This window comes from Vanellus vanellus (genome assembly GCF_965231255.1).
Source record: "Vanellus vanellus genome assembly, chromosome: 26".
Classification (NCBI taxonomy): Eukaryota; Metazoa; Chordata; class Aves; order Charadriiformes; family Charadriidae; genus Vanellus; species Vanellus vanellus.
Window position 1 is genome coordinate 634403 of NC_138931.1, and position 69359 is coordinate 703761.

The following is a 69359-nucleotide window of genomic DNA, read 5'->3' on the forward strand; positions in this document are numbered from 1 at the left end:
TCCCGCCTTTTAGGATGGGGTTTTTTTGTGATTCTGCCTTCGAGGAACCAAGTTTTAGCCGGGAAATGCGGCGCTGGCGATGAGGAGCTGCGGCTCTTCGGCTCAGGTGCCCCCTGGGCTCCGTCAGAGGTGGAGACGGGGCGGCTCTGCGGTCCCCGCGGGGCACCCGCGCCTGCGCTTTGTGCAAGCGGCAGAGGGAGGGCGAGGGGCAGGGCGCTCCTCCGGGTGCTCCTGGGAGGAGAAAGCCACCGTCCCCCCAAAAGGGCTGTTGTTCCGCAGGGATGGGAGCAGGGTCTGGCAGGAGCACAGCGAGCCTGCGGGCGGGCAGCGGGGCCGGGGCGGCAGCAAGCAGGAGAGCAGCTACAGCGACTTCCCCCGCTTAGCTCTGCCGGGAGCTGCGGGACACTTACTTTCTCCGGCCAGGGACGTGATGATGGCCAGGGCCAGGAGGGTCTTCAGGGCGGACATTTTCAGCAGTGCGCAGCCCGGGGTGCGTAGCCTCTGTTTTGTCTTAAGGTCTTACAGCTAATCTGCTTGGGTGATTGGATCCCCGGGCTGGGGATAACGCACTTACTGCAGCCCCCGGCTAATGCCATCTTAGCAGGGGAGGACGGGACGCGGCTCCCCAAGGGCACGGGCCGGTCTGGGGCGTGGGAGCGGGGCAGAGAACTGGCCCGGTGCCGGTGGAGGTGGCCAGACCTGCCCCACTTGTTGTGCTGGGCTCTGCCCCGTGTCCTGCGGCGCCTCTTCGGCAGTGCTCTCCGTCTCCGGCCACGTTACCTTGAGCGGCTTTGAAGGGTCTTGTCCAAGCCCACCCGCTCCATCCAGAGAATAACCCCTTCTCCTGCTGTTTGCAGCCACCCAGTTGGAGAAAAACCCGCCAAAGTTCCCAACCCACCAGAAGAGCAGTGTAAGAAAACACCCGAGAACCCCTAAGGGCGCTGGGCGCCCAGCGCAGCCGTCCCCGCGCTCACCTACTCCCCGGCCCTCAGCTGGGCAGGGCGGCTCCGTCCCTGCAGAGGGATTTACCCAACGCCACGGAAGGTATCGGGGTCAGTGCGGGGATTACGCCACGTCCCACCGCTGCCCGCGGCTCTCCCTCCCGGCCGCGCTCCCCGGCGGCTGCACCGCGGGTCAGCAGAATCTGCCGGGAGCGTGGCTGCAGCGCGGGAGCAGTCCAGGGGGCACCGAAGCCGTCTCAGGTCTGAATTTCAGCGTTTATTTCAGGAACAGACGATAACCACGCTTACTTGAAACCAACTGCATTGTGAACCACTGTAGTAGAAACGAGGCAGAATATGGCTCATCCTGGAAGACAAAGGCAACTTCTCCAAAAACCCCGCACCGACCGTACAAACACCAAGGAAGGTTTCAAGAGTGATAAACACAATTTTTATTCAGGCAATGAAACATGGAAAAAAATATATTAGTAATCATTATTATAATCTCATTTGTGTGAGTATAACTCTTACAAATATTTACCTGACATATAAAAGAGAAATTATTGTACATATAAAATTGATGGCGATGGCAGTTACATACATGGTACGACGCGATGGGGGTAGTAGTCAACGCAGAGAAAGTTCCTGCCGGGGGGGGGCACGCGGGAGGGACGGGGGAGCGATTTGCAGTCAGGGCGGCGACTCGTTGGCACTTCATTGTGGACAGAGACCTGCTGGCAAATGCGCACCCGCAAACAGCATCACTAGCGGCGTGCGGGCAGGCACCCGCCACCCTCAGAAAGGGATATTTAAATTCTACTGCAAGAAAAACAATGACCAACACACCCGGGCGGAGACCCCCACGCGCCACTCCCCGGCGCTGGTTACGCACTTGGCTGGAAGAGGGGCGGCGTTCGAACGCCCTTGTCCTCGCAAGACGTGTGAGGGAGGAGCTGCGCGCCCCCCCCGCCGCTCCCGCTCTGCCCAGCGCCGTCGGTTGGCAAATGCCGGCGCCGTGCCACTGCGGCCGCGCCGAGCCGGAGCTCCGGGGCCGAGCCAGCCCGGGCACAGCGCTGCCATCGCTCCGCACGCCGGCGAGCGGCACGCGAGATGCGACAGTCCCGCCCTGTACAGTTGGAAACACACGCCTTCTATTATATATCACTATAACCACTATATTTCTATTTATATATATGTAACTATAACCATATTATAGTTAATAAATCATTCCTTAGGAATCTTCTTTGCCCGGACTGGAAGTGCATGCGGACTGGCGTGGGAGCGCAACGGCACTGGGGTGGGAGAGGCAGCGAACGCGGGGGACGCTGGGGAGCGGAGACGGGGAGGAGAGGACGCTGCCGGAGCGGATTACTGCCGCGGGAGCCGCGCTCCGCAGCCAGCCGGGCCTGGCACCGGCTCCCCCGTGCCGGGGAGGGACGTGCTGTACGCAGGTTGGGCTTCTGCGTCGGTGCTGAGAGCGGGGAAACCAGAACTTCTGCAATCATCAGCCACCTCTGGGGCCAGGACAACCCCCCCCCCCCCCCCCCCCCCCGAGACCAACCAACCCCAACGGCGCTCAGGTCAGCTCCCCGCGAGCCCCACGCCCCGAGGCGGTCGCTGCGCTCCTCCGAGCCGACCCCTTGAGCGAGCAAACCTGGTCCAGGCAGGGGCCGTCGTCCCCGCTGGGCACCGCGAACGCCGAAACGGAGTGCCAACCCCCGGGGCAAAGCGGGCAGCGAGCACTCACACGGCTGGAGGGGGGCAGGGCCCCCGTGTACGGGCAGCGCGCCGGGCAGCGTGGCCCTGCGGGGGGGACGAGGCTGTCCCTGCCCAGACCTGCCTCCCACGCTGTGGCTCCAGCGGCCGCGCGCCGGGACCTCGGGCGTCGCGACATGCACGACAGCGAGCGAACCCGTGTGCCACACCAGAAACGAGCCCCAAACCGACTTTGCACGAGCTGCAGGAGCTTGCGCCACGCTGCCACGCTGCCTTCGACTTCTGAAGAGTTGCGAAGAGAGAAACCAACTCCCAAAGGAAGCCCTGGGTCCGAGGGATGGGATGTGACCGCACGGACCCTCAGGGGGGGCAGCACCTCCCGGGGGTCCCCGCGGTCAGCACCACCCTGCCAAGCCCAGCCCGCGGCAGCCTGGGCCGGGTCGCTCGCGGCCGGGCTGGAAAGCTTTTCTGGAGCGGGACACAAAGGAGAAGAGGAGGAGAGCGGCACTGGTCTGCACAACCCGAACGCCGATCAAATGGAGGGAGGGAGTCACGCCCCGGTGGGCTGGGGCTGGCGCTTGGGCTCCCCAAAAAGAAATAGTCCGTGTAAGTCACCTATCGGAGGCTTTTCTACCAGGGGAAAAAGGGAGGATAAAGGAGAGGGGGAAAAACAAAAAGAAAAAAAAAGGAACAAAAGGGTTCTCCTTTCCATCAGCTGTGCAAAGGAGGGACTACTCAGCACACAGCCGCGGGGGCACAGCTCCGAGCGGTATCGGCCATCGGCCTCCCCACTGCACAGCGACCGGCCCGTTCACTGGGATAACTGGGAGCACGGTGAACTGGCCCGGACTCTGCGTGCTAGGGCAGGCTGCCCGCATCTTTGTCTGCTTAAATGTATAATAAATTCTCTCTATATATAATATAACTAATAAAATATGTATCAGGTGTATGGCTCTGATTTAAACAGATGTTTGCACTGCATGCTCAACACAGGGAATTAGAAAACAGAAGGAAAACAACTCGATTCTTTTACAAAAAGGTAGCAGCAAAAAGGTTTTCGAAAGTCTGAGATCGGCTGGGCAGGAAACAGTCCAAACAGCGAATATTCCCCTTAGGTGACGCTTTACAACCACCCGCCCAAGGCGATGGCAGAGAATCCTCCACCACTGCAACCAGTGCCCGACCCCATCCATCCGCCTTCCGCAGGACGGGAGGGTTCTGCACCGACCCCGAGGGGCAGCACCCCCGGCCCCACGGCACCCCCGGCCCCCGGCACGGGCACACCACCGGTTACCACTCGCGGATGCCGAGCGCCGCGCCGGGAGCGCTGCAGCCAGGAAAGGGCAGCGCTGCACAGCGGCAAGAACGGAGCGGGCACGGCTGGCTCGCGCAGCGGCGCTGGCAGGAGGGCACGCGCGGGGTGCACACGCGGATTTTAACACGCCGTATCACCCCGGCACAAAGGCAACGGCAGCAACTCTGCCTGGTGTGCCCCGAAGAGTAAACAGCTCTGAAAGAGCGCAGGCAGCCCGCCTGCGTGACAGCCAGAATTTGGGCTGCCTCCAGACAGATTTCAGTGTATTTTACTGCTGTCTGGATCTGCCCTCGCCTGGAAAGGCTGGCTTTCGTCTGGTTCTCTCAAGATTCAGTGCTGTAAGGGCATTTTTGACAGCAGCACAAGAGCCGGGGCAGTACCGCACTCCTCCTCACCCTTCTGCACCGACTGGGGAGAAGAGCCGCAAGTCAGCAGGATGGTGAAGCAGCTCAGGGTTCGCTTCCTTCCTCCTGCAACACCCAGAGCGGGGAACCAACCTCACCGCGGCAGCAAGAGGGTTGGCTTTGCGTGCTTGACAGCGGACTGGAAACCCCACGTTAAGGAGCCTCAGGAGGTGCCAGGGCTGTGGGCAGGGCGGCCACGGGGAGGACAGACGGACAAGTCCCGGCTCTCCAGGACCAACATCTCCCGCGGGTCCCCAAACGCCGCCCCGTGCAAAGCCTCCTGCCCTCCCCTCGGCCGGGCTCTCCTCTGAGGACACCAGTTACCGCGCGTTCCGTGGCCGTGGCCGCGCGCCGGGGGAAGGAGATGTGGAACAGGACTGTGCCCGAGTGGAAGAGGTGAGCAGAGAGCCGGAGTGCTCATAAATGCTAATAAAGTGCAGGAATGCAGAGCCATCGGGTTCCTGGCGCCGAGGCCGGCACGGCCAGCGACGAGGATGCGCTGCGCTGTGTTTCACCCACGTACCAGAGACTGGGACCAGCCCCGTGAATACCGCCGCCTCTCCCAAAACCCATCGATCTACCGGGAGGCTGATTGAGCCAGGGACCCACGCCGGCGGCCCCAAACCGCCTGTGGCGGGTGCCTGGGGTCCCCTCCCCCAGCGCAAGAGCGGCTCCGACCCCGGCACCCCCACGGCCCGCGGCAGCGCCTACCACGCGGCTGAGCCCGCACAGCCGAGCACGTGAGGAGGGTGAGTGACAGAGTGTGTAGGGGCACGACTAGACCCAGCCCGGCCGAGGGGGACAGAGCCCGGGGTGTCACCGCCCGGCTAAGAGGTGGCACCCGTGCGGAGAGGCAGCGCGGCGGCCGCTCGCTGCGGAGCCCAGCGGGGACACGCGCGCCCAGCCTGGCCGCAGGGAGCGCAGCCCCAGAGCCCTCGGGGAAACAGAGACAGGGCTGGCGCGGGGGCCGGCGCGGCGGGGGGACAGCGTGGGGGCCGGCAGCCAAGCGGAGCAAGCAGCTGGACGCGTGTGCTTCTCCGCTGGGGGGTTGCGGGGCGGTAAGGCAAGGTGCTCGACGCGAGGAGAAAAGCGGCCAAGTGCAGAGTGCCGGACGAGGGGCGGCGAGACTCAGTCCGTCTTTCCCAGCTTGGCTATCAGCTCGTCGCAGATCTTGGTCAGCTCCTCAATCTCCTGGTTCTGGAAGGAAAGCGGACCTTGAGGACCCCTGCGGTGGCACAGATGGGGATAACACCCGGCTCCATCTGCCACCGAGACGGCGCGGGAAGGGGCGGCCGGCTCCCACGCCTGTCCCTGCGAAAGCCCCTCTGGGGGGGACTTTCCTCTGCGAGGACCCCGGGCCAAAAAACCCAAGGACCCCTCCAGCACCACGGGGATGCTCAGGGCAGCAAAACGGAAACGCAGAGCAAAGGCGGCGCAGCGAGGAGGGCGGGCGGGCGCCTTACCTTCTGCTGGAGGGCTCTCTCCAGGGACTCCACCTTCATCTGCTCCTTGCGCAGCCCCGCGTGCAGCGCCGCGCTCTCCGCTTTGGCCTTCGTGCGCACCTGGGCGATCTCCTCGTTGGCTCTGCGGTGGGGTTTGGGGAGAAGGGGATGGCGGTCACGTCGTCGGCGCAGGCAGGAACGCCGCGGCACAACGTTAGACCGCGCGGCACCGGCAGAGCCCAGCTCCTGCTTGCCCGTGAACCGTGCCCGCGAACCGTGAACCTCAGTTTCTCCATTAAAAATAAACTCAGCAGAGATCAGAGAATCCATTGCGGGACCGGTGCTGGCTGACTTACAGCCATTTCAAGTCCCTTGAGCCCGAGGCTGGAAAAGGCAGCTTTTCACATCAATAACCCTTCCGACCTCAGGAAAGCCAAAGGGAGAGGCGGCCCCCAAGGTCTGTAAGCACCCAGAAAGCCGCTCAGCACACCCAGCAATCTCGTGCATGACCTTACTTGTCTAATTTTTCCTCTGCGTGGACTTTCAGGGCCTGATACCGCTGCTCCTCCTGCTTGACCCGGGTCAAATAATCTTGAGCGCACTTCTTCAGCGCTTCTTCATTCTGCAAAAAAAAAAGTACATCCATCTGCACTGGGACTGAGCACAGAGACGTTCCTGCGATGGGACGGTATATCCCGTTCCGAGTGTGAAAGGAAAAGGCTTTAAACAGAAACAGCTTCTCCCTTATGCCGGAGCCCCTTTCAGAGCGTGGCAAAGCGGCGCGCAGCCGAGGCGGCGTTTCTCGGGGCACGGCCGCAGCTCTGCCCAGGGCACGATGCTCCGCTGCCGGCAGCTCAGCAGGAGCGCGCCGGGGAGGCGTGCGGGGAAGAGCCGGCTCCCCGGAGAGCCCGGCTGCCCGCACTGGCCTCCCCTGGCATTTGACTGACTCTGTGCTCCTTCATCAGAGAGCGGGCAGAGGAAAGCGGGCAGAGGAAAGCCGGTGCCAGCAGTCCCCCGAGCAAGGGCCGGGGCATCTGAAGCTGCACCGCGTGGGACCGGAGAGCCACGGGGCTGCAGCAGGGGACGAGGTGGGGGCAGCGCTGCACGGGAACGCCGCGTCCAGCGACCAGGGCGGCAGGGAGAGAGAGGGGACCAAGGTAAGGACCTTCTTAAAGCCTTCTAGGACGCCCTTCAGGTTCTCGTATCTCCTGAAGAGATCCGACAGGGACCTCTCCACCGAGTTTAGGTCTGCCAGAGCCTGGTCCTTTTCCATCGTGAGCTGCTGCAGGTTCTTCTGAGACGTCATGTTTGTCCTCTGCTCATCCTCTGTGACGGAGAATAAGCAGTGGGGACACAGCGGCTGAGCGGGGGCGGCGGGGGCAGCTACCTCCCTGCCCCGCACGCCCGGCCAGGCCACGGCACCTTACCTATCATCTGGGCAATGGTCTTCTCATACTCAGCCACGATTTTCCTAGGAGGAAAGGAGGAAAAAAGCAGGTAAGAGGCAGCCGTGTTTTGCAGCCACGTGTTTTGCAGCCCGGCTGCGGAGCCCCGGCTGTCGGCACTGCAATGCCCATCGCCGCTGCTCTACCCTAACGCCGCCCTCCAGCCGCGGCCGCCCGCACCAGCGCAGCTAATGGGGTTTATCCCTGCAACAAAGGAGCCGCAGGCTCAACACAGCACAAGCACAAAGAGAACACGTCTCCTAACACGTCCCACCCCAGCGATGCTGAGCCGTATCATCCCATTACGGCCCCGCTAACCCACCCCCATGGGGCAGCGCAGCACCGCGCCGCGCAGGCGAACGCGCGAGGAGAAGGCTCTTACCTCATCTCCAACACTTCCTGGCGGCTCTCTTCGTATTTCTTCTTCCACGCGTTCGCTTCGATCTCCTTTGTGATTATCTAGGTTGAGGCAAGCGCAGGACCCTTGGGACGCGCTCCGGGCCGTCTCCCCGGCTGCCCCACGCCTGCCACGCGCAGGGGATCGGACCCCCCCGGCACAGCAGAGCTGTCCCCACTCCCCCCGCAGCAGCCGCCGGGATGGGGCCCGGCGAGGGGTGGCCCCGGGGTGGGGGGACGGGGTCCCCGGCCGTTACCTCCTCTCTGATGAGCGTGAGCACAGCCGTCTTCTCGGATTCACTGAGGCAGATGCCGTCCAGGGGACTCTCGCTCCTGCTCACGCCGGTGACAGCCGCGGGGGGTTTGTCCATGGAGCACAGCCCGGGATTGCCCTGGGGGGAGTCGCCCGGCCGGGATGCCGCGTGGGTTTGCTTTTCACCCTGCTTCTCCTGCTTGGGGTGTTCTCCCTCTGTTCGGGCACCGAACCCCCCACCCGCACAGCCCGAGGGCTCAGCGCCCCGTATCAGACCCCCGGCAGAGCCCATATGGGGCTTTTGTGCACTTTGCGCCCAGTCCCCGGCCGGGAGCTGGGGCTGCGCCGGGGCAGCGGCATCCCAACGGGGAGACAGAGTAGGGGCCCATTTCAGCAGGAGGAGACCCAGCTCTGAGCAGAGATGTGCTCACACACGTCATCCCTTCGCTTTCCCCGTGGTTGGTTTTAACCTATCTCCAGCCCGGAGGATCTGTGAGCCACCCTCGGGGGGCTGCGAGGGTCCGGCTCGCCTGTCCCCATCCCCTCCGGGTCAGGTGGAGATGTCGCTGTAGCCAACGCCTCCCAATTGCTGCCCGCAGCCACAGGGACATTTTCTGGGCTTTGCTGATCGCCCCCAACGCACAAGGGCGACCGGGGGAGAGCAGGCTGCACCTCCCCGCCGAGCAGGGTCCGGCCGACCCCGCGCAGAGGCTGCCCCGGCTCCCTCCCCACGGGACACCCCCCTCACCCCACCGTGCCCGGCTCTCCCGGAGAGCTCCGAAATGGGACACGCTCACGCAGGGCTCCCGGCACCCTCCTGTCTCGGTTACGAGGGCCGAGGCGGTGGGACCCCCATCGCTCGCTGCGTTCTCCCCCCAGAGCCCCGCTCCTTCCCACCGGTGCTGCAGCCACCGGCACCAAACTGGGGGGAGAGCTCAGCCCTGCTCCCCAGCCCTGCCCGGATGCCGCCCCATCCCCTCCCTCGGGGGGTCCCGCAGCCTGAGAGGCCTCCAGCAAAGCATTCCTTCAAACTGAGGCTTATGCCGCCGCCTGTTCCTCCTTTTATCATCCCAGCCGGAGCGACAGCCCCGAGCAGCCATCTCCTTGGGAACCGGCTGCCAGGCCATAAATAGAGAAGTGCTTCGGAGGAGGCCGCCTGCTTTTGCTGTGTTTTGGAAACCAGAGCACTACAGCACTTCTCTCCCCCTCCTCCTCCTCCCCTGCGCTTTGACCGCTGCCCGGGTTCAAGCACAACCGAGCCCTTCACGGGCTCTCACTGCTCGGCTGCCCATAGCCGCGGGCAAGCGATGGCTGGGGGCAGAAGCCACCCCCGGGTGCAGGTTTGGGTCCGGGCAGCCTAACGCCGCGGGGCTCAGCCCTGTGGTTTTGGCAGCAGCTCCCCACAGCATCTCCCCAAAGCCGGTGCGCGCCTGAACACCTGCAGGTACCTGTGCCCACTGCCTGCCCCGGGGCAAACCCCCCCACGCTGTGGTTTCGGGATGACCCCGGCTCGTCCGCAGGCGCAGGGTCTGCCCACGCTCGCCCCAGCACCAAACAAAAGGTTCACTTTGCCTAATGTCCTTGTGGGGCTTAGCGCAGTTAAATCTGTCTCCGAGAAGCTAATTTTGCTGATGCTGCTAATCTCATTGTCATCTGCTTGCCACCTCGAGCAGCTTTGGTCAGGGGCGGCTAAGCTGGCACGGGGTCCCCCCCCGCAGCGGAGGGGTCTCGGGGGTGCTGCGATGGCTCCTCGGGGCACACCGGGGGTGTCCCCGTGCGGATGCGGCACTGCCGGGGTGCCAGGGCGCTGGCGGCTGCAGGGCCGGGGCTGCTTCCATGGATCCCCCGTCTCTGCTCTCGGCCGCCTTCCCGACGGCAGCGTCTGAGCATCCCTCGCAGAAGGCGCAGGCACCAACCGGCCGTCGGAGCCAGCCCTGGACTCCTCCACGGGAGACGCAGCCCCTGTCCCTTCCCCGGGACCTCCTCCGCCCTTTCACTGTCATTCGACCACTCCCAAACGCAGCGTTTGCTCCCGTTGCCCTCCCACGGCCGCAGCTCTGGCTCCTCACCGGCCCCGCTCCGGGCCCAGCACCTCTCCCTCCCACCCGCGCGCGGCAGCGCCCACCCGGGGAGAGCCGTTCCTCTGCCGGGAAATCACCACGACTTTTACCAAGTCCCTGCGTGGGCTTTTCAAGAATTTCAGCTGCCAAAGAAACCCATTTCTGAGAGGTTTTGGCAGCGCTTCGGGGATTAGCAGCAAGGTTTGCTGCAGCGTCCCCCCAGCCCTCTGCACGGCGGGGTGGGAGGATCAGCCTCCCGCAGCCCCGCACCACGCTGGCACCGCCGCTCAGCACCACACCGCCACCCTGAGCGTCCCTGCGGGCGAGGGAGGAGGAAGCAAGAGGCACTCACAGGGAAGATGCCCGGCCCATCCTTTTCCATCTGCTTGGAGATCTCCTTTTCAAAGCCTAAAGACAAGGAAATACAACCTCTTACCTATGGGGAACAAGACCCTGGCGGCACGTGCAGATTTGCTGGGATGCAGAGGGGAACCCCTGAGGCTCTGCATCCCTCGAGCTTCCCCTCCCAAAAGGCTTCTTTGCCCCCAGCTCCTGCCCCTGCAGGGAGGACGCATCCTGCATCCCTGTCCCCTGGCTTCCACCCTTGCAGGGAGATGACGTCCTGCACCCCCGTCCCAGCTCCTGCCCTTGCGGGGAGGACGCATCCTGCATCCCTGCCAGCCTCCCCTCCTGCACTCCCTGACTGGAAACCAACACTCCCCTCTGGTGGCAGTTCAGCCCCGTGCCCGTGTCCCCGCAGCTGCCACCCACACCAGCCACCGCCGGGGACCGCGGGGGCGGCGAGGAGGAGGAATGACGATGCGCGGGACATTTTGCTCTTTGCTGGCCCTGGGGGGAAGCCCGCCTCCTCGGGCCACTGGCAATACTGGGACCTCAGCCCGCGCCAGTGCCCTCCAAAGGAGCCGCCACACGGCCCCTGCTGTTCTTAACGGCAGCGGAGAGAAAAGCCGTCTCCTCCGGTCTGCAGCGCGCGGGACACCCTGCCACCTCCCATCGCGTGGGAGATAATTTATGAACCTCCCTCGAACAGCTGCGGACGTGACCGGCTATTCATATGTCTACTGGGCAAAGAGCAAAAGTATTGCTAGAGCCCAGCTGGGAAAGGAAGGAGGCAACGTAACGCTCGCGAGTGCAGGTTTCCTCGTGTTTCCCCCCATTTCCCCCTGCGCCCTGGTCAGCGGCTGCTTGCCACAGCTCCCGGCACCGTCCCCGCAGCCGGCGCTGAGCCGCGCGCCCTGCCTGGCCCTCCGAGACCAGCAGCGATACATAAAACCTCCCAGCCTCTCTGCTGACGATCAGATTTTTCCTCCCTCGAGAGACAAAGGGCTGTTTTCCTCTGCCGAGAGCCTGCAGCTCTGCACGGCTTTCCCGAGAAATGACTAATGGGCGCCCGCACGGGGGAGAGCTGCAGCCTCCCGTGCGGCGATCTCTCCTGCTCCCACCTATGACTCTCCTATTGATTAAATGTCACGTTGCCTGGCTTTTAATTATTTTTTAATGGGTTGGTCAGAGAGGCTAATTACATAGGAGACGGACAGCAGAATGCCACCAGGAGGTCTTCTGTAGTGACACGGAGACCTCCATCAACCACAGCCCTTGCGCTGGGACACGGCGCCCCGGCAGCTCTGCGGCACAGGCTTCGTGCCGGGCTCCCCACGGCCCGGCAGGCAGGGCGCGCACCGGGAGCATCCCGGCTGCAGGGCAGGCGACTGCTCGCCTCGCTTCGCCGGTAGACACTGGTTTTGGGAGGGCACTGGCAGCACGGCCACAGGGGAGTGTGCACCGCGGGCTGGAGCATCGCCGGCCCGAGCCACGTCCTCCCGCAGCGCCACGGGGAGAGGGCTCTGTACTGAGAGAGTCTAAAGACAGCCTGTACCGTGAGTTTTCCATAATGGAAATAGTGCAGATAAGCAACAGGAGGTTTCATTATAACTTGCGGCAGCCTTTAGCCCTCTCAGTGTAAATAAACGGCGATGAAGCTGCGTTGCCTCAACAGCAGCACTTCATTGCCAGAGGCTGTGGAGACTGCCTGGGTGCACGCACGGTGCGTTTCCAGAGCCAGGGCACGGGGACGCTCCCTACCTGCCTCTGTGCCATGCTTCGCCGCCGGCACGGGAACGTTTGAGCACTCGAAGTACTCCAGGTCATCTTCTGGCTCGCCCTTCCTCTCCAGCCCGGCCGGTTTCTGCGCGGAGGTGGTGGAGGCCAACTTCTCCTCATCAGTGGCGTGTCCATCCCGATTTGCAATATCTGGGATTTCTGAGATCAACGCTCCTTCATCCTGCGGGATCAAGGCATGCGGTTAAGCAGGACTGAGCTAATCCGCGGGGATCAGGCAACCAGGCTGCCCGGGCAGCCCGTGGAAGGCACGGGAGGCTCAGCATGGCACCCACCCGCTAGCTGCGCCCCACCAGCTCCGCGGCGGGTTTTGGCAGGAGGCAGCACACGGTGGCGGGGACAGAAGTGATTAACAAGCAAAATCCATTAACGTGACCGCAGGGCTCGGTCTTTGCCCTGGCCCACGCTGGGGACAGGGCTGAGGTAGCGCACACACATGGTCCCTAACGAACGCCGTGGAAAACAGAGAGGGTTCTACTGGCCAGGAACCCCCCAAGGGACAGGCTCCCCCCGGGGTGAGCACCGAGCACAGCTCTCCTCCATCCCTTCCCACGGGGCAGGCGTTCTCCCCGCGGCGGGAGCTGCTGCTTGCAGGGAACCCGCCCTTCGGTGGCATCCTGCGCCCCGCCGGCCCCGCTCGCCCCACACCGCCCCCCGAGCATCCCGCGCCCCGCTCGCCCCACACCGCCCCCTGAGCATCCCGCGCCCCGCTCGCCCCACACCGCCCCCTGAGCATCCCGCGCCCCGCCAGCACCTCCCGGGCTCGGAGCCCACGTACCTGAGCGCAAACGTCCAGGACGAGGGACTGCGTCTCGTACTGCTTCACCTTGCAGCCGCTCCTGCGGGGGAGAGAGAAGCGGGGGGCTGAGGCGGGGGCTGCGGGGGCGGCGCGGGGAGCAGGCGGGGGCGCGTGCGAGACAGCCCAAGCAGGGGGAGGCAGCCCCAGCGCTAGCATTGCACCCGGCCGCGGGCCAGCCACCCCACTCACCAGTGAAATATCGAGGCAGAGCAAGTTCTGGAACGGACAGGAGGCACAAGCAAACAAAACGCACGACCGCAAAGCCGTTGGGTTTGTCTTTGAGGTGTTTATTCCTGTCGGAGGTAAGGATGGGAGAAAGGACCCCGAGGCGCTGACGGCGAGAGAGAGAATGGAGCCGGCAAAGAAAGATCTCCCCCGCTGCACCCTCGCCCTGCGCGTCCGGCGCGACGGCATGCCGAGGTCTGAGCGCCCGTTGATTTTCTGCAGGAGGAACCATTTCCAGGCCGCCTCGTGCCCTGTCCCTGCCGCTGGAGGTTTGTCTGGGACATCACTGGCACTGACGGGATGTTTGTGGACAAGAGTTCTGATGGGGGCCGCCTAGGGTCCCATCCGCGTGCCAAACTGTTATGGATTTACACACGCCGGCTACCATAACAGGTACCGACACTAGGATGCCGCAGGAAATGCAAAGTCTGAGCGAAGGCCTCCAATTCCTCTTCTACTGGTTCGCAGGTAACAGCTCGAGCTGGGTGCCTCCAGAGAGGCATCCACGCGTCTCCCACGTGAGTCAGCCCCGGTAGTGCCTCGAAGGCTCCCTCCGCCAGACGCAACCGCTGTCCCAAGGAGAAGGGCCTTGCGGATGGGAGAAGGTTTCGCCGCGTTGCTCTTGCAGGTGGTCCCGCGGCTGGACGCCCCCCAGCGAGGCCGCTCTCCCCGGGGATTTGTCCTGTGCTCCTCGAAAGGCCCCGCTGCGGCACGTGGCTGCGCAGGACTGCGGGCACAGCCGCATCCCGACACACCGCGCACCGGCGCCTTCCGTCGGCGCGAGGCAGCGGGCGGACGGTTGTGGACCAGCCCCAGCAGCGCTGCCTCCACGGCACCAAAGCCCGCGGGGGGCTGAGGGGGGTCAGCGACGCGACGACGCTCATCCCGGCGCTCGTCCCTGGCACACAAAGGAGAGCACGAGCTCTCCTCCCGCACCTCACCGCCCTCTCCCTGCGCGTTTACCCGTCTCCCCCGGCTCGCTGCCGTGCCCCAACCCCCCCAGAAGACAGATATTGGCTACGCCAACGGGTGACAGCCACTGCGGCTACGTGGGGAGGGATCTCCACCTCCGGACTCGGTGCTCCGCGCTGCGGGGACACGGGCAGAGCTCGAGCAGGTTTGCAGTGAGCCGCACCGAGGTCTGGAGACCCCCCCCCCCCGCTCGCCCCCGCCACCCCGGACCCCGCACGCGTGCCCCAGCGCAGCACGACGAGCGCCGTGGCACGGCACGCGGAAATGCTCTTTGCACGCTGACGTGCACACCTGGGTCAGACTGGAAAATCGCTCTGGACTGTTTTTCTCCATCACGCCCTGACGTGAGCAGCTGAACTGCAGCTCACCGCGTCCTGACCCAGCCCTCTGCTCCGCACCGTCCCCCGGGGATGGTGTTACCGCACCATCCGGTACCTGGTTTGACCTCCCCCCCGACACCCCGGTGGCAGCTCTGTAACTCCCGGGGATGGGGAAACGGGCAGAGGACAGCCGAGGCGGCGGCGCCGGCTCTGCCCCACGGCCGGGACGCACACAGCCGCCCGCGCACGGGCTGCCAGCGTCTGCAGCTGGATAAACCCAAATGCGGGCAGCGCTGCCGGCGTGCCGGCCTGACCTGTGGGGGCACCCACCGGGCTGTGGGTCCCGCCGTAGAGGCGGATGCCCGCTGTTCAACACCGCGCTGTAAGAAGGCGGATCAGTTCTCGGCCGGGACGCAGATGCCGGCGCTTGAGCCCAACTCTAATTCTCTGCCTGCATATGGCGGGCGGCACTAAGCGGACAAGACGGGCATGGGGACGGATGACTTCAGATCAGGAACTAAGCCCAGCACGCTCCTTCCTCCGACCCCCCTCGCACGAGAGCAGAGCCCAGCGGCTCCGGGGGGGCTGACAAGCTGCGAGACACGCTGAGCATCGCCAGGACACTAAATGGGGTACCCCCGGTCCCTCCTGCGTGCCCCCCCGCAGGACGGAAGCGCAGGGCAGCAGCAGCCCCCAGGGTGGGGGACAGCACGGGGCACTCGATATTTCACTGGTGTCCCACCGCGGGGCTGCTCACGCCGTGGGCACAGCACGGCCCCGCTGCAGCGGCGCAGGTCGGCGAAGGAAGGCTGCTGTGCTCCGGCCGTGCTGTCTAACCCGCCCGGGATGTGGCAGACCAGCTCCGCCGCCCCCGCTCTGCGCACGGCAGGGATGCTGCGGGGGGGCCGCAGGCAAATCAGCTCTGGCAGCCACCAAAGCTCTAAGGAGAGCCCCGTTTGGAGCCGGCAGTGAGGGCAAAGCTCCCCTGAGACTGCCACATCCCGGAGCCAGCGGAGACACCCCCCCAAACCCCTCACCTCCCAGCTGATGCTTCCCCCCCCCAGCCCTCTACAGCAGCCCCCTCCCCGGTGGTTTGGCACGGAACGGGGCAAAAGGCACCCTCATCTGCAGGACTAAAATCTACCCGTCTTTGCAGGGACCCGGACTGCACCGGCGCCTGCACCCCTCCGCTAGCTGACGCACTGGTTTCGAGTGCTCGTGCATCATGGAAAGGCGTTGCGGGTCGGCATGCCGCGGGAGCAAGCACAGGGCACGCCGCGGGGCAGCTCTCCTCTCCTGCCGCGCGCCCCTCGCCGGGCCGAGCTGCCGCGGGGACCCGCCACACAACCAGACAGCGGAGAGCACAGTCAAAGGGCGAGAAGGAGCCCGCATGCCATGGGGATGAGTGGGGCCCGCACACACCCAGAGAGAGAGGACAAAAACCAGCGAAGGAGAAGAAGAGAGAAATACAGAAGAGAGTACTTACAACAGAAAACAGAGAAATTTCACTTGTTCGGTAGTCCTGATGCCCCAAAGCACGGACAGGGAGAGAGACAGACAGATGGAGAGAAGAGCAGCGTGTGAAAAGACCTGGATATGAACTCTCGTCTGGAGAAGCGCAGCGAGTTGCCCAGCTCTGTCTTTTTGGAAGGAACACACGGGCCAAAGGTGCTCTGATTCTGGGTCTGCTATTCGCGGCGGTGGGGTGAGACTCAACCGCAAATCCCACCGCCGGCGGGGCGAGCGCCCGGAGCAGCCCGTGCTGCGCCGAGGTGATGGGGAGGGAACCTAAACCCCCCCCGCTGCTTCCCCTCCCCGCCAGCTCCCGCTCGCCGCCGTCTCACACGGGGGCGCCGACTCTAAAGCAGTCCCTACCAACACTCCGCAAAATATTTCAGAGGAAAAGGTGCAACGCAAAACCCAGCAGGCAAACCTCAGGTTACCTGCTCTCTCTGTAGAAACCCACGCTGTGGTTCTCCCACCGGAGCCGCCGTTAGCAGAGCGACGGTTTGTTTCGCCTTTACTGCCAAACCAGCCACAAACTCCGCGCTCCTAAAATTTTCCCTCTTAAGCGGATTACCTGCTTAACCCTGCAATGGGTTCCAATTACCCGTGTTAAGCGCAATCACAAATTATAGCGGAAGGCCCCAAATCCGGCTGGGCAACGGTTCCCTCGTGCAATAGCCCCTCTGCTTCCCTCGCCCGCGGCGGGAGGGGAGATACCAGGCTGTCCTGGCCTGAGCAACACAGGACTCATTTCTCTTCTAAAGCCTGGGAAAACTGCTCTTTTAGAAGACTCCAGTGTCTGAACTGGTGAAAATATTGACTTTCTAGCCAGCTACGGTGTGTGGGTTTCAAGGTCTCGGTGTTTTCGAGCTCGCCAGGCGCGGGGGTGAGGAGGAGCGAGAGCCGGGCACCGGACCCAAGCTGCCAACGGGGTTAGTCCATACCAGGAACGGCACATTCCATAGAAATTAGAAAGTGTGCTGAGGAGTCCTCTCTCCCCCGTGACGGCTGCCGCCCTGAGAACTCCTCGCCCCGGTGCCGCAGCCCTGAGCCCGTCCCCTCCTCCCGCAGCCGCAGCGCTCGCAGGGTCCCACATGTGCTGTCGCTGCTGGGGGCGCACGGCTCCTACCGACAGAACGGGCTGAGTATGATCCGTGTGTATTTTGTATTGGTATTAGGATCAATACTGGTTCTTTAGTATTATTAATGTTAATTATTTAGCCTTATTCTATTAAATCTGTTTATATCTCAGCCCTCGGGTTTCCTTGCTTTTCCCTGATTCCCCTTCCCGGCTGGGGAGGGGTCACTGGGGGAGAGAATAATTGTCTGAACGACAATAAATTGTTGTGGGTTCCTCAAACCGTAACACGAGAAAACAGCAAGGTTTAGCCATCAAACCTGCTCCCAGAGGAGGACGTAGCGCTGTCCGCGTTCCCAGGAGGCACTGTGAAACGTCACCACGTACATGGGGGCTTTAAATAGCACAGTTCAGGAACCAAATATGCACTCGACGAGCTCCCTACCGCCCGTGCAGATGTGATAACCGCGACGAACAATCTGCCTGCTTAGCCTTTATTCTCTTCCCCTGTTATAAAAAACTCAGCGGCAGCTCACAAAACGTCCCGGCAGCCTCTGACTGCCCAGACCTGCACCCACAAGCGCCGGAAGACCCCCAGACCCCGGCGGGTGCTCGGCAAGCCCCGCAGGCTCAAGCCTCCGTTACAGGTTTGCTGCGACTCCTCGGCCCCACGAGCTGGTTTCCAAGGGGGGATCCTGCGACGCGGGTCCTGAGCCAGCCCTCCCCGCTCTGCCCGGGACCCGGAGCACCGCTCCGGCACACACATCCCTCTCCTCCCCCCGGCTCCCGAGCGACCGGCCTGCCCGGGACAAGGGGCGGATAAAACCGGGGCGGCAGCGGAACGTGAGGTGCACGTCGGTACTGCTCGGAAGGCACAGGGGCAGGACCACCATCACCATCGCCACCGCCGCTCCGCCCGCGCGCGGGGGACCCGAGGGGGCTGCCAGCCCCCCGGTGACCGCCCGCTCGGCACGGCGCGCACTGGCACTCACGTTATCAGGCGCGACCTGGGCTTCTTCGGGGAGTCTCTGCCTTTCACCAGGTCGTCCTGCACCTCCAGCGTCTGAGACTCGAGGATTTCGTTGAGGCTGTTATCGGCAGTGGGGCAGGAGTCGGCGGCGGTGCCGGCGAGGCTCTTGGTGGGCTTGAAGGGATCCACGGACTCAAAGTTATCGGGGTCGAACTGGTAAGAGCCCTTGGGGAGAACCGGCGAGTTCTGCAGCGGGTTGAGACCCGGGCTGTCCCAGAGCGCGGCACCCGGCCGGGGGGAGCCCCGGGGAGGCGGCGGCTCCGTGGGACCCCTCTCTGCATCCTCGGCTGATTTCTTGGGGGACTCTCGGTGTCTCTTCGGCGTCAGTTTGCTGGCCGGGATCCTGCTGCCCCTCCTGGGGGCAGCTCTCCTGCTCTCCGGGCTCTCTCGCCCCTCCGTACAATCGCCCTCGGGTTTCGGGACCTGCCCCTTGGGCTCCGAGGCCGGGTCCCCTCCCAGCTCACCGGGGCTGCCGCTGGGCTGGGGGAGGCGGCGCGGGGCTGCCGGGGGGGAGCTCTGCGGGCGGCAGCCCCCTGCCACAAAGGGGATTACACTCTCGTCGTACTGCTCGGGGTCGAACTGGTCGGACGCTTGGGGCACCGGCGTCTCCTCTGTGCTTTCTTCTGCCTCCCCGCCCAGCGAAGGTGGTTTCTCCTTCCCGCGCTGGCCCCGGCTGGGCGAGCACTCCCGGCCCAGAGCATCAGCCTTCGGCTCCACCAGCTCCGTGCCGGCGTCCGCCGCGTCCCCTCCCGACATGACGCGCTCCCGGGCGGCTCTGCCCGCATGGGGCACCGGGGCCGGCTCTGCAGCGGGCACGGCAGCGCAGCCAGCGCCAGCCCCGCTTCCCAGCGCAGCCGGGGGCCGGCTTGCAGCCGGCGGCTGTGTCAGGGACGAGTCTTCGGGGTCGGTTTCCCCTTTAGTATCCACGTTGGCTTTGGTGGCTCCGATGTCCGGTCGAGCCCCATCTTTGGGGTGCTTCCCAGGCGAGCTGTCCCGGCGGGCTTCCCCTACCAGCAGGTCACCATGGCCACGCGGCTCTGAAAAGATAAAAGGAGCCGGTTAAACCCCCGCCTGCTGCGCACCCCCTTCCAGAGGGGTTCCTCTCCCCTCCTCACGGCTGCTCCGGGGTCAGAGTTTACGGGCGATGCGCTGACCCAAAGCTCACCCTCCCCACCTGCCAGAACGACTGCGTGACCCCGGCTTCAAGCACTTGCTGTAAAACTTGAAGCCCGTGAACACAGCGGAGCAAACGTACATGAGCTGCACGCCGGGGTGGCGGCAGCGCCGGGGGGGCTGCAGAGCCCAGCGAGGCTCCCGAGGGCCAGACACCGCCGGGACCCACCACGGGGCGGCTGCTCCCAGCGCCGAAATACCCTCATCCCACCGGGAACGGCGGTGACGGGGCGTCACTGCTCACCTGGGCGGAGAGTTAGAAACTACCGAGAGGAATTCAGGGAACCGTGACATGAGAAAACACCATGAAACATGATGGAGCAGGCCCCGGGGCGAACGGGAATGGGATGCTGTGCTTGATGAACAAGTGCGTAACAGGCTGCAGGAGGGGACCTGGGGCTCAGCCAGCGGCGGGGGCAGGATGGATGCGCCCCAGGCAGAGGGCAGCTGCCCGATGCAAACTGCTCCCCAGGACTCGGCCACCGCACGCCGGGGGCGCGGGAGGGGGTTTGACAGCATCACTGCTCTCCCCCGGCACCCCAGCCCCCGCTCTCCTCCGGACCCTCAGCAGTCCCGACGGGCGCCCGATGCGGTCCCCGTGAGCTCCAGAGACGGCGGCCCCACGCGGGCGATGCTCTTGCTCACAAACCGTCGCTGCAACGCATCAACTCGAGGAGCCAAAGCGCCCGGAGAGCAAAAACCCTGCGTACATTTGGCGATGGGGCGGGAGGGAAGGGGGGCACAGGAGAGCAATGAGACCCCCAAACAGCAGTAAGACCCTCTGCTCAGCACTGCGCCTGCCCGCACCTTCCGTCCTGCCTGCACCTCTGCCTGCAGAAATCCTGCCGGCGCATTTATGCCAGGCTCAGCGCGCTGCTGTCGGAGTTCCTTAATCACAAATCCTGATCCATGACTTAATCACTATTACTCCAATCCCTTCCCCTAAATCCTTTTACTGTTTAATCTTTCCTTTGCTGTCAGAGGACGGGGAATCTCCTTATGTACCGCGGCACCCTGAAAGCTACACCCACCCCAGAGCCAGGACCTCGGCACAGGCGGGCGAAGGCACAAGAGGAAAGCACCCGCTGCCACCTCCGCCCAGCTCACCCGCAGCCCTTCTCCCGCGTCTCAGCCAGGGAGGATGGCGCAGACTCCCGGGATGAGGCAGAACGGGATGCTCGGGGGCTCGGCACCCGCCAGGGAGCGCGCAGGACCCGCAGCTCTCGCTGGCACCTCTCTGGGGAGACGCAAGGGCAAGGGCAGGACAAGACCAGTGCTCGCCCGAGGACTGAACCGGTTTGAGAAGCTGGCTGGGAGCAGCAGCACGGGTGATGTAGAGCTTGTGCCCGGGAACACTGCCGGTCCCCCCCCGGCTGCCGCCCTGCCTGGCGCACGGTGACAGCCGCGGCGGGGAGTCACCTCCAGCGCTGCCTCGCCTGCGGGAGGAGGTTTGGCCGGGGGATGCCAACGACGAGCTCCCGCAGCCCCACAGGCACCCGCAGCCCCGAGCGCGTCTCCCTGGGAAGGCGGTTCCTACGGCGCGGCATTGGCAACCCGCTCACGTTCGGCGGTGGCCGAGCGAGTCGCAGGCCGGCAGGAGAAGAAAAGTGAATGGGGCGAATATCTGGTCCCTGGGCTAATCCAGGACACAGAGCCAGCAGCCCTGACTCAGCTGACGGCTCGCGGTTTGCATAATTGATCTCCGGGATGCTAAAAGCCATGGAAATGAATCAGGGGCTGTGTGCTGCCTGAGACTGCGAAAAAACTCCCTCCGACTGCAAAAAAGCTCCCTCCGAATAGACATTGCCTTGCTGCCCCAGAAAACGCATCAGTAAACACAAATCCAGTGGATACGTACTCGGAGTGCAGCCAGAAAACGCTCCGAGGCAGCGCCTGCCAGGCCTTCCCGTCATTAGGAACCAGGAGAACCTCCTCAACAGACCCCAAAGAAAACTTTATTACACTTGCCGTGATGCTCAGATGTTTTAAACCTCACCGAGACAGCCCTGAATAGAAGAACAGACTTCAAAGTCAGGGCAAAAGGCACCTTTTAAATGCATTTTACATTCCCACCGGAAGGTTTTGCAGCCGCCGTTCTCACAGACATAAGCCCATCCTGGTTTCCAACCCAAGCAATGAGTAATTACTTCTTGAATAACAAGCAGCCGGCACGCCAACCACCTCTCCCCGCCGTGGGTGTCTGCAGGGCGGGGAGGGAAGACGGGATGGTGCGCGTGACCATCGCTCGGAACAACCGTTTCTTCACAAAAATTAGAAGAACCGCCCGCCCAGGTCTTCCAGTTTTGTGATTCACTCGTTTTCTGCACCCGAGACAGCTCTGCTGCTCCGCTCCCCCCCCGCCTGCGGCACAGCCTGCCCGCTCAGCCAGTCCCGGAGGCTGAGGAACTGGAATATACTGGGAGACAGAAGGCGCGGGTAAGGGAATACCCAGGAGCTTGCCAGCAATTTTGGCAATCTTCTGAAGCAGGACCGTCCCTCCTGCAAGCTCTGGGGGGTTTTCCCCTTCGCTGGCTGCCAGACAGGTATTAATTAATGACCGGTGCCAGTCAAGCGCCACGCTCGGCGCTGCGGCCGAGCCACAGCCCAGGGGAACCCAGAGAGGAACGAGAGCTGAAGGGGTGGCAAGGAGCCTGCCCACCCCCACCCCGAGAACCCCATCCCTGCCCGCCCCGAACGCTCGCGCCATGCCCCACAGCCCTGATTTTGAAGCCCTGCTTGGGCTGAGCTATTCACCTCCCCGGGGGACCACAGCCTCGGGGGCTGAGGCCACCCCGGGACCGGGACGGGCTCGCGTTGGCCCCGGGACCGGGACGGGCTCGCGTTGGCACCGAGTCCGCTCCATACAGAGGACAAAGGCAGGCAAAGCCACGAGGTCAATTAATTCTCCGGAGAGCGCTGCCAGGGGGACGAGTGCGATGGTTGGTGGGGCAGAGCATCGCCACAGGGACCCGCCGGGACCAGGGGTGCTCCCAGGGCAGCATCCTGCGCTTCAGCTGCCTCCCGCGGGGATGGAGAGAAGGAGAACCGCCCCCTCCTCCCTGTAAAGCACTCCCAAATGCGATGGCGTCCCCGGCAAACCCCCCCCGCACGGGTCCCCCTGCCCAGCACGGGCTGGGGGGAGGACAGCCTGGCCCCAACCCCCCCGCCCCAGCAGTTCCTCCCCCTCTGCGTTTCCTCTGCCTCCAACGCAGCCTCCCATCAGCTGCCAAACCCCCAGAGCGCGCGTTCCTGCAGGAACAATCCCACAGGATGCAGAAACCAGTGACCCGAAGAACCTCCAGGCGCTCGGGAAGAGCCCGGGTCGGCCCCCCCATCCGTCCCCCCCCGCTGCCCGGCTCCGCTGGGCACGAGCATCGCGACAACCGCGGTGCAGCACTGCCCGTTCCCCGCGGAGCCCTCCCAACCCCGGTGAGCCGCGTGCGGCTCTCCCTGTCCCCCCCGGCCTCCGCATGCAGTTACATCCCGCGGCGAGCCCGGCTCCCCGCCACCCCCGCGCAGTCACGTTGGAGAGCCGCCGCGCTGGCCTGGCGCACGCTCCCTCCGCTCACGTCTCCTGCCAGGGAAAGCAGCCTGTGCCTCCCCAGCCCAGCGCCCCCGCCAGCCCTCTCGCTGCCCCCACCCTCCTCTGGGGGACGAAACTGTGCCGCGTGCCCCATGGCACCCCAGCAGGCTGGGAGCCGGGCTGCCGCACATGCTGACCCACCGTGCCGGCCATCCCCCTCCGACCAGCTCTCCCCCTCCGACCGGCTCTTCCCGCAGGCGTCCCAGCGGATGCCTCTCGGCAGCATCCCGAAAAGGTGACCCCGAGCTCTCCCGCTGCACCTCTGGCGCTGTGCCCTGCAGGTGGGGACAGTTTAGCCCCGGCATGAGGAGACGCTGCTGCCAGCAGCAAGGCGTGCTCGGCGACTCCAGGATGCATCCCAAACGCAAACCCAATAAAAGGCACCCGGCATCCCTGAAACCAGCAGTTGTACCGGCTGCGCACGGCGGGCAAACCTGCTTCTGGCGCGGCCGGCGTGCACGGAGGGGACATTACAAAGTAAAAATGGAGATTTTATACTCGACAAAGAAAAATGTACAGAAAGGACAGTCTGGCACCGCAGTAATAGGCACTTTGTGCGTGTGCATTATAATCGTTGCACTTGTCTTCCTTAGGCTGGAATTAAACACAAACACCGACGAACTAAACAGCTTTCCTGCGCGCCATCCCTGGCTCCCTTAACCGGATCAGCACAACTTGGCAGCGGCAGCGCCGCGACGCAAAGGCTCCGCGCCCCTTTCATCCCACGTACAGCAACCGAGCGGAGCGGCAATGATCCTCCGCGCAGCCCTGAATGCCAAACGCCGGCGAGAACAACCCCTCCACTATCTGCAGCTCTGGTTCGGCTCACGCTTTGTGCGCAGCCCGAGTCACGCACTTCTCCCCTCCCGCCTCGCTGGCACACGCGGCCCCAGCACAGGATATCTGGCCGGTGCTTTCAGCCCAGGCTTACGTAGCTAACGACTTTTTTCCTCTTTTGGCTTTCCGCTTTTGTTTCACAGACGTTGATCTATTTTTAAATCTATTCTGTTAAGAATTAGCATACCGGCAAACGATGCTGCCGCTAACGCACCGGAAAACACGTGCCCCGCATCAGGGCAGCAGCAGTGGAAGCCGATGAGTCCGCTCCCATCGCTGACGGGTCCGCATTTGTTGGCTCTGCTCATTTCCTTGCACAGAATATCGCCTGCTGGCAGACCACTGAAGGTAACTTCAGCCAGAACGGGACAGGACGACAGCCCCCACCGCCCGAGACAGCGCGGGGAAAACCGCTTGAGCCATCCTGAGTGGGCACAAAGCCTCGCGGCGGCCCCCTCCCCGGGGCCGGGGGACCCGCGGAATTTTTGCCCCCGAGAACAGGGTTCAATGCGCGCAGAGCAGCCGGCCCCCGCGCCACAGCTTCTGCCTTACCAGTTTCCCAACCCCACCTATTGCCAAGCAGGGTGAGAGCGCAGCGGTAAGACAGACGGGCGTCTGTTCCCGCCGGTCCCCCCTGGCCTGGGAGAGGCTCTGCCCGGCGCCGGCCCTGCCCGCGGGTCTGGGCTCGTCCGGCCGCCCGGCGCGCACTGCCCCGGCCGCACACGGGCATCGGCGGCGCCTCTCCGCGCACGCACAGCTCGGCGGTTTGAGCGGTGACGAGCAGCCATTACGCTGGATCGCCTCCTCACCGCCGCAGCCACCGCTGCTGCTCCTGAGCCGCAGCCAAGGCAGCAGGGCACACGCTGCCGCCGAACGGCATCGCGAGCACGAGGGCTTAACGCAGAGATGGCCGACGGCAGGGCGATTTAACGCCCCGGGATGCCTTCTGCGCACCGCAAACCCTCAGCTGCACCGGGCAATCCCTTCCCTCCACCATTTCAGAGACGCTGCAGAGCCGCGCTGGGAGCGGCGGGCAGGGAAGGGATGGAGCTGGGCGCAGCGGCACCGCGGGTTTGGCCCGGCTGTCTCCAACACCCCGCTCTCCACCAGCCGGCACGGGAAAAACAGCTTTTGCCGGAGATCATCCCCTCGACAACACTGCGAGCTTTGTGCGCGGGACGCCGGGAGCTGCCGGCTCCCTCGCTGCTGTGCCGGGCTGACCCCGAGGAACTGCCCGTCCCAGGACACGGGGGCACAGGCGCACTTTAGGGACGGTGACTTCCCGGGGTCTGACTTTGGGGACGGTGACTTCCCTGAGCAACAGCTTCGGCAGAAATGATCCTCGTACCTGCTAGGAAAGCCTTTATCTCCCCTCTCCCCCTCCCCAGACATTATCCCCCAAAGTAAAGATGCCTCTATCATCCCTTCTTACACGGGAAGGATTATTCCAAGAGCGGCGATTATCGGAAGCGCAAACAAAGCGCTCTCCCCATCAAGGCAAACAAACCTGTGTTTTCCATGGGGAGACATGGGCACATCACAACATCCCGACAGCGAAACACCACTGCAGGAGACGGAGAGCCACAGCACCCTGTTACTGCCAGGGTCACGCTGTGCTGGGGCTCCTGCGCAGGGAGGACCCGGGGTCTGGGTCAAGCCGGCACGCTCCGAAGCCCAGCGGAGCAGTGCCCTGCCAGCCGGCGGTCACGAGCATTCAAGAATCATAGAACGGTTTGGGTTGGAAGGCACCTTTAGAGCCCACCCAGTCTGACCCACCGCCCTGGGCAGGGACATCTCCAACCAGACCAGGCTGCTCAGAGCCCCGTCCAGCCTGGCCTGGGATGTTCCCAGGGATGGGGCAGCCTCACCACCCGCAGCGTAAAGAAATTCTTCCTTATATCTAGTCTAAACCTTCCCTCTTTTAGTTTGAAGCCATTACCCCTATCACAGCAGGCCTGATAAAAAGTTTGTCCCCGCCTTTCCCGTAGGGCCCCTTTGAGTACCGAAAGGCAAAGAAAAGCACACGCTCGCAAGTCCCGTAGCAGGGCCCTGCGGCGAGAGCGGCGGTCGGGCAAGAGAAGGCAGAGGATGCTCAGGATGGCCCATCCAGGACCCGCCGGCCCCCCACGTGCTGCCCCGCGCCCCGCAGAGGCCATCCTCCTGCCGACAGCCCCGGGGGCTCCCAGTCGCCCTGACACTGCCCAGTCACCCCCCTCTGCTGAGAGGGCAGATGGAAGGGGAGGTCTCCTCCTGCCCCCGCCCCGATAACCTCCAGCCGCTGTTGCAGAGGTGCCGGAGCTTCAAAGCCTCCTCCTGGCAGCACGAAAACAGACATAAACACCACGCTGGGCCACAGACACCGACCGCGATTGCCCCTGGAGGGGAGGGCAGGACGGCAGGGGGGAGCTGGTCCCCGAAAGGCCAAGGGTTAACGGGGAGACGCGCTCAGAGAGCGGCAGCGGTGTGAGACGCAAGGACAACCCAGCAACAGCACGGGACCTGCCGGCAAGGAAACCCCCTGTGTTTTCAGCAGATCCTTCGCAATTTCTCCAGAAAAGGGGTTTAGCAGCATCGCGCTTTTGCATCTTTAACAGCAGCTACACAGCGCAGACACCCGGCCGCTAACGCCAGGGAAGAGACCCGTGCAATGAAACCTCCACCACCGACCGCCCTGGGCAGGACACAAACCCAGCACCGCGTCAGCTCCTGTGCCAGAGCCAAGGGCGCACGGGGCACGTGTGGGGCAGCCCCCACCAGCCCGCAGCCCGCTCTCCGCCGCGCGGGGAGGCAGCCCCGAGCCCTGCACGCTCTGCGGGGGAAGTGGCAGAGGGCAGTTTAACCGACAAAATGACTCAACCAACAACATCTCGGTTCCTCTCAGCCAATCCATCACAGCCATCCCCGGGCGCAGCCTCTGCATCCCTCGGCAGCGCGCAGACCCCGGGCAGACCCCCGGCCGGGCTCGGGGACAGCAGGAGGCTGCAACCGGTGGCTGCAAAACAGCACAGCGACAATTTTGCAGTCGTGTAGGCACGAGCCAAGGAAGGCAAATTGACTCTTCCGAGCCTGCAGCGCAGCCCCCTCCCGCCGAATTGATTCCATAAAAATCAACGTTTCGCCCAAGTGAGAGAACAGCCCTCAGCACGGCGCGCAGCCCCGAGCGCTGGCATTTGAACCATCCAGGCCATTAACCACAAAAAATGTGGCAGGCATTATTCAAAACTCACAGCTTCTCCTCCTTGACCCCACCCTGATTTTCCGCATTCGGAGCAGACAGCCAAAAAGCAGAAGGTGCACGCGGGCTCTTTACCTTGGGTCCCGGCCTCGGGCTCCGGCGATCCCGGGGGCGGCTCGCAGAACTCCTTTAGTGGCGAGCAGGTCGGCGTTTCTGCTTCAGGGGTCTCAAAATTACCTTCGGAGTCCGAGCTGCCGAGGGGGGGGAAAAGAGTGAGGAATTACCGCTTTCAAGGCTAGCTCTGACATCCTCCACACTGCCTACACATCCAGCCAGAGCGGCTCCCGGGCCGGCCGGCCGTGGGCATCCCGCGGCGGCCGCTCTCTCCTGTCCAGCGGGACACGCTAGCAAACGGAAAAGGGAGAGCAGGTGAAACATCATCCCGAGCATCCCCCTGCGCGCCCCCGGCCCTCCTCTCCGCCGAGCCTCCGGGACGCTTCTCTCAGGTCTCTCCCGGGCTGGCCGAACATCCACCGCGGACCTCCACGGAGGCGGCGGCCCCGCCGGCACCTTCCCCCGCCGCACCGGGAAGGGGGGGGGGGGTGGGCTGCGGCGGAGCACGCGTGGGCACCCAGCCGGGATGCTGCCGCCTCGCCGGCATCTTCCCGGGCAGCGGCGCGCTGCTCCGCCGGGCGGCCCCACCACCGGGGGGGGCTCGACTGACACCCCCCCCACACACACACACACCACCATCAAACACCCCCCGGCCCCGGTGCGGACCCCCCCGGGCAGCCAAGCTGACGGCGGGCAGCGAGCGGGCAGCGAGCGGGCAGCGGGGGGGGTGGGGGGGGCAGCATGCGTGGCCGTCCCCGCGCGGGTCCCCGCGGCCGTGGGGGCGGCGGGTCGGGGCAGGGGGAAGGACGGGGCCGCGGGTGACTTGCCTGAAGCCCAGGGCCGTGCCCTCCGCCGCCGCGTCCTCCGCCGCCGCCGCCGCCCCGCCGTCCTCCCCCTCGGGGCCGCCCCCTCCCCGCACCGCCGACCATGTCCACCGGGCCCACTGCACCGGCGAGAGGATCTGCCAGGCGCTGAACGCCATCGGCCCGCCGGAGCCCCGCTCCGCTCCGCTCCGCTCCCCGCCGGGCTCACTGCGGCCGCGCCGCCCCCGCCGCCGCCGAAGGGCCTCCCCCGCACCGTACGACTCGCGGCACCGAGAGCGCCCGCCCCCGCCGCCGCCCCCCCCCCGGCGCCGCCCGCCCCGGAGGGCCCGGCCCGAGGGAGCCCCCCCGCCGGTGCTGCGGGGGGGGATGCGGGGGGGGGGATGATGCGGGGCAGCCCCGCCGAAGCCCCCGACCCGCCCGGGGGGGGCGGTGAGAGGCTGCCGGGCCCCTCCTTCCCTCGCTCCCCCCTCCCTCGCTCCCCCCTCCCTCGCTCCCCTCCCTTCCCACGCAAACGCTCAAATCCGCCCGTTTCTGCCCAAACCGCGGCACCCCCCGCGCGGGAGCGTGCGCACCGCTCCCGGCGCCGCGCCAGCCCCGAATCCACCGTCACCCCCCCACCCCGGGGATGCTGCGCTGTGCCCCCCCACCCCGGAGGACCCCCCCACGCCGGAGGACACCCATCCCCCCCCCCGCAAGAAGGCAGTGGCTGTGAAACCAGATCCCCCCCCCCCCTCCGCCACCCCCGATTTATCCCGCATTTATCGGGGCTGCACCTGCGCCGCAGCACAGCCGGCGGGACGCGCATTCCAGACCCCCCCGGCTCGCTGGGCGCAGGGCGAGCGGCCCCCAGGGCTCGGGGCAGGGGGGCTGCGCGTCGCTCCGGGGAGTCAGCCGCAGAGGCGGAGGGGCAGAGGGCAGGGAAACACCTGCCCCTTCCATTTTCCCAGGAAACGCCGATTCCAGCAGCCCCGGCCGATGCTATGTCCTTCCGTGGCAGCAAGTTTATTTATTTATTAAACTATTGTTGTTTAAAAATAACAGCCATCAGTCCCTGCAGAAATAACCACTGCCAGGCTGGCCCCCCTCGGGAATATTCCCCCTAACGAGGGCTCCTGCTCCCAAACTCATTACCTCCCGCACTCTTGCTGGAGAGAGGAGGGTAACGTTACCGATGCCGTGCAGCGCACGAAGCGCTGCGAGGAATGTCCGGATCTGTTATGGGCAGCGGCGTTACCGGCTCTGGACAGTTGCTGCCGCAGCTCCCGCAGCTCCCCAGAGCCCCGGGCTGGCTCTGCCTGCGGCCGGTCCCAGGCACGACCTGGGAAAGGGCCGGCAACTGCCCTGCTGCTAAACCAGCCCGGCCCATCGTGAAGGAGTGCTGTTGGCCCTCAGCAACCACCCGAAGCGCTCACGTGGCAGGCCGAGACCACAGCCCGATGCTTTCCAGTGAATCATCAGCCAGCTCCGAGCGCAGGAATGCCTTCGCATGGGCAGAGAGGCCTCTGGGTCAGAGCAGACCCGTCCATCTGGTCTGGCTACCTCTAACACCAGCCTCTATCAGACACTTCAAAGGGCTCATTCCTCACTGCGGAGCATCTCAAATAACCTCCCTACAGGGATCCTTTCTTCCAAGCTTCCATCTGTTGGTGTCCTTATTAAATATATGTGTCATCGCTGCACGCTCTTACTGTCTGGCCTCTGTCAAAGAAAATCTCTTATCCCCTTATACAACGTTTCAGACTTCCCCAAAGATACCTCCGGTTCAGCGAGAGCAAAGGTGCTGCCGGTTCCCACCGCAGGTCGGGGCAGAGGCAGCTCACCCGTCCGGACCCTGGGGTAACACCCCGGGCACAGCGCTGCCCTCCACACCTCCAGGGGCCGGGGGACAAGGACCCTGCAAACCTGCCTGCTGCCGGAGAGAGGACATCGAGCACGAGGAGGCTAAGTGACGCTTCTCAACGCTTAGCCAAAAACCAAGAGGCTGAAGCAAAAGCAGAACCTCAACATCCTGTCGCCTACGTCTGCTGCGAGCAGAGACGAGCAGAGCTACTTCCCACCATCTGAAGCGGCAGAGCTGATTTCTGCAGATGAATTTTACATAAGGACATCTTCAGTGTGTGTCATGGCGTGAGCCGCTCTGCAGCACCGCTCGCTGCAGCCTGAACTCCTCCTCCTCCCTCTCCCCCTTCCCGCCAGCCACTGCCCGAATCTGCGCTGACCCAGGAGAGCGACGGCATCGCTGCCTTTCAAATCGGCTGATGGCCACCGGGGCTCTGCCAGGGACCACACAGAGATAACAGAAACGCGAGTGATGCGGGCGCAGCATCTGGCGCGGGTGGCAGCGGCAGAGCGAGCCGCCACTGCTGCAGCGGGGAAGGAGCTGCACTGGGCGAAGAACAGGGTTCAGACTGTCTTCTACAGCCCCCCCCCCCTTGTTGGGCGAGGGAACTGGGGCACATGAGCAGAGGAAATCAGCAGCATCCTTCCATTGTGAAGGCTGCACACGCACGCACTGCGCCCAGAGAGGACCCCCCGCTCCCAGCCACCGCCCGGGGGAAGGAGAGGACGGGATCAGCAGGACCAGCACCGGCGCCGGCTGTGGAGCTCCTGACCTGCAGGGCCCTGGGGCAGGAAGATACCAGAGCGGTGCAGAGCAGAGCCTGCTTCCACTTGCTGTTTACGATGAGCGATTAAGAAAATGCCTCGAGTGGCATTTTCCAGCTTGGCACCCAACCCAGCTTGGCAGCAACGCTGGCTGCAAATCAAACACCGAGGAGATAACCTGACTTTGTCAGTCACACCGGTGGCTCTGGCTGCCAAACGCCGCTTGGCACAGTCAGCAGACACATTTCTGCAGAGCAGAGAGGATGCTGACCTGCTCAAAAAAAGACCTGCCAGCAGTTTCCGTCCGCGTGGTGAGCTGCAGCCTGCACACGCAGCAGCTGGACGGGCTGTCCTCTGCACGGCTGTCACCTCCCGACCCGGCCCAGGACTTCGCTGTGCCACGCACTGCACAAACACAGCGCGGGGACAGGCAGCGATGCACAGCCCATGCATGGATGTACAGCCCACATATGGATGTACAGCCTATGTACTGATGTACAGCCTATGTACTGATGCACAGCCTACATATGGATGTACAGCCCATCGATGCACAGCCTACGTATCGATGCACAGCCTGTGCATGGGTGTACAGCCCATCAGTGCACTGCCTCGCACCACCCTGCCCGACCTCTCCGGGTTGGGGTCCGTAAAAGGGCTGCTCTGCGGGCGCAGGAGGTGAGGTTGATATGGCAGCACAGTGGTCCCCAGCCCCATGGGGCTCTAACCACGGGCACCCAGCCCTGCTTAGTATGTATTTTTCTTGGCTCTGCCTTTTTTCAAACAAACACTGTGGGTCAGGTAAGTAACATCCCCCATCAGCTCTGTGAGCACGCGGGCGGCAGATACCCCCAGAATCACAGAATCACAGACTGGTTTGGGTTGGGAGGGACCTTGAAGACCACCCAGTGCCACCCCCTGCCCCGGGCAGGGCCACCTCCCCCCAGCCCAGGGTGCTCCCAGCCCCGTCCAACCCGGCCTTGAACCCCTCCAGGGATGGGGCAGCCACAGCTCCTCGGGGCACCCTGCGCCGGGGGCTCACCGCCCTCACAGGGAAGAATTTCTTCCTAAGGGAAGGGATCGCTTGGGCTCTTGCAGCCCTTTCCCTGCACATCACTGGTCCGGCTGGCTCTGGCCAAGGGCTGTCCTAGTTGCTCCAGGAAGGAGAGCCGGGAGCAGGCAGCACAGCGCAGCGTCTCTGGCAGCGGCAGCACTGAATGACCTCGAAACCGCCCACAACTCGCACGTGGCTTTGGCTTTCCAGGGAAGGGGGCGAGCAGCAGCGCTCTGCCTCAGAGAAACAGGTGGAGCCCCAAAGATTTTGGGGCTGGAAGAGCTCTGGCGTCACAGCGGCTGCAAAATGTGCAAAACCTCGCTGACACTTCTGGTGCCGATCCCCGCGGGAAGCCAGCTGCACGCAGGGATAACAGCTCTGCATCCAGACGGACCGTCCCTTATTTCATGCCGGGATGAACTCGCTGCTGGCTGGCAGCAGCGCTCTGCCCGGCCTGGCGTCCCGGGAACACAGCGGGCCCAGCTCTTCGCGCTGTTACCACACCTCAGTCCCTGGGGAGGGTGTGGGAAATGCACGCTGCGGAACAGGTACCGCACAGCCACGTTTGCCCCGGCGGGCGCTGCGGTGCCCCGGGTTAGAGGGAGGCGCGCACCTGCAGTTTCCATTCTCAGCCCTTCCATTAGGCAGGAGAACATCTATTTCTGGCTGCCGAGCTTTTCTGGGCACGGCGCAGCGAGCCAGCGCTTCCATTTCTAGCTCAGAAACGGATCTTTTGTGGGTTTTCATTTTTCTTCTCCACTCCTGCCGCTCTGCTCCTCCACAGCGGCGCCTTTCGCTCCCCCGCGGGGACCGGGGTTCGCCCCCCGCAGCCAGCCCTGGGACGGGGCGCGAGGACGGCACCACGCTGTGCCCCGGTGAAAGGGGCCTTTCCTCCCACGGGGACAGCCGGGGGAGATCAGCACACCGATGAAACACGAATCTATACTTATAGAATCATAGAATCATAGAACGGTTTAGGTTGGAAGGGACCTTGAAGATCATCGAGTTCCAACCCCCTGCTATATAAGTCTCCTTAAGAACTGGTAATAAGCACTTTATCCACACAACATTTATCACCTCCAGAAAAGAAGGCGCGAGGTATTTCATGAGAACATTTTTCTGTTGCTGTCTCTTACACCACCCTATTCTATTTATCATGTTTCCCTCAGTTTACAGTGGGCCTATGCATCAGGAAGAAGGCAAAGTATTTTCTGCCATTGCACTGTGAAAAATGCAAATTTTGGGAATTAAAAGAACTATTCACATGGAGGTTTATGGGCGCCAGTGACGACGTGCAGCAAACGCTGGGGTGAGAGATGGTTTCATAATACGCTCCCTGACCTTTGCTGTGACATTCAGAAGATTAATGCTGGAAACTCCCATCTGCGACTCACCTGCGCGGGCCGCTGAGCACATCCGAGGAGAGGCTTAGCCTCTCTCTTCCCCGACAGCCCAACGCAGAAAGGGAACCCATTGCTTGCCCCAGGAACGGGCAAGCAATGGGCAAGCAGAACCAAGGCCATCGGAAGAGCTGCAGCCGTGGCCGAGGACCTTGGGGTCCATCCCTGCCAGGGACGGTGGCAGTGGCAAGCTCAGGGTACAGCAGCATCCCGGAGCGTCCCCCGGGCGTGGAAGTATCCCAGAGTGTCCCAGAACATCCCACAGGCACGGGAGCATCCTGGAGCACCCCAGAGCATCCCCCAGGTGTGGGAGCATCCTGGAGCATCCTGGAGCATCCGCCAGGCATTGGAGCATCCTGGAGCATCCTGGAGCATCACCTGGACATAGCAGCATCCCGGAGCATCCCCCGGGCATCCCTTGGGTGCGGGAGCAGCCCGGAGCATCCCCCAGGAGCTCGGCGGGGCGGGGCGGGAGGGGACGGGGACGGGCGGGCGGTGCTCTCGCTAGAGGGCACTCCAGGATGGGATTTCCGAGGGCTGCGGAGCATCTCCGGCCCTTCGGGAGGCGGAGGTCTGGGCTCCGCCGCTGCCCCGGGGCTGTCACTGCCCCGCAGGACCCAGGAGAGGAGGGGGGTCCTCAGCCCGACCCCTGCCCTGACCCCCGGTGTGGGTTCGGGAGGGGGGTGGGCAGCCTGCGGGAGCGACCCCCGTGGGATGCAGCGCGGGATGAGGCCGAGCAGAGCGCTGGGGCTGCGCCGGTGCCCTCGGAGCAGCCTGGAGGATGCTCTGGCATCACCTCAGCCAGCCCAGGCAGGTGCACGGCAGAGACCCCGAGCTCCTTCCCGCACTGCTCTGCCCTCTCCTGCCCCATAGCTCCTCACCCCAAACCTCCTCCCGCAGCACTCGCGCCTGCGAAGGGGCCCACGGCCGAGCGCAGCCGCACGCACGGGGCTCTGTGGCAACCGCGGCCACGCAACACTTCGCAGGCGCTGCGACTGCGGGGTGGAAAGCGGCAGCCAGCCCGGCCCAACCCCGCTGGCGTTTTGGGGCACTTTCCCACCATCGCGAGGAGGTCCCTGCCAAGGGACAAGGCAGGAGCACGGGAGGGCAAATCCACTACAGCAAAGCTCCCACGTTCCTTTTGCTTCTCCCGACCTTGGCAGAGCTGCAGTCCAGATACAGATCACGGGACCGAGAAGCACAATACCGAATCCCTGGAACTCAAGGCAGACAGACTACAATCTCCTCCCATCTCGGGCTCTGCCGCTGCCATCTGCTTGCCAGGGCGCAGCAGGAACCTGGGCACCGCACGCTGTGGCAGTGCCCCGGAGCACCGGAGCGATGCCCAGCGTGGGACAGGGATGCTGAGCAGCTCAGCTCCCCCGGCACCCTTCACAGCCCTGCGATGTGACAGTTCCCATCGCTACACATTCCATCAAAATAGCTCTATAAAAATAGAAGTAAAGGACACAACTGTCACGCGCGAGCCCCAGACACCACCAACCAGCCCCTGGGCTCCAGCTGTCTTTCCCCACCACACTGCCATCAAATGAATAAATACAAACATTTGTGACTGCATTAAAAAGGAGCGATGCAAAAATGAACGCGCTGCTATTCCTGCATTTTAAAAACGACAACCACAGCTTAATCCCACTGATGCTGCTCGTGTGGATGTGAGCTCATGCAAAGCAATTCAATAGAAACGGGCTCAAGATATGCGAGTTCCAGCCTGATTTTCACACTGATGCTTTATGAACACAAGCATCTGCCTTCATCTTTACTCCCCTATCAACTCCTTCGCTCTGTTTGCTAAAAATATCATTGCTACATGGCAGGAATGCTCTTATCAGGTGTTTTCAGGCCTTGGCTCCCTCATTTCAGCGAGGATTTGGTGATACTGGGAAAAGCAGGCAGCACCTCGGCCCCACACACTGGGGTGCCGGCAGGGACGGGGGCAGCCGAGGAGCGAGGGCAGCAGCCGGCACAGGGAGCGAGAAGGGCAGTGATAAAGACTGGGGGTGAACAAGCCAAAGTTTGCTCAAGGCGGAGCAAACAGGTGGGAAGGAGAAGCGGCTGAGTCTGACGGGCAGAAAGGAGCGGCTCCAACGCACACAGTGAACAGCGGGATGGTTTTTCCACCTGGGAACACCTCTAATCTATATGTAGGAGACCATTGCTGGGAAATAAAGGTAGGGCTGAGCAGTTACAAGGGGGGGGAGCACTTGTTTTTCCTGTCTGGAGCCAACGTTTGCAAACAGAGGGATGTTTGTAAATGTTTAGAAGAGCGGCAGCCTGGCTCCGGGTCACCCGCTCGGCAAAGCCTGGCAAAGGCTCCAGGACAAAGGCAGCACTCGGCCGGGCACCGGGTCCCGACGGCCCGGCCAGCGCTCCCGCAGCCCAGCCCAGCCCCGGCCAGCGCGGGCTGGTTCGGAACACCAGCAGCACAGCCCCCAAGCACAGCTATCGCTGCACCACAGGGCGGCTCGCTTAAAGAAAATATTTCTGTGTTTTGGTTGATTTACAGATAGGGCTCCTCCAGTTTTCCTTTTGACCGCAGCCAGCAGCTTTCCCTTTTGTTTACAGCGAGGAGCAGCTGCCCCAGCCCCGACTCCGGCTCTCGCCACCCACCAAACCCCCGGCCCGCTCCCACCTCCGCACCGGCTTTTCTAACGGCAGTGCCGGGAACCACGCGGCCGGCACCGGGGTGCAGCGGTGAAACACGGGGGTGACAGAGCTGCCCCAACTCCCACCGCGGCGAACCACAGCGGGCTCTGAGCTGCAGCCAGGGAAAGCCGGTCCGCTGGGAATGGGCATGGGGTGTGTGGGCAGCGGCTGCTGAGGGTGGCGGGAGAGAGGGAGAGGGAGAGCGAGGAGGAGAGGGAGCAGGAGCAGGAGCAGGAGCAGGAGCAGGAGCAGGAGCAGGAGCAGGAGAAGGAGCAGGAGCAGGAGCAGGAGAAGGAGCAGGAGAAGGAGCAGGAGAAGGAGCAGGAGAAGGAGAAGGAGAAGGAGAAGGAGAAGGAGAAGGAGAAGGAGAAGGAGAAGGAGGACAAGGAGTCGGAGAGCAAGGAGGAGAGGGGAGGAAGAGGGAGAGGGAGAAGGAGAGGGAGAGGGAGAGGGAGAGGGAGAGGGAGAGGGAGAGGGAGAGGGAGAGGGAGAGGGAGAGGGAGAGGAAGAGGGAGAGGGAGAGGGAGAGGGAGAGGGAGAGGGAGAGGGAGAGGGAGAGGGAGAGGGAGAGGGAGAGGGAGAGGGAGGACAAGGAGATGGAGAGCAAGGAGGAGAGGAGAGGGAAAAGACGGAGAGCGAGCAGGAGCAGGAGCAGGAGCAGGAGCAGGAGCAGGAGCAGGAGAAGGAGAAGGAGAAGGAGAAGGAGAAGGAGAAGGAGAAGGAGAAGGAGAAGGAGAAGGAGAAGGAGAAGGAGGACTTTTCCCCGCAGATGAAGCGCCGCTCTTTCCCTCCTGGCCGCCGGGAGCCCGGGAGCAGCCCCCCGCGTTGGGCAGGAGCCGCGCTGGGGGCGGCCCCGACCCGCCGCGCCCCGACCCGGCCCGGCCCGTCCGCCCCCGCCGCGCCCCCCGCCCGCACTCACCGGCGCTGCGGGGCCTCGGCCGCCCGCGGCTTCTGGCTCTGCGCCGCCCCCATGGCGGGGGCCCGACCGGACCGGACGGGACGGGCCGCGCTGCCGCCGCGCTCCGCCGGCGTCCCCGGCCCCGGCCCCGTCCCCGCCTCCGCGGGAGGGAGGGAGGGCGGCCCGGCCCGGCCCGGCCCCGGGCAGCCGCTGCCCCCGCGGGGCCGCACCGCGGATGCCGAGCGCCCGGTGCGCCCGTCTCCGCCCCGCCGGGGGCGCGGACACCCCCGCTGCAGCGCTGCGCCCCGGGACGGGCTGCGACCGGGACCCCGCTGCGGGACAGGGACCCCTCACAGCGCACAGGGACCCCGGTGCAGAGCAGGGACCCCAGAGTGGGACGGGGACCCCTGACAGCAGCATAGGGACCCCAGTGTGGGGCAGGGACCCCACCGCACGGCAGCGACCCCAGTGTGGGGCAGAGACCACGCAGAGCAGAGCAGAGCAGAGCAGAGCAGAGCAGGGCCCCCGGTGCAGGGCAGGGGGTCTTGTTTGCTGCGGGAACACATGGCTTGCCCCTCTCGGTGCGCGCCGCCCGGCAGCGATCCGCCAAACCTCAGCACTGTGCTCTTCCCTCTGCATTAGCTGTGACAAATGACAATCTGGATGTGCCTTTGAGGTTAAAATCGCAGCCACACAGGCACACAGTGATAGTTGTCTCCCAGTTTATTGACCTTATCTCTACTACGTAAAGCCAAGCGCGACAGACACACTGTTTCACTCGTTTTGTGGTCACAACCTGCACACCGCTTTTACGATCTGCCCTTGGCTCTCGGTGGCTTCTGCCACCCTGGGCCACACTCCAGGGCAACAAAAATCAGCCGTGACCTCAGGGCTGAAACCTCCAGCTATGAGCACGTCTGCTCTGGGGTGCACCAGATGCCCATCACTGAGGCATCTGACTGTCTATCCACCGGGCTGCCAGGTACGCTCCCCACCCCACAGGGTCCGATGCTGGGGCTGGCGCCTCGGCAGTGAGGATGCCGGAGCTGCGCCCACCGCAGGGACGGGGCTGCCGGGATGTGACTTTGCTGCCAGGTTATTAATAACAGGTCAGCACACAGCCTGGCATCGAGGAACCAGCTCTGCCGGACTTAGCCCATCTCTCTCCCTGCCTCTCTCCTTTCACCCGGTGAATTTGACATTGCGCAGATTTTAACGATGCAAATTTGCTGTGGTCCTGAGACCAGAGTGCTTCACGCTGCACCCAGAGCTCTCTGCTTGTAGGGACTGAAGTTCCTCACCCAAGCGGGCTCCCACCAGACCCCAGGCACCAGCACAGCCTCTCACACTGCACGTATGAGAGCGAAATGGTGTCTGAGCCCCTTATCTGGAGCACTCAACCTCAGGCAAGAAGCCCCGATAAAGCACCGAAGCTGCTTCTCCCCTTAAATCTCCCTCTCCCCTTAAAACTCCCTCTCCCCTTAAAACTGCCTCTCCCCCAGGCGCCCCGTGAAGGGAAAGCCAGACAAACTGCAAGCCCCAGCCTCAGGCAGCAGCCAGACCCCTTCGCGGGGGAAGATTTAACACGGCAGTTTAAAAGCGCAGAGGTGACCCTGCTAAGGAAATGTCCCGGTTGTATTTATTTTAATTAAAGTGCCCGAGAGAACATATCCATTTCTGATACCGTTTGGGGCTTTTTACTTCTGAGAAACCGAAAACTCAAATATTAATCTTTTTTTGTCGGTCAGGGTGTTCTGGCTTGGGTTGGCAAGAAAAGTGTTATTTTTTGGCAAGAAAAGTGTTGATACCCTTGAAAGCTTTCACCTTCCTAAAAAAAAAAAAAAAAAAAAAAAAGAAAACCAAAAAAACAACCAACAAAACAAAATCAAAAATCCTTCTTGGATGAAAATAAAACGTCCTGACCGTCTCGACCGCCCTCCTGCCTGCACAAGTGCCCGGCATGCCCGCAGCCGTGCATGCCGACGTGGGCCCCGAGGGGGACCCCCTGCTTGCATGGGGGCTCCCGCGGCGCCCGCAGTCACCCCATGGCCCCGACCCCCAGAGCCCACGAAACGCATCTGACAGAAGGGAGCGTTACCTGTGCCGCTGCCGTGCGGGAGAGGGACCGGAGGCTGCGGTCGGTCACCGCGGCTGAGTCAGGTGATGACCATGTGGGACGCGGCGTGGGGCCCCTGCCTGTCGCACGTGGACGCGTAATCCCTGGCAGCGGCGCAGGCAGGCGGCACCCGTGCACCGCCGCGCAGCCCAGGCACTCCGGAGCCCTGCGGGAGGTGCCGGCAGCTGCCTGCACCGCCGGTGATACCTCCCCTGGGATGCCCACAGCCTCCTGCCACTGCCCCGCGGGCGGAGGAAAACACAACAGCAAATGGCTCCGAGTGGGATCTGGGAAGAGTTCTGCTCCAAAAGCTTCCCCCACAGCCTGGCAGCTCCCCAGGGGAGCACGGGTCCCGCTCCGGCCGCTGCTGCGGGAGCCCGCGGTCCTGGCTCAGGGGCTGGGGCAGGAGCCCAGAGCCCTAACTCAGCTCGTGGCAGGCATGCCAAGGAGGCGACGAGATGGCTTTTTGCATTCCCAGGCCCAAGGTGCAGAGCTCACAGCGGTCTTTTGGCTGCTGTGATGTTCTGCGTGGGTTTAAAAGACCGCACATCACATACGTGATGTGCCATGCGTCGCTGCCCGTCTTCTCCACCTTGCAGCGGAGGATGAGCCCAGCCTCCGCGCAGCCCTCCCCGTCGGATGGGGCAGGAGCGACCGCCGTGCAGGGCTGTGCGGCACCGCGGTGCCCCGCGCTGCACCAGTGTGCGGAGGCGGCGTGCCCAAGGGCCGGGCCGCGGCACGGGCAGCCTTCCCGAGGGCCCGGCCCTTTCCTTTCCCTGCCTTCGGCTTCAAAAGAATTTCCCGCGGCCATTTCAAGCGGTGCATTTAGAAACGCTGCCCTTCCCAGCCCAGGCACAGCATCCCGGAGTGCCTGCAGACGCTGACACGCTGGGGTTTATAGATGCGCTTCAGCTCAGACTTCCCAAAAAAGACCCGGGGGTGGCTGGCACCCGCAGGCACAGCAAAGCCGGGCTGCTGCCCCCATCCTTGCCTGGTTCATCTCAGAAACACGCGTCCACGAGGCCTCCCTGAGCCAAGCGGCAGCAATTCGGGATTTCCTAAGATGTCCATCCTATCGGAGAAGGGATCTGAACCAAAGGGGTGAACCTGAGCGGAACACCCCCCCCTCACCGGGCTGCCCCGGCTCAGGGCGAGGGAGCCAAGGCAACACGCACACGGCAGCGAACGGGTACCACCGATGCCACCAGGGCTGCGGACGCTGCGCCGGACGCGGGGCAAGCCGGGGAATGTGCGGTGGGCAACATGTCTGCGCTGCTGCTCCGGGCCGGGCTCTTGCCGGAGCTCGGCCGCGTCGGCCGTGTCTGCAGCCCCAGCGCTCCCTGGCACGGGGCCCCGCGCTGCGAGCAGTAAACACAGACAGACCGCTGGGAAACTGCGGGCTTTCCGCTCAGGCGCCGCAAGGGAAAACCGGGAGGGGGAAGGTACCAAAATTAAATGAGGATTACATAGCACCCGAGGAGAGAAAACCAGTTTCCAAACACCAAGCAGCGCAGGGTGCCGTCCCGCACCACCCGCCCTACAGCTCCCTCAGCCTGACAAACATTGGCAAAAACCTGATTAAGCGTTCCCAGCCCCGCGGGACAACAGCGAGGGCCAGTGTCACCGCTGCCCGCCACAGCCTCAGCCTCAGAGCAGGGACAGCTCTCGCTGAAGACCCCCAGGAGCCCCATTGCAGCCCCGCTCCGACGGTCCCGCGGCGTGCGCGGCTGTGTGAGGCGGCTTTGCTCCCCGGCTGTGCGAAGCATCACAAGACCCTGAACAGTCAGACAGAGCCAACGCACGCAACGCTGCCCGGAAAGCCGTTCCCCTGAGGGCAGGGGCTGGCGATGCCCACGGAGGCCGTGGGACAGACGCACCGCAGGCACGCTGCGGGGAGACCAGGCACGGCTGTGGAGCGGCCAGATGTGCCCCAGCTGTGGGGTCCTACTCACTGGAAGGGCAGCACCAGGGTTCCAGGGCCGTCCCGCTGTGTCGCTGGCAGAGCTCAGCTCAGGTGGGGTTCTCACACCCCCTGCCCGTTCGGCACCCCGAGGAGCGCCGGAGACGGCCGGTGTGGGGACTGCTGCCTGCAAGGAGGCAGATGGTAATAATTACCCACATGATAATTCCATGGAAATTTCCATGTGTCTGGGAAAGAGGCACGCCAAGCCCTCGCTGCTGCCCGGGGCAGAGGTTCCCTGCTGTTTCCGGGGACTGTGACTAAGAGCTGCGTCTGTCACACGGACGGTGTTTAAATGCCTCCTTGGAGCCTCCCATCGAAGTGCCACCGGCTCCAAACCTGCCCGGAGCCGGCACCGCTGGGGCGCAGGGTGGCCGTGGGGAGCGCCCGGAGCCCCTCGGCTCTGCGGGCACCCAACCTGTGCCCGCCTCACCGGCAGAGCAGCAGCAAACCGCCACGGAGGGAGGACGCCGTGCCCGAGCCCTTCTCCACCTGCGGCTTGCTCAGAGCACTGATGGCATCTCCCCTTTCGGTTGCCCGAGAGGGTCCCATGGGAGGGCAGCCCCTGGCCCGGCTGGGCGGGCAGAGCGGAGCTGCGTGCCAGCACGCCGCGCCGGATCGTGCTCTGGCAGCTCCTCCTTAGCAACACAAACACAGCCACAACACGGACCTCGGAGGCAGATAGCATCGCAGCCCGGCGCAGAGGCTCTGGCGGGGCGCCCAGCGTGCCCACGCGGCCCCGGCTGGCTGGCAGGTGCCGGTGCCCCGCTCTGCCCTGGGAAAGCACCAGGAGATCAACCTCTCTGGCAGGGCAAAGCAGGGAGGAGGTTGTCTTCCAAGGTCTGCCATCGCAGGGGGGCTGGTGGGAGCCAGAGGGGAGCTCTGCACCCCGGGGTGGCCGAGGAGCCGTCGCTTCTCGCTCTGCTGCTCCCTCCAGCCTGATGCAAAAGGAGCATGCCAGCGCTCGGTGAGCCTCCCGGCCCTCAGCTCCCTTCTCCTTCCTACCTTTCCAGCCGCTGACTTGTCCCAGGCTCCGTCACTCGCCGCTACCTGTCCCGGGGCTCCTTCGAAAGCCGCTTGCGTGAGCAGCTGCCTGGAAAAGGAGCGGGGAGGAAGGAAGGGGATGGACAGCATGGGGAGGGCCGGGCGGCGGCGGGGTGTCGCAGAGCACCCTGCAGCCTGCGGGAGAGGCTTTCCTTTGGAGGATGTTTTGTAATATTTGGCGAGCACGTCCCCGGGCAGAGAGAGGAAACCGGCGGGGCAGACGGTGCTGGGTGAGCCGTCCGCGCACACTGCGGCCGTGCCGGTACCGGAGCCTCTGGGGCGAATGCCTGGATCTTGTGCCGTCTCCTGCCGGGGCCCCACTGGTGTCATGCCGTAAAAATGTGCTCTTGGCTGGAATTTGGCAGCCTGGCCTCTGGCGGGGAGGAACCTCTCCGCTTACAGAGGGAGCGAGAGCTGCGGCCCTGGGGCTGCGGGGAGAGGAGCAGGGGAGCTGTTCCTGAGCTCCAGCGAGGATGGGGAAGGAGGACTGGGAGCGGTGGACGTGCCCGCGGATGGATGCCCGGGAAAGCCGCTTTCCACGACTGCCCCACGCGAGGGCAGGACAGGAGGACAGGGATGGACGGAGGCACTGGGCTCCCCAGAGCGGCACAACAGGAGGCGGCATCGCCCAGCGCACCGGGCACTGGGTTTGGGGCAGCGGCGGGACAGCGGGAGCTTCAGCTGAACAGCAGGGGATGCGATTTGCAGCAGAGGAGACGTTTTCCTTTGCGGTTTCAAAGGCTTGGGCTGGGGCTGCATCCCAGCAAAAGGTTTCCACAGCCAGGGCACGGAGGGACGCTCTGGTGAGCATCCCCGCATCCCGCAGCCTCTCCTCTCCACCAGCTCCTGCTCTCCCCTCTGGGGCCGTCCCCAGCTCCACCCCAATTCCCGAAGCCCTGAGGGCATCTCAGCCCCCGGTTTGCCCAAGCCCAAACTGCAGCCCGGTCCCCGAATGTCACACCGGACAGGTCTCATCCCACACGCACATGGAAATCAGCTCAAGCCTTTCAACTAAACAACCCCCCGGGTTCGTGCGAGAAGTGCCAGCCTGCCTTTGGCTGCAAAGCGGCGCGCTGGATGTGGCCCCGCAGGCCGGCGGTCCGCTCCTGCAGAGGGAGCGCAAGGAGCGGGAATGAGCGATGGGCTGTGGCGCAGCCATTTCGTCCTCGGGAAGGCGTCGGGCAGGGGTGTTGCTTCCCAAAGGGAGGAGAAAACTCTGCTCAGGCAGGGAACTTCCCTCCGCAAACAAATCCTGCAGTCTGCTGCCGAAGCCCCGGGCCGGACCCCAGTCCCTGCCCTGTGCCCTGGCCAGAGTCACCCTCCCGAACACCCCGGGACCTGCAGCAGCCGCCCAGAGGGAATAAAAGCAGCTCTGCATTCCCACCTCTCGCAAAAAGCAGGAGGAGGAGAGGGACTGGGAAGGACACCTCACGTGGAGAGGGACGTGGCTGGGCAGGCAGGGTGGGGGGTGACGGCCCCCATCACTTCTGCCTTCTCTGGGGAGTGCCCCTCGGACGCTCGAGCACCCGTCCTGGCCCCCCATCCCTCCCTCCAGCCAGGAGGGCAGAGTGCGGGTACCGCGGTCAAGTTCCACTCCTTCATCTTGCTTGGACGGCCGTAGTGTACCTGTTCCAGGACCTGTGCTCGCCCAGGCTGGGCTCTGAGAGCTGCCAGCCCCCGGCCACGCGAGCCCCCGGCCGCCTCCCCGGGGTTTGGGGCAGGAAAGCGCGCCCAGAGCCCGCCGGAGCTCGCTTCGGCAGAGGGCAGTGGCGCTCGCCTGCCTGCCTCATCGCTGGCCCCAGTCCAGCCTCAAACTCCCATCTCCCAACTTGCTCTTTCTTTTCGGCCGAAACTTCCTGTTAGTTATCCTTTTAATTTTGTACCTCTTCAGCAGTGCAGAAAATTGGCACTTAATTCGCCCTGCGAGGCTGCGCGGTGGCGGCTTAATTGACCCTGGTTGCATCACCCTGGCCACGTCTCGGTCAGCGAGCTCAGCCCTGTGCCGCACTCATTTCCCGTCCACTTTGTTTATCTCCTCGTCGGGGACACTGCTTCTGTTCAGCCCCCGGCGAGAGCCCTGGGGAAAAACCTGCGGCCCCGGGGCAGGGGTGGCCCACGCCGCCCGCGTCGCTCCCGGCTCTGCACGCAGAGTAACCTGCTTCTCTGCCGCGCTTCGCCTCCCTCAGCGCTCGGCGGGTTGCCCCAAACCCAGGAGGTGTCAGCGTCCCACCTTTGGTGCGGTGGGTTGCAGAATGATGTCGCAACTCCGGGAGCTTCCCCAAGCCTTGAAAACCAGTCAGAAACCCGAGCCTCCGGTCGCAGCCCGGTTGTTTTCCAAGCGCTGGTCCCAAGCGTTTGGCCCTGCAGGAGCTGGAAGGATCGCGGAGCGCGTCAGCCAAAGCCGGGGCAGCGAGGACCGAGCGGCACACTGACCAGAAAGCTTATAATAAAAACAGATTTATAGCAATCGCCCCAGCATAGTCTCAGCTTCGCTCCAATTCCCCTATTGCATCACTTGGGGCCGAGATCGCTGCATGCGTACCTGAAATAATTGGTATTCAGAGCATAATAAAACTCCACGTGTGGTTCACGACGCAGGCAGGACTGCATCATGGCAGATGTCTAGCAGGGGAATAAGATTTTCCAGGTGAGCGAAGGAAACGCATATAACTCTTGTTTTGGGGTATTTCCGAACACCGCTGAGGAGCGGTGAGCTGCTCATGTGCTCCTCCGTCGGGCAGTGGCATTGGGAGGGGACAGCGCTGCCGCCAAGGCTGTGCCCGGCTGTCTGCGCTGGCACGGGGCCGGCCGAGTGCTGCGGGACCCTCCTCACCGCGCCGCGCTCTCAGGGCCGCCGGGATCACGCCGGCAGGAGCGGGTCCCAGCGGCTCTCCCCGGAGCGCGGAGGGATGTGCGGGGACACGAGTTCCGGGGCAGGGCGAGTGGCGGCACCTTCCGCACTGCGCGTCCTGGGTGCGCCGGTAAGGGGGGAGAACTTTCTTCCTACTTAACGTATCACCGCTCAATTCGCGTTGGACCGTGGAGTCCTCCCAACGCTCGGAACACAATGAGTTAGTCTCTGCTGCTCTGGAGCTTGTACGCAGGCTGAGAGCCCGGCCAGCTGGGAGCATGCTGGGCCCGGGCTGAAGTACAAAGAGCAATGGGAACACGGCGAGGGGCGGGCGGAGGGGCAGGATCCGGCCCTGGGTGACAGCGCCGCATCTGGGGCTGCTCAAAGCCCCTCTGGTTCTCCACCTCGAGAGGATCACAGCTTCCAGACCCTCCTTTCAACTCGACCCCTCGCTCCCCTTCGCCGCGTTTTTCAGGCGCTGGGTTCTGCGTGCCAAATGGGATGCTGGAGGAGGCGCCGCTGCCTGGATGGGCTCCAGATGCAACGCAGCTAATCCGTTCTTCTAGCTGGGAGCAGGTGTCTCGCGCATCACAAGCGGCCAGCTTAAAGACCACTCTCTTCGTCTGGCCACCAGCACCGGGGATGTCCGAAGGCATCGGCCACGACCTGGTGCCACCAGCTCCAGAAATGCCCTTCGGGTGCCCCGTGGGGCCGTGGTCCGGCGTGTTGTGCCTCTGCACGACTGCATCTCCCGATTCTCACCCGTGCAGACGGGAGGACACCGGGCACAGCCGCAGCACCGTCCGGCGCCCCCCGACCGGGGACACGGGGCCGTGGGTGTGCCCACACCTCCCTCGTGTGCTTCAGAGCCGGTGGCCTCCATACCGGAGCAGCCGATCCTGCAGGGCTGCCGTAGGCTTACAGCCCGACCTGCGCGTGCGTAGGAAGAAGAGCAGAGCAGAGCAGCAGGGCTGCGGAGAAACTCCTTTGTGCCCGTCCTTCCCTCCAGTTCCCGTGCCCCCGCTCACCTTCGCCGCACAAACGAGGATGCGCACGAGCAGAGTGCCCACGTGCGCGGCGGCTCCCGGGCGGCAGCGGGCTGGGGAGAGGCAGTACCTGCGGGGAGGAAAAGGAAAAAAAAAAACCTTCTGTTGGAGCCGGAGATAGGAAAGGCCACAGGGTTTGTTTTCCATTCCCAGACCGCAGCGATGTGGCGAGCGGAACCTGGTCAAGAAACCCCGTCCAAACCCACAGCTCCCGAGGCTGCTCCGGGCAAACAACGCCTCGAAAGGGACCCTCTGTCCCTGCCTGCCCCGGCGGTGCCCCCCCAGCCTGGCTGTGCCGTGCAGCGGCACCCGGCCCCGGCAGGAGGACGCGCAGCCCCGATGCTCGCCGAGAGGGACAACCCCGTCCCCAAAGTGGCCAGAAGCGCCCGGCTCTCCGGAGGAGCTGCAGCCACACGTCCTCCAGCTTTGCTGAAGGCAGCGGGTTCGGGGGGGCTCGGGGAGACCCCGGGGAGGGGCCCGGGGCTGTGCGGGCCCGCGGCAGCGGGGAGCAGCCCCGGCCAGGGAGCTCGGCCGCAGGCGGCTACCGGTGCGCCTGCATGCGATAGCCCTGCTGAGACAAAGAGCCATTGCTGGATTCAGCTGCCCTGGGTATTTTTTTCCCTCTTCGATGAATCACCTGCTAAAAATATTATAAATTGAGTTGCTGGCCAGACCTTTCACTTCTCTGGAAGCAAAAATATTTATTTTACTCTGGCCGTGCCTGTGTTTTAACAGAACTTTATGATCAATTTCTGAGGAATGTGCCATGCCGTATATTCAAATTACAACTTTTTTTGGCTCGCAGAGTAAATTTAAAATTTCTTGTTTAAGACCCAACTGTTGTGCTGCCAGAAAAATGTGGTTTCAGCTGTTTTCTTTTCCCCAAAGCACCAGTTCTGCCCGATGGATGGTTATTTCCCCCCCAGGCGTGTGCCCGTCCCAGCGCTCGGTGGCACCAGCGGCTCTCGAGGAGCGCAGGCTGGGCTCGCTTAGACTGGCAGCTTTCACTTCCATGGGAAAAACACCACTTAATTACCAACATCGTGACGAAGACGGGCTATGGGGGGGTCTGGAGCTGCCCAGCTGGTGGGGACAACTGCTGTCCCCATTGCACAGGGCTGTGTTTTTGGGAGCTAAGGCAGGACCTCTCCCCCTGCAGGCTCCAGCCCGGTGCAAACGTAATGCGGATTGTTAGACAGGCGCCAGTGCAGCGAGATCCCCGAGCTGTCCGTGCAGGTAGGGTGTAATCACCGGAATGCCTGGAGCCAAAGGAGTTTGTCCCGGCAGCACCTTCCTCCTCCCGAGGCGCGCAGACGAGTCGCATCACGCCGCCGGGGAGCCGGAGCCGGGGTCCGTGCCGCCAGCCCGTCCCGGGTCCCCGCCGGGCTCCTGCCGCCCTTGCTGCGGTGCCAGGCACACCTTCCCTGCGGATGTCTCCCGCTCTCATGTGAGTTTAGGAAGGAAACGAGAGAAATTTCTTTTTCTTCCTTCAGGGCAGAGAGAATAATGGGATCTTTATTCCCCAACAATTAAGTTGACTTTTGCGTAGGTTTAATTTACGCTCCCTTCCAGCCTTCCCTGCGAAGCGACGCCTCCTGCAGGAGCATCCCCTCTGGGGGTGGGCAGGGAGCCCGGGCAGAGCCGGGCACCGGGGATTGCCAGGGAGGGCGCGGGGGACGGGCAGGGCTGTCCCGCGCACAGCGGCTGCGGCGCCGCGCAAGGGCTGTAGAAAGGCTTCGGCAGGCGAAGCCCAGCCGCTACTTCTGGGGCAGCGGGAAGGCCCGTCAGCTCTGCTGCAATCGCAAAAGTAAAGCGCAGGATCCGCCCGCCGGCTCCAGCGAGCACCAGGGCTGCCGGGCAGGGTCAGCCCCGGCTCCCGGCAGCTCTCCCGGCGGGTCGCACCGGCATGCCCGGACCACGCAGCGCTCCGGGGAAGCGCCGCTGGCATCTGCCTGGTGCCGAATGCGCTGCCTGGCCCCGCTCCATCCTTCCCGAGAGGCGCCAGGGAGACAAACATGCCGTTGCGGTTGGACATGTTATTGGCGGTTTCTGCAGAGAGGCCAAATATGTCCCTGGAGCCGGTGTTTAGGAAGGGGTGAAGACGTGGGGCAGCTGCGGGACTGCAGTTACCCGCAGGAGCTGCAGATGAAGCCGGGCACGGCCGGGACATCGCCTCGGCCCACGGCTCTCCTCTTCCCAAAGAAAAAGTAGTCTGCACGTGTGGGGGGAGCTCCAAAAAGCAGCCTGGTGAGGAAGCACCCCCGTTTCCCAAGGGGGGTTTAGTCCTGGGGGTCAGGACAGCAGAGCCAGGCTCTCATTTTCCCCATCGCCAACAAACAGCTGGAGATACTTCACCAGAGGCTGAAGTATGTATGAATATGAACTATTCCCGCGTGCCAGGGAAGAGGGGCTGCCGCGTCGCTGCTGTCCCCAGCAGGGAGCCGAGCTGAGGCGCTGGGGGCCCGTTGCCAGCAGCTGGGACCCTCTTCGCGCCGGTGTCCCCATCCCACAGATGAGAGGTCTCTCCCCGCGGTCTGCCAGCCCCCATCGAGCACCGGCCCCGTGCCGCTGCCTTCGGCACTGCTGCTGCTGCGGGCACAGCCCCGCCGCCGAGGCTGGAGAAACGCGTCCAGGCTCTTCCCTGCAGCCCCCTGCCCTGGCAGAAGGCATTTCGGAGCTCTGCAGCCCCCAGCACAGAGCTCTGGGGGATTTGGCTCATCCCCTCGACGGCCACGTGAAGGGCAGCCCGCACCCAGCTCCCCCAGCAGCGGGACGGGGAGATGAAGCGAAGCCCCGGGAGCAGCATCTGGTCTCGCGGCGGTTTTGCCTTCGCCGGATATCGCAACCGCGTCGCAGAGCGGACGCAGCACACGTGGGACGGCGCTCCAGCATACCTGGCGAGTCCTCGCGGGAGTAGCTGGGCTGAACGGAAGTGGCACCGTTTGCGCCGATGCTCGAGGGGTCGGCCGCTGGTGCGACGCGGCAGCTCCTACGTCCAAGGTGGGGAAGACTGGAGCATCCCGCAGCCCCGAGGCTGGCGGAGCCGGGCCAGCCGTGCTCGCAGCCCGCCCGCGAAAGTGAGCGGCACGCACAGATTTACACAGCCGCACAGAATTCCCAACAAGCAGAGAAAGAGAGAAAACAGTGTTTAGATCACAGGTTTTTAACAACATAAATACACGCAGTCGAGAGCTGCCGCTGCTGCGGAGGACGGCCCTTAGCGAGGGTTGGGGGACAGGAGCGGTCCCCCCGCCAGGGGCACCATCCCCCCGGCCCTGCCCCTGCCGCGAGGCAGACGGAGGAAAGCAACACCCGCACAGACGAGAAACTGCTGTGTTTGCACAGCGCTCTCGGGGGCCACAGAGGGGGAGCGGCGCCCGCTGCACCCAAAAATGCAGCCCCGTCATCAGGGATGCAACACCCGTGAGAGCACCCGCCGAACTCCCCAGCCGGGGCTGCTCCGCGTCCCGGCACAAGTGTTCATCGGATGTGGCACGAGGAGCCCCGTCCCGCGCCCTGCAGAACAGGCTCAGGAAGTTTCTGTCCTCGGCTGAAACCCCTTTGGTGTGGGGGAGCCTGGAACTTATTACAAATCGCTTAAGTAACTTTGGCTCACTTGAGCTAATTAAATTGGTTTCCCTGGCTATTCTTGAGGCTCGAAACCACCAGTCAGCTCGCAGGCTCGCTGCGCGAAATTAATTAAAGCAAACGATAACTTGGCAAGGGACAAAAAAAGAAAGTCTCTGTAGTAAGGAACAGACCCGGCGCGGGGGGTGTTCGCTGCAGCACGTGTCTGTGTGCTGTAAGGTGCTTCAGATACGTCCTCGCGCAGGGACGGACTTCAGCTCACACGTAACGCTGTGTTCAGGCCTAAATGCTTCGCCAAATCTGGGCATAAAAATAAACTTGAAAGTTCAGTGCAGAACTGAGGCAGGGACCTCTTGGTTTCCATAGGAAGCAGAATTAATAGCTTGGCAGAAGGGGTGCGTTTCCATTTTTATACAAGAATTTCCTCCTCCTCCTGCTGCTGAAAAAAGGGCTTGTAAGAAACACAAATTCGGACGGTTCTCCAGAACCTGGCAGCAAGCTCCGAGGGATCCCACGAGGCATCTGCAGGCCAGCGGGATTTCCAGGTTTCCAACAAAAATCGAGTGGACCGGCGCACTGCTCCTCCGTTCCTCGAAAGCACTGCCGAGGGGACCGCGGGGAGCCGGCACCGGCACCGGGTGCCACGGCCCTTCCGCACCGCATCCCCGGCGGGCACCTTCCTCCTGGACCGAAGCCATGAGCTGCAGAAGGGGAGATGCGCTCCAGGGCACCTTCCCGTCCTCCCCAGGGCTCTGCCCCGCAGCGCCGCTCCACCGGTAGCGTTCCCTTCGAGCCCCCGCCGGGGGAGGAGAGGGCTGGGTGCCGCGGGCGCCTGGCGGTAAGCAGCGGCGCTGGCGGCGGAGCCGTGCCGGCAGGACAGAGACTGAGCCCGACCTTCTCCCCCTTCCCCGGCGCTATCCGAAACCATAACCTCGACTGGCTGCAGTTTTCATCCATCTGCAAAAGCACATTAAGGAGGGAGAGAAAGGTTGGCAGCTGACCACGAACCTGCTCCCCAGAGAGGTCCTTACCTGACTCTAACCAGATGCTGTTTATCAGCCCGAGCGTACGCTACATGCCCGATGTGACGGAGACAGAAAAAATACAAGAAATGCTTGTTATGCTCAGGGCTTCGGGGGTTTTCATCCTCGGGCCGGATATACAAGTTCCAGGAGAGGAATATGCGTCCCTGGAGCCCCGGGCTGAATCTGGAATTCATATACTCTGTAAATGTACTTTATTTAATACAGGAATCAAGAAAGGTTTTGGAATTATTGCACTGGAGAGCTTGATTGCATAGTTACAGCTTGGAATTAAGGAATAACTGCGGATCTGTAGCACAACGCGTCAGCCCCACGGAAAGGGCAGGACGGCGCACTCGGGCTGCGCGGGTTTGCCTCTGTTCAGCGCCGAAGCACGCGGGGAGACTCCCGCGGAGCCCGGCCCAGCCCTGCCTGTGTCCCGCAGCCGATCTCCCTTCCCATTACGCCAACGCTGCCCAGCGGGGCAGGGCAGAGGCACCCGGGCGGCACAGAGTGTCCCAGAGCTCAGCCCCTGCCAGCGGCGCGGTGGAGCCAAGGGGTCGCCGCGTGCAACACAAGTTGGCGCAGTCAGCGCATGGGGGGGATGAGGATGAACCGCTGGCGTCCCCGTTCGGCTCACTGCTGGAGCCGCGAAGTTAGAAAACCAGGAGCTGAGTTTTGCCCCATGCCACTATGCGGAGATGCCCGGGCATGCGTGCCTGTGGCACACCACGGTGCCGGGAAGCCGCACTCGGGGCACGGAGGCCGATTGCCAGGTCCACGCGCTCAGAAAGCCCGAGGAAGCCGCTCAGAGGAGCACGAGAGCCGGCGCCGGGCCGGGAGGTGGGAGAGGACGTGCTGAGAAAATCAGGGCAGGAGTAACGTGGAACGTGGTCGCGATCCAGCCCAAGCGAAGACAGATGTCTTCGCTGCGAAAAAGATGATAGGACTCTCTTTAACAGATACGTGTGCATATATGTATATGCGAGCACATATCTGTATGTTTATATAGTGTCCATGTGCCTTTTATGTATCCCTATTTGTTTGTTAAAGATCTAGCCAACACACTTTAACCGAAACCTGCAAGGTCTTGGAGGAGCATCTTTTCCCCCCCCGTGTAGCTCAGCGCTCCCCGGAAGTCCCCTCGTCCCCATGTGTGTGGGACCCCACTGCAGAGCCAACGCCAGAGGCAGCACGGGGGATTCTCGGGGCTGCTGCTTTCGGGGTGCTTCTGTGGCTACGGGGCGTTTCGTCCGGGTCTCCTCCGGCCGTGTCCTGGGGCTGGTCCCGCTGCGCTCCCCCGCGGCCGGGCAGGGCTGAGAGCGAGCAGCAGGCACCGCAGGGCCTCCGGGCACGGCGTGGTGCTCTGCCTGCAGAAAGCTTGGTTGCTTTGGAAGGCATCCCAGTTCCTCTGGCTGGAAGTATTTAGGCAGAGGCCACTGGAAAAAGTGATGTGCTCTCCGCACATATGTGCCACCGGCAGCCGTGGTCCAGCGGCGTTAATCACCAGGTCAGGGCGCCAACAGTTACACAAAGCCAAGGAGGGATCTTGCTGAGGGGAGCAGCCCGCCCCTGCCCGCGCTGCCACCCGGCGCTACGGGCACCACGAGCGCATCCGTTTTCCTTCACTCCCTGCTAGGAAATCACCTGAAACAACCTGCAGGTTGTCCTTCGCTGGCACAAAACACAGAGCGCCACGCGCTGCTCCTGTCAACACCTTGGAAGATGCACATCCATAGGGACACGTGATTGTGTGTCTTAGAGACACCCATCCCTAACGCACCCGTTACCCCTGTAGGTGGGTGCCTCAGGCACAGGCGTGCTGCAGAGCACCAGCAGCACTAATTCGCAGCCCCCCCCAGTTCCTCCATTCCACCGCAGCCATATCTCACTCCAGGACACGCAGCTCCTGCTGAGCGCCTCGCGTGCGAGGCCGAGCTGGGAGCAGGCAACCTTTCCTCCGCAGCTACCAGAGCCGCCACAGATCACTCACATCTCCATTTCTCCTCCTGGGGCTGCCTCCTTCTGGCTCCGCCGCTGGGGGCTGGCTGTGCTCTCCTGGAAGCAACATTCTGCCTTGCCTGCGGCCAGCATCCCTAAAAACCCCATGGCAACATCGCTCTTCGCCACTCACTTGCCTGACTGCGGCTGGCGGCACATGAAGTTCTTATATTCGCCTTCCCATTTCCCCAACCGAGCAGCAAGGAAGAACAAGGGGAGAAGAAATACCCCACAAAGCACCGTTGCAGCTCACAGAGCCTTCTGGCCGGGCCTGGGCTTTTATAGCCTGGAGGTAACTGATTGCTAATTAACTCAGAGTAATTAGCACCCTTGCAAAAGCTCATCCGGTGGCTCCCTAAACACCTGTTCCTAACTATGAGGTCGATTTTGCCCCATGCCGGGGTCTAGAGAAGAGCTGCCAGCGTTGGTGTGCTCGGGCTGACATCCGGAGCACCCCTGGAGCTGCCCGGCGCCGGGGCGCGCGTCCCGGGGGCTCTTCTCCCCCTCCTGCCCCGCAAAGCCTGGGCGTTAGGCTCCCGCTGGTGCTTGTGCGGAGCTGCGGGTATTGAGGGGAGGGAGCGCGGGCGCCCCGGGCGCCCCTCGCCCCCGCCACCTCTGCTGCCCCCTCCATCACTTCTCCCAGCAGAGGCGCAGGGAAGGGCCGCTCAGCCCCGGGCTCAGCACCGCGGGGATTATGAGTAAAAGGCGTTTCTCGGAAGGGCTGTGAAATCGCCTGTGCTGTACAGGGATAACATCATGTCCCAGCGAACGGCCCGGCCGGCCGACCCCAGCCGAGGGGCAGGGCGCACCGGGGGGAAGGTGCTGAGCGAGCGGGCGAAGAATGCTTTGCTGCGTGTGGGTGCCTCCCCGCTCCGCCAGCCGCCGTGTGAATTACGTTGGCTTTAAAGCCTGCTGGCAAGGCATAAAGCGGTCTCCACGCTCCAGCCACCACAAGGGTATTAATCAGGCTGAAAATATAAAAACAACACGAAAAAAACACCATCTATGGGGTGCGCGGCATTGGACGCTCGCTCCGGGAGCTGGGCCAAGTGCTCGTATCTCGACTCTCTCATAAATACACCGCTAGGAAAATGCATTATCTCTGGAGTGTTTTAAGACCATTTAGATCTCAGGGCAAAACAGCCCAAGGCACCTGCTGCATTTTAATGATTCTTCTCCATCACCTATAGGGATGCTGAGATTTAAATAACTGCCCTGCAGCCGCCCTGACCTTCCCGCCGCGGCTCTGGGAAGGGCGGCGTCGGCAGTGCCAGCACCGGCCGGGTGCGCGTTTGCACAAATCCTCCCGTGTCGGAGGGTCAGAAGATGAGCCCGGTGGCAAGGGGCGGTGTACCTCGCTCTGCGCGGTGTCCTGCACCCCTGCATGAAGGAGATCGCTGCTGCCCCCGGCACCCCCCGCCCCCCCCAAATATTTCCCCCTCTGTGGGCTGGGCTGTTTGCACAGAGCTCCCCAAGCAGCTGGGGACAGAAGGTCTTCTTTTAATTGGGGACCATCGCCACCGAGAAAGCACCCGGGGCGGTGCGGAGGGGGCAGCCCCGGCTCCGCGGGCACGGCTGCTCCGTCCTGCCCGGCTGTGAGCTGCACGGGGAGCAGCGGGCGCTGGGCTCCTGCCGCGGAGGACACGGGAGCGTGGGCTGACCCGGGGTGAACGGATGCACCCTGGTAAAAGGTACAAAGACTCAGTCATGCTGGAGCCCGAAGAGCAGACTTGATGAAGAAAACATGCCCTTTGCATCGCTATTCCCTCCCCATAAAGCTATAAACTCCTTTCAAATGCTTCATCTCCCTAACTTTTGGATGTCATTAAACTCTTTATTAATTTACTCCAAATGTCTTCGCTCGTATTCCAACACAGCTAACCCCATCAAAAGGATAAGAGCACAGTGCTTAGACAGCACTTCTTCTCTTCAAAGCCCGTTACCGAGATTAATTGCTTCTCTCAAGTCCTCTGTGAAGGAGGTACATGGGGATAATTGTTATTAGTGCTGGGTGCGAGGTACGAAGCGGGGTCCAAGGTAAAAGCGGGGACTCGAGCTGTCACAGCGCCAGCGGGAGAGGGTGGGTTTGGGCGGGCTGCAGGCACGGGAGGACGAGGGGGCTGCAGGGCCCCCCCCGGGACCGCGGCTGGGCTCTGTCGCTAACGGGCGTTCCCGCAGCCCCTCGGGGGCAGGCAAAGCCCGGGCGGGCAGCGCGGTGCCAAAGCAGAGCCGCAGCCCCGGGGTGCCTGGCACCCGTCCGCCGCTCAGCCTTTCCCCTTGGCCGAGCGCTGAGCTTGTCCTCAGCCTCCCCGCTGCTTCCCCGATCGCCGCTGCCTGCCAAGAGCCTCGTGTGCAGGCAGAGGTCCCTCCTCCTTCCCGATTTATCCCATGATGTCACCAATCCCAGTCCTTCCTGACATCACCGGTGACGTCACGAGTCCTTCCCCGCGTCCCTGGTGCGGCAGCGGGGCTGGGCAGGGGAGGACACCGCGATGCTGGCCGGCCACGCTCTGCCCCGCCGAGCAGCTCGAGGTCCTGCTCTCCGCGGCGTTCCGGAGCGATGGGCAAACCCGGGGCACAGCCCCCCAAAAGGCTCCCCGCCACCCCCGGGGGCTGCGCAAGCCCCCGCTCCTGCTGGTACCCGGGGGATGGCGGATCCCGCGGGAAGTGCCACGAGCCGGGCTCGGCCGCGCTGGAGGAACACCAGCCGTTAGCTCTGGCGGTGCCCGCGCATTGGGGCCAGATGTGCGCGTTACTGAGGCTGCCACGGTACATCTGGTCCGGGTTTTGGTTTCCATCGCGGAGTTTACCACATCCCCCCCAGCCGGCTGGAGGCGAGGAGGCGCACATCTGGAAGCAATTGCAGCTGTCACGCTTCAAGGAGATACTGCACCGCAGAGAGGAGAACCCGATCCCTCGCCCCAGCACCCCCTCCCGCCCGCCAGCCCCGGCAGATGAGAGCAGCACCAGCATCCCCCGCCGCGAGCCGGATCCTGCCGGGTGCTCAGCCCCTCCCGGGAAGGACCTCATCGGGGAGAGGGATGGGGCTGAGCCCCACGGCGGGGAGTTTGCCCAGGCCGGAGGGACCCCCAGCTCCGCGCCGGAGCAGCAGGGATGCCGGACGGGGCAGCCCCGGAGGGACCCGTCCCTCTCCCCGCTGCGGCCGCGCACCCTCATTGCGTTCGGTTTTAAGCCCTCTGCCAACCCAGCAAAGCCCCGCGCCGTTCCCTCCGGTGCCCGTGAACGGGATGCCTTTCCGTTTAATTAACTGTCCCGTGCTTTCTACAGCTCACCGGGTCTCGGGAGCGCAGTCACCACGCGGCGTTTCTGGCAGGGAAGGAGCACTTGTTCCTTTATGGTATGGGATAGTTTCAGCCTTAGTTATTTCTAAATCATTCTGGTTTATGAGCAACCTGACAATTTGGCAAAGGCAGCAGGCCTGGGTCTGTACCAGGCACTAATAAAGCCTCGAGAAGAGCCGTAAACCCGCCCTGGCAGCAGGTTGCCGGGGAAGGGGGATTACGAGCGGGCACCTCGGCTCCTCCGGGGCAGCGGCAGCAGCAGCCGGCAGCCACGGGCCTCTCTGCGGGGAGAGGAGCATCCCGGCCCGCTCTCCCGGCAGCGACGGGGTCCTTCTCCTCACCCCGCTCTCACCTCCTCCGTCTCCCAGAGCATCCCTGGGTACCGCCCCGGCAGCCCGCGGGCAGGCAGGGCCGGCGGCTCGCCTGGCAGGGAGCCGGGAGGCTGCGGCACAGGGCAGACGGGAGTCACTTGTCCTCTGCCCCGCGCTTTCCGCTGTTACGGTTTATTGGAGGGGAAAGGCGGGGGGAGAAAGAGCGAATTGCGGAGGAAGAGAGCCACCAGATCTGATAGGAAATAAGAACTGCCGTTGCTGGGTGGCTGGCACGGGGCTCCCAGCAGCGGGGCAAATCCCGAACCGGCGCGTTCCCCGCTGCACCGGTGCGTGCTCGGGGGCAGAGGGGCTTTGTGCGTCTCTGCAAACACGGGCGTGTGTGTGTACAGCTTTGCTTTAGGGGACTGGGAAAAGCCTTTGGGGAGGGCGGTCTGACATCAGGCCTGGCTGCGTTCATCCCGCAGTCCATCGCTCTTTGGCCAGACGATTTGTCTTGCGGGGTTACGCTGACCCCGGGGGCTGCACACCCCCTGCTCTGCCAAGGGGCTGTGCACTCTGGAGCCTACAGATGATGCTCCGGACTCGGCTGTTAATGTGGGCGGAGGATAAAGGAGGCCAAGTGCCCGAATGGGGCACAGTATCCCCTAAGCAGCATCTGCCCACGCCTCCCGGGCGCTCTGCCGCGGGCTGGGGCTTTGAGCAGGCTCTGGACCGGTGTGGGGTCCAACCCGCGTCCCGGTCCCGCTCTCGGGGCTCCCGCAGCAGCATCTGCAGCAGAGATGGACCGTTGTGCCGCTTCGGACTGGCAGCGAGAGGGTTTGGAAGAGGAAGGTAAGTCGACATGGTAGGTAGAAATAACAAGTGCTTTGTGGAAACCCTGAAGAAATAACGAATGGATTTTAATAGAGGATCTATCTTTGGAAGGTCTGGCACAGGGTCTGACCCAAAAAAGCCACCTGCAAACCCGGCCAGCACCACTTCCCTGTGCTTACACCCGGCCAGCTCTGCTCCGAGGACGGAGGCATCCCCGTCCCGCTGCAGCAAAGCGCTCGGGGGCACCAGGAACACCGCTCGGTGCTGCCCCTGCCCCGCGCAGCAGCGGGGGGGTCTCTTGCTGCAAACCCCAGAGGGGCTCCCGGGGAGAGCGAGAGCAGCTTGGGAAGGCTTGAGGGACAGCAGGGCTGCAGGAACAGGCTCTCACTGCTCGCACGCTGGATCCAGTTACAGGCCAGGTCAATAAAAGAGCTGATTTTAGACTCATATGGCTGAAATAATTGCCACTTGCATGCCAAGGGCTCGTTAGCGGGGGGCAGCAGGCGGGGCTGGGGCTGGGGCTCACGCAGACCCTCGGGCTGGGCATCGCTTGCTGCTGCTTCGCTCCCCCCAGTATTTCTGCTGCCACGGAGAGAGCGGGACTGGGAGTCAATGGCACAAGCACGGGTGACCTGAGCAAGCCACGGTCACCGGTCCCTTGCCCGTGCAGCCGCCAGCCTTCCTCCCGCTCCTCCTCCTCCTCCCCTCCCTGCAGCCGGGCTTTTCTCCTGAAAACCCTTCTTTGTCATGGAAAGTTCTGCAGCTGGAAGAGGCCGGGCTGGGGCCAGGCGCGGGGGCAGCCAGGTCCCCTTGGCCCCGGCCCTTCGCGCCGTGCGTGCTCTGCTGCGCGGTGCCAGCGGCTCGGCGTGGTGGGGAGCAGCGTGTGCCGCGCTCCCGCGGGCAGCGCCGGCCTCCGCTCAGCCGTTAGCCAGAGCTGTGCCAGACCCACCTCCTGCCCCAGGCACTGCGCGGGTTTTCGGCTGGTCACATATGGAACGGGTTATGTTTTTATAATCATCTTTATGCAATCCTTTCCTTTTTTCTTTCTTTCTTCACTCCTCATGTTATTCCATACAATTCCTCCTCTCTTCCCCCACTCCAAACCTGTGCAAACCCCTTCAAACGCCACTCTACCCCGTCCCTGTCGAGGAGGGATGCCCATATCTGATCCGTCCACCTCTTGCGAGGACCCTCCGCTCTCTCGCTGACGGCGAGGCGGGAGCAGCTCTGCTTCTCCTCTGGATGCGCCCCCAGTTTTTGGCGCTACTCCTGCTGGCGCAGGGATGCGTGCTCTGACGGGGACCTGGCGCATGACCAAAGCCTCCCGCTCCTTGCCATCAGCCCAGAAACGCTATGTTCGTGCTGGGCATCGCCGTTTGCCTCCCCACCCTCGCCCTTCGCCCCCTTACAGGGGGATTTCTCGAGCCCCCCTCGGCCCCCCGTGCCCGGGCAGCGCGGCTGTGGGGAGCTGAGGCTCTGCTGCAGCAAATGATGGGGTGTAGCAAACACAGGGGAGCAGTGAGCCTGTGCTCATGGCCACGCCGGGGGGGGCAGGAGGTGGCGGGAGCCGGCGCCCTCCAAGCACCCCCCCTGTGCCCGGGCACCCCCAGCACACCCCTGTGCCACACGTGCCGGGGGGGCTCGGCGGCGCCGGCGGGGCCGGAGGGAAAGTGGCAGCAGTGAGTGAGGAGCACCGGCTCTGGGCTCCGCAGGCTGAACGTGTGTTCCCCTTTCCTAAGGAAAAAAAGGAGAGAAGGCTTTTCCCATGGAATTGCTGCTCTGACACATCTGAACCCACCCACGGCCCCACTATTAAATCTCTGCGATAGAGAACAATTTACCGCGGGATTTTGCTATTTTTTTTTATTCTACAGAGAAACTGCCGGTGCTACCCGCAGGAGCCAGCTGCCCGTCCTGGACCTCGGGAGAGCCTGGAGCTGTTTGGATGTGTCTCCAGGATATTTTGCAGCCCTCTGCCTCCTTCCCTGTGAGGCCTCAGCTCAGTACCACTCTACTTGTCCCGGGCAGAGTCAGCAGGTACCTGCGCTCGCCCCCGCGCTGGTGACTCCCTGCAGAGCAGAAGTGGGGATGCGAGCAGGAGCCCGACCTGGTGGGAGATGCATCGGCACGTCCGGCTGTCCGGAGGGCACCGGCAGGGTGCAGGGAACGCACCGATCCTGGAGATCGGGAGAAGGGCAGGGGCAAGTGAGCTTTATCAGGCTGTGGGCAAGCGATCCCTACTTCAGGCAGCGCCTGATGCTCGGAAGGGAGCGAGAAAGGTGTCACAGAGATGTCTGTCCTTGCCAAACACAGGTAAGAGAGCAATCCGTGTGCCAGCAGCCTTTAATCCCGCTTGTGGCTTCCCCAGCCTCCGCACCCCTTCCTTTTTCCGCACAGGGCAATAAACTTGAGGGGAGGAAAGCAGAGCCCGGAGCTCCTGCCACGCCACAGCAAACTGGGCAGGAGAGCAACTGGTTGGGGGTCCCACGGCAGCGACACCGGGCCGAGCCGCACTGCTCGGTCCCCCCCCGAGCCCCGACAGCCCCGTGGGCTCCGCTCCTGCCGGGAGCTGGAGCCGTGCCGCGCGCTCACATCGCGCTGGCCATAAAAGCAGACGGGGCTGGTGATGCAGGCAGGGCAAAGGCAGAGTGCGTGTTCTCACTGTAAATAAAATGAGATGATTAATTAAAGTGCAAGTCCGCTGCCAAGAGGAAGAATGGGGCTCAGGTGGCTAATTAAACTCAGGCTGCAAATCCAGCCAGAGAATCTCTGCCTTATGGTGGTGCGCACAACATCTGCTCCATTAAGATTTCAAGAGATAAAGGCAGGAGAGGTGCAAGAATGTAGGAATTCCAGGGGAGTCACCGTGGCGGACCCTCTGCCGCAGGGACCCGCTGCCGCCCGGCACCATCAGGCAGGGGGTGCACAAGCCACAGCCTGAACTCCACAAGGACATGGACACCCCTGGAAATTCCCCCTCCCCGATGGAAACACAGCGATGCGCCCCGATACCCGCCCAGCAAAGCCTGCAGCGCCGCTAAGGGGGGGCTCTGCTCCTGCCCGTGCACCCAGCGCCCAGTGAAATAACACCAGGCTGTGCAGAGCCCCCGTTCACCCCAAAGCTGATGGGACGGCGCGTGGCAGCACGCCCGTGCCCCCGCTGTGCCTCCTGCCGGGTCTCGGTGGGGCAGGGACCGCTGCGCTCCAGCGAAGCGAACAGGGACTGCGTGGGGTGGAGCGGCACCGGCGAAGTCGCTTTGGGACCGGATTCCCCCTCTCCTCTCCCTCCCCAAACATCTGTGCAGATGTTAACAGGCATGGCAGGGCTCGGTTTTCGATACGAAAGGCAAAGGGTTAGAGTTGAGCTCTTGGGTAAGCGACACCAAGAAAGTCAGAGTTTAATTGGCATTCCTGCCCGGGATGAAAGCCCGCGGCTGCCGGTGCCGGCAAAGGCTAAGAGGGACCATTGGTCACGGGCCGTAAAGGCCACACACAGGCGGCACCGGGGCAGGTCTCCCCCGCTGGAGGGGGCTTCGTCAGTGGGGATTGGCTCCAGCGCTCCCTCCTCGGCCTCTCCCCTCCCTCCTGCATCCCTCGTGCGGAGGCAGCGGTGCCCGGGAGCATCCCTGTGTGTGCGTGTCCCCGGCAGCCTTTGGTCCCCACCTACCGAAGGCTTCAGAGGGGGTCATCTTCCAAAAGGCTCTCGGAGCAGCGCAGGGCTCATTGTCCCCGTCTCGCCTTCGGGGCTGCATTCCGAGCCGTAAAGTTTGCAATAAAGCCCCCTCGGATGGACGTTAATCGCCAGCACCAGCTCCCCGGAGCCAAGCGGGAGGGCAGGACAGGGAACCCGGTGCTGCCGGGCAGAGCACGGGGGGCTGATCAGCGCTGCCCCCGTCTCCGTCCTCACCTCCCCGTGGGGCCGAACCCCTCCGCACGCCGGGGCGGGCTGAGGACTGCCACAGTCTGTCCGTCGGATGCACCGCTCGCCCGCGCCGGGGCTCTCCCCGTTTGCAGAGAGGCCCGGGGGCTCGGGCATCCCCTCCGAGTGTCCCTGAGCAAAACAACGAGCCGCGGGCACCCGCGCTGCCGGAGGGGCTCTGCCACGCGGAGCGGGTCACGCGCGTGAGTTACTGCAAGGGGCATTTTTACCAGACTTCCCAAACCGCCTGCGAACAGTCATCGTGTTAAGCGCACGGTCTGGCAGATGCAAGGCGGTAATTTCGCTCCTGATGCAGCTTGTTCGCAGCGCCGATGTCGCGGGGAGGGAGCTCGGTTGATGTTTCCCATTAGCGTGAGAGCCCCTCGCTTTGCTGCGAGCCCTTCCCACTTTAAATGCTTCACTGGGAAAACGGAGCCACTAAATTCGGCTACGGCCTCAATCCCTTTCAACTCCGGCACTGTAGGGGAGCTTCAGGCCCCAAGGGGGCTGCTCCGACTTGTTTTGGGCTCCTCAGAGAAATCAAAGCAAACGAAGAAAAATCATTCTTATTAAACGACTGGAGACTGGCGGGCTGCGGGGGGGGCGGGGAGTATCGGGATCAAACCTGGGGCAGCTTTTCCTCGCTTGTCCCGCTGCTCCAAGGCTGCTGCCAAGGACGGGGCCCGGGGACGGCAGGTCGCGGGGTGGCTCTCCCTTGCTGGGGGAGCCGTGGCAAAGGGGAGAGGAGCTGGGCTGGGGCAGCTCCCCGGGATGGGGCAGCAGACGGGGCACTGCCGGCCATCCCACAGCCGGAGCCGCCGGTGGGAACTCACCCAAATAAATACCAAAATAAAAGCGGGCTGAGGTAAGCATAGCCCCGACTCGCTGCCACCCCCGAAACCCTTCAGAGAGGTGGTGACAGCCCGCAGGTCCCCACACAGCACCCGCCTGCGCCGTGCCCCAGCACCATCGGGTGCGGGCAGCAGCATCCTCCCGCAGCCCCGCGCTGGCTCCAGTTTGTTAAGAAACAGCAAAGCGCGTAGTCCTCACTACAGAGCCCTCAGCTGCCAAATTCTTTCCTTCAGCTATAAATCTGTTCCAGAGCTGCAAGAGACGGGACTGCCCGAGGGCTGCAGGCTGCTGCTGCGGCGGCTTTCCCCTCGCAGCCCGCCGCGGGCAGGGAGGGAGCAGGGAGAGCCCAGCGGGGCTGGAGGTGGCCACGCGCCGCGAGCCCGGGGGCAAACCCAGCGCTTCCTGGGGCGGCGCTGCACTGGGGTGCACCAGCCAAGGGAGACCTGGCGGCCAAGGGATGAGAGTCCCCCATCCCACCTCGGTGGCACCCCAGAGCACGCGGTGACAAAGCAGCTACACGCACCCGAGCACAGAGGGCTGAGCCCCACCGCGGGCGAGCGCAGCCCCCGCGCAGCCCCGCAGCGGTGCGAGCTGCCACGGCAGCCCCGGCTCTGGGTGCCGCTGCTCCCCCAGCCCTGGGGCCAGGACGAGCCCCCCGAGCGAGAGCTTGCCAGTGGTCCCCGAAACAGCCCAGGGACTGGAGTCAATTGTGGTCAGGTGGTTGTTATTATCAGTAGTTTTCATTGTAATTCGGAACGGCTGCCACTTGCCAAGCGCTTTCTGCAGCAGCCCGTTATTAATGGCACGCCGAAGCGCAGCCGAGCTTCGCTTTTGCTGTCAGACAACTACTTTTGCTGTCAGCTGCTCCTCGCAGCCTGGCAAAACTTGGGGTTTCTCCTGTAGACAGTCGGTGCTCCCAGAGCCCCCGGGGCTGAGCCGCCACCGTGTGCGGGACCAGTGGGGCGGTTGCCAGCGGGATTCCCCACGGCCAGCGACGCCCCAGGGCCACCGCCGGCAGCCCCCGGTGTGGGCAAAGTGCCGAGGGCGGTGATGGCCTCTTGGAATGGCCATAAGGAGCAATATGGGGCTAATCCGAGCCCATATCCCATCTGCCCCTATGGCCTGGCCAGGCGCCTCGGAGAAAAGACAAGCGATGCTGGAATTACAGAATAATCTGCCATAATAATTCATCCTGATCCCCGTTAGCCAGAGGCTGGTGTACAACGAGCAGCGGCATGCTCGTCCTCAGTTATTTCTCAGTTATTCCTCGGGCAGCCCCTTGGGAATCCCGTCGGGAAGGGGATGCTGGCCGGGGAAGGACCGGCTGGCCGCGGTGATGGTGACCGGCCCCACGGGTGGCCCAGGGTGCCCCGGTGAGGAGGCGATGCTGTGGTCTACATGGGTGGATGCATCGCACGGCGTGGTAACGCTGGGTTTATCTCTGACACTGCTGTGCTAAAAATCAATACAAATTCCCATTAAATACAAGTTTTTTGTGCAAATATAGCGGGTGACCCTGTTCGCTCTCTTTCCTCCTGCTCTGTCCTGTGTGTTTCCTGCAGGACCACTAAAACCTCCACAGCGGTTACAGCTCCTGCCAGCACTGCTGGGATGCAGCACCCTGCCTGCATGCCTTCTCCCTGCCCGCACACCCTCTCCCTGCCCGCCGTGCCCCTCCCCTCCTGCCCCCCTCCTTCCCTGCCTCCATCCCTGCGCGGGGCCATGGCAACGGCCGTGACGTCTCCCGCACCTCGAGGGTGATTTGATTAGGTGGGCTGCGCACCAGAAAGTTCCTGTTGGAGCAGAAGTGGATCTAATTATTGACGCTAACGGCGGCACAGGCTCGGCAGCGGAGCGAGGTGCCGGGCAGTGGGGGTGCGCCGGGCGGGAGTGTGCTCAGCGATGTCCGACAGCTCTGCCCTGAGCAGGAGGTCAAGGACGGAGCTGAGGCTGCTGGAACCGGCAGCCCGAGAGAACCAGACACCAAACCTCTCCTCCTCCCCGCTCCCTGCCCAGCAGATGATGCTCTCCGGGAGGATCCGGAGCCGTGGTCCAGAGCTCCTGCTCCTCCCGTGCCCCGTCCCGTGCCCGGGCAGCATCATGCCTCGCAAGGGAGGGCAGAGCCGCCGGCACGAAAATCCAAACAGCCCCCAGCTTCCTGCTCTGCAATGGTTTTCGCAGGAGGCAAATCATGGTAGGAAATGTGTCCCCCGAGCTCCTGGCGCTGGCTCGCGGCAGCGGCGGTGGGCAGACCTGACACCCTCTGCTGCGGCTCTGCCGGGGGGAACGCACCCGGAGACACAGGGCAGCGCGGGAGCTCTGCCTCCGCGACTGCGATCTGGGAGAGGGCACGGACGGGGAGGATTCGGCGCTCTCAGGGCCTGGGCTGCATCTCCGCCGTTCCCGTGCCGCGCGGTGAGGAGAGGGCACCCATTGCCTCCGCTGCGGAGCGGCGGGTGGGAGCCGGCATGGAGGGGGGCCGTGCCGCTGGCGAGGATGAGGATGAGGACGAGCTCCCCATGCTGCAGCTCCTCTTTCAAAGAGCGTCGGGTGAGGACTTTCACTCCCTTCTTCCTCCAATTTCAGTGAAACTGCAATTTTTATGCAGAAAAGAAGCCTTGGGAAAGCAATCTTTTGGCATGTCTTTGAGGCAAAAATCCCCTTTTTCTTGGAAAACAGGCCAAACCCCAGCCCATATTCGCTTGGAAGTGGGCCTCGTTCTGTTTGAAAAGCAGCCCGATTTTCTGATGGAAAACTGGGAAATAGACCCAGGTTGGCTCTAGGAGAGCGCGCTCCTCGCAGCAAAACGTTCCATGAAAATGACCTGCAGCCCACAGCAGAGCAGAAACCCTCGAAAGTGGAACGTCGCCGGCCCAGCCCAGCGCCGGCGGGTCCGGCCCGGCAGCGATGCTGTGCCGCTCCTCAGCCTGCTCCGAGCACGTCGCTGCTGCTGCTGCTGCTGCGGGCGGGAGGGGAGGCAGGTGCCCCCCACCCGTGGCTGTTGGGGTTCTTTCCAGCCTAATACGAGCAATGAACTCCCCCACAAAATTTGCCCCGCTAACGTGATTCTGGCATGGCACGTTGCCCAATAGGATTTCTATTAAAATGTGATTTCCGCCTGCTTATAATTTCATTACCCGAGGCATTTGTGTAGAACATCGACCACACAGGTAATATATGGGTAGGGGAGCTAAATTAGAGAGCGTGTACGTTTTTTAATGGAGGGTTGCAAGTAGACGTGAAATAATCAAGGCTGGATACAACTGCCATCATTTACCGGTGCCTGACATGGTGAAATACTTCATCGAGGGGTTATTGCCATTTAACACATCTTTCACTTCTTCCATCTTTCCTGAATAAAGTGCGCGGCCGTCCCATCCGTCTTCAGGCGGGATCTGTCAGCGCCGCTCCCTGCTCCGCCTGCCAGCGGCAGCGCCGTGCTGATGTACGCGCAATCGCCCCCACCCAGCAGGAACCGTATTTCTCCTTTATTTATCAGCACTTGAGGTCTTCCGCGTAAATTCAAAGACAGGGACGCACCGGCGAGGGGAAAACAGTCTTGTTCATCTCATGCCACATCCATCTCCCCCCAGACCTCCCCAGACTGTAAATTCATTTTGCAGACACCTTGCGTGGGACTGCGGCGAGGGACGCTGCCTGCTGTAACCCACCCCCCCCCGCCGCCTTAAACATATGAGAGAGAAGCTACCAAACTCCGAGGGTATGCCAAATAGCTGTTTTCCTGGGCAAAGCAGCTGGGAGTAAGGGAAAAGGCATTTTTGACCCCTTCCAGTAGCCTGTGGGCTCCGTGGGGCGGGGGGTGCCGGGGGGCAGCGGTGCGGCAGCCCCCGGCTCTGGGGGGCGGGTGGAGGATGCTCAGCCCGGCGCTGCCACTTAGCATTCCCCCGGCGTCGCAGGAATAAACACCGCTTTGTTTTAAGCCCCCTCGCTGCACAGGCAAGAAGCACTCAGGGGCTTTCATAAGCTCATCTGCATAATAATGCTGGAGAATTCTTACCTCCAGTGATCCCAGTGTCAAAACCCCCAGTCCAGCCGTAAATTATGGGGAGGAAGCGCTGCGGAGAAAACGACACTGGTGCGGTGGAGGGAGCGGGGCTGGTTTGGGGGCCGTGCTCGTGGCACACTTTTCTAAGCAAAAGTCTGAGCAAGAGGAGGGCGAGAGGGGACCGAGGAGGAAATTTTGGGTGCCCAGAGCGGTGGGCTGCGCTGCCGGAGCTTCGTCTCCCAGATCACGAGTGAACCCGTGTCTGGGGGGGGGGTTCAGGAGGTGCCCCCCATCCCTCGGTGGGAAGGACCCGCACCACCAGCGAGCCCCAAAGCCCCACGCCGGGATGGGGCCGTGGTGCCGCCTTTGCACCAACCCCTACCGTGGCCGGGGGGCTCAGGACATCCCCACCAGGGGAACAGGGGCCACGTACCAGATGGGCGACTACTGGGGAAATTCTGATTTACGAGCAGCAAAACCTGCTAACGCCGTCACTCTCCGGTGAGGGAGAGGTGTTTTTTCTGGCGTGCTGTAGGAACAGGGGCTGCTTTGAGCCCGGAGCCTTCCTGAGCTCCCAGCCCGCGGGGTGCGAGTCTGGGAGGTGATAACTTATGCAAACACACGTGCTGTTCCCCGGCCAGCTGAATTTAGCATAAATCAAGAACTCTGGCTTTGCAAGAAAAACAAAGACGCTGAAATGAGGCAGGGCAAACGGAACAAAAGCCCTTTCCTAACTCAGATGATAGCTCAGATAGGGAGACGGGCAGCGCCCGGCGGGCTGCAGCAAGCGCACAAACCCTCGGAGGGACGGGGCTCGCCGGCAGCGGGGGCACCCGCCAGCGCTGCCCCTGCGGCTCCCGCAGCCCTTCCCCGAGGCCTCACGGCGGGCGGCTGGGAGGAAGGAGAAACATTGCTCACCTTCCTCCTCCATCTCCCGCATCCCGGGGCAGCCTCTCCTGGGGGGGGCTTGGGAAGGAGGGTGCTGCCAGCCCCCGTGGGGTACCTTGGAGGATGCTTCCTGAGCCTGGGGAGGGGAACTGCAGCCCAGGCGCCTGTAAAACTCTCCCCAGAGCCAGCGGGGCCAAAAGCGAGCTTATAGAGAAGAAAAATGGGTCTCAGCAAGGTGCATAACTCATTTATGAGCTCAGCGGGTGCTGAGAGCCCCCGTGAGCGCCGAGCTCTGCGCAGGCTGAACACGCTGCTTTGCGGGGGAGACGCGGCCCGGGGTGAGGGATGGTTTCAGGGCAGAAAGCGGTGGGGGAAAAGCCGCTGCTGGAGCCTGGAGAGCAGGAAAGAGGAAGGAATCACACCCGGCGCCAGCTGCTAACCCGCTCCTCGGAGCCAAGGCAGGAACAGACCCAGAGCTCAGCCCGCAGCCGGCGCCTGCAGCAGCCTGCGGTAAAACCAGGGCTGCCCCGGCCCCGGCTGCCCACTGGCTTTTTCCTGACTCTGGCCACGAGGGCAGCCGGCATGGATGGTGCCGATCCTCCCAACCTCCTCCTCGGGCCCGGGATCACGGGGAGCTTTGCTGCACGCGTGGGCTGTCGCCGTGCCGGGGCGGTGCTGAGGCAGCACCGGGGCAGCGCCGGGGCTTGCCCAGCGCGGGACAGCAAAGGGCGGCAGCAGGGCCCGGGGGGGTGCTGGGGGCAGCGAGGCCGGGCCGGGGGCAGCACCCCGGCCACAAACGGGGCAGACTGCCGGGGAGACACATCCTCCACCACGGCTCCCGACGGGCTTCACGCCCTCACAGGGGGGAGCCTGGGGTCTCAGACCGCCTTCATCAGTCGAAGAGTCGCCAGGAGGAGCGGGCAGTTCAGCCGCACATCTTCAAATCATGGTTTATCTTGTCTACACGGAGTTCAGAAGCTTCTGCCTGCAAGGTCTCCCCGGAGCCCTCGGAGCATGCCAGGGTTCTCCAGCCCGGGACATCCAGTACCGCGGGGCTGGGAAGTCGTTCGCCGCTCGGAGCTCAAAACAAACCCACGTGTGTCCCACCCCCGGCTCCTCGAAACTGCCCGTTCCTCCCCTAATGCAAGAAAAACATGGACGGGCATGAAAGGAAAGGGGCTGCCACCGTGAGCTAAGCAGCCACTCTGGCCATCACGTTCCCATTCCCAGGAAGATGCTTGGGGTGTAGCACAATCAAACATCATCTTTTTTCTGCCAAGTTACGTCAGGATTTACAAGGCATTTCCAAGATGGAAAAAAAATCAGGAATTATTGTGGATGCGCATTAATTTCAGCTCCACGCATGAAAAATGCTGGGCAGGAGCAGACCGGGTGCCCCGCGCCGGCCGTGCCACAGAGCTGAGCACCAGCGGCGGTGGCGCGGGAGGAGTTTTCCTGGAGGGAAAAAGGGAAGGTGGCAATTGGGGCACTTGGGTTCCCGTCCTGAGGTGGGGGTAATTCTCTGACCCACCCCGGGCTCATGGCTGCCTTTGCTGTCTGTGCCCCCTGGAGCCGCCCCTGCCATCAGCTCCTGAGAGGCTTTTTTTTTTTTTTTCACTTTATTTTTGGCAAGGAGCCTTCCGAGTGAAGCAAGCAGCTGGCATGGGAAAGGGCTGGTTTGGCCGACGTGGTGCAGAGCCCCTTGCCGTGCTCCAGCCAGCACCGCGCAGGCGGCAGCGGCAGCCGCACGGCCGGAGCATCCCTGGGGGGGGGGCTGGATGCGGCCCCTCTGCCCCCGCAGCCCACTGGAGCCTCCGGCGCACTGGGGCAGAGCGACGTCCAGGCGGTGGGAGCCTCTACCGAGAGCAGAGCAGGAGGGGGAGATCGAGCACGCAGCTATCGATTGATTCCCGTTGTTTTAACAGATTACTGGAAAGAATAAGGAAGGAGAGCTGGCATGGCCCGGCTCAGCCAGCACCGCGTTTCCTCCTAATGGCCCCGGCGCTGCCCGCGCGATTGCTCCCCGCAGACCCGTGAAGCGAAGGAGTCCCGTGCTGGTGGCAGCAGTTGGCCTCTCCGCCGGCGGGGCTGGTGGCCGGGGGGGGCATTTCTATTGCCAGCCGGCTCCTGCATCCTCTCCCAGCATCCAGGCAGTGTTTTTTCCTCCACCCCGGCTCATTTTTGACAGAGGTTTTGTCGCGCAGGAGAAGCTCGAGGTGGGGTTTCTAGGCAGGGCGATTCTCCCACAGCAAAATCCAAAACGCTTTGGCAGCAGGGACCTTTGCAGGGCGGGGGATGCCGGTGAGAAGGGGCACCAGAGCCTGGACCAGCCCTGCAGGTGCTCGTGTCCCCTCCCGGCCCCCGGGGATGAGAAAGATGCTCTTCCCCCCGGGGAGCAGAGACGGTCCCGCAGAGCGGAGGCTGCGTGTCGGGGCGCTGCAGACCCCGGGATGAGCCCCCGCCGGGACAGGCCATACGCCGGTGCGGCACTCGCAGCCCTCCCGGCAGAGCACAGACACTTTTTGTCGCCTTTCCACCCTCCTACATATTTATCAGCCTGATTTGCATGGCCCTTTGCATAAGCCGCTGGGCCGGTCGCTGTGAAGCGTCTCTCTCGTGAAGACAATCTGAAGTATTCATCTAAACAATTCTGCCGGCATTTTGACTTCCCGGGACAGAGCCTTTGTTTTACGCCATTGCCAGCAAATTCCTGCTCAGATGGGCTCAGGTTTCCAGCGCGCCATTAGCACACAGCCGTTCCCGTTGAGCGCGGGGGAGAATTTCCCCTTTTCCGTCCAACTCGGAGCAGCAGCAGCCCGGACTGTGCTGGGAAAGCTGCTCCTTATTTAGGTGTCCAAACACAGTTGAGGCGCAAACCTTGTTTAAAAATGCCCCTCCGGGGGCTCTGCCGCCGGCGGCTGCGGTGCTGTTGACATTACTCACCCAGGCAGCTTAACCAGAAAGCTCCTCTCCTACTTCTTACGGCTCCATTGAGCGAGAGGAAATGGGGTCGTTATGCTTTTGATTTCAGACCCTAATTAGGCCTCAGGAAAGGAAATAGTGCTACTGAGGTAATGCGCTCCCGGCTCAGCACAGGGTCCCGGCGTCGCTCCCGCCTTTGGCAGCGCTCAGCCGTGCACAAGGTCCCTGCGCCGCCGTCCCCAGCCCGGGGAGGAGGAGCCGCTCCCGACCCACAATAGCCCCATTGAGGGCTTCCAGCGGGGATGCGGGAAAGAACCACGTCAGTGCAACCTG

The 69359-nt window shown here is 63.3% G+C and overlaps 1 protein-coding gene across 1 annotated transcript; it reads right to left on the minus strand.

Annotated features, from left to right (window-relative positions):
* Positions 1–2512: 2512 nt before the first annotated feature.
* TACC1 (transforming acidic coiled-coil containing protein 1) lies at positions 2513–27905 on the minus strand (the record flags this gene model as incomplete). The annotated part of the gene is made up of 13 exons (XM_082495881.1): positions 2513–5573; positions 5840–5960; positions 6334–6440; positions 6984–7144; positions 7246–7289; positions 7646–7722; positions 7917–8051; positions 10325–10380; positions 12076–12274; positions 12890–12950; positions 18004–19078; positions 26945–27060; positions 27751–27905. 13 exons carry the CDS (start codon positions 27903–27905, stop codon positions 5505–5507), a joined length of 2376 nt encoding a protein of 791 aa, XP_082352007.1. The 3' UTR covers positions 2513–5504.
* Between the last annotated feature and the right edge of the window lie 41454 nt (positions 27906–69359).